Source organism: Clarias gariepinus, chromosome 6 (assembly GCF_024256425.1).
Source record: "Clarias gariepinus isolate MV-2021 ecotype Netherlands chromosome 6, CGAR_prim_01v2, whole genome shotgun sequence".
Lineage (NCBI taxonomy): Eukaryota > Metazoa > Chordata > Actinopteri > Siluriformes > Clariidae > Clarias > Clarias gariepinus.
Genome location: NC_071105.1, coordinates 18,379,257 through 18,432,243, shown reverse-complemented (window position 1 = coordinate 18,432,243; position 52,987 = coordinate 18,379,257). Strand labels below are relative to the sequence as shown.

At 36.2% G+C, this 52,987-nt stretch overlaps 2 protein-coding genes across 2 annotated transcripts; one reads left to right on the top strand and one right to left on the bottom strand.

Moving 5' to 3' along the window:
• The first annotated feature begins 13,604 nt into the window (after positions 1-13,604).
• tgm2b (transglutaminase 2b) lies at positions 13,605-27,837 on the top strand. The gene is made up of 13 exons (XM_053499052.1): positions 13,605-13,708; positions 16,525-16,704; positions 19,092-19,310; positions 19,548-19,666; positions 20,735-20,863; positions 20,986-21,166; positions 21,377-21,512; positions 22,453-22,556; positions 22,706-22,945; positions 24,268-24,543; positions 24,942-25,102; positions 25,794-25,930; positions 26,891-27,837. Exons 1-13 carry the CDS (start codon positions 13,705-13,707, stop codon positions 27,039-27,041), a joined length of 2,037 nt encoding a protein of 678 aa, XP_053355027.1. The 5' UTR covers positions 13,605-13,704; the 3' UTR covers positions 27,042-27,837.
• Positions 27,838-38,600: 10,763 nt separating this feature from the next.
• Positions 38,601-52,519, bottom strand: vstm2l (V-set and transmembrane domain containing 2 like). The gene is made up of 4 exons (XM_053499403.1): positions 52,273-52,519; positions 41,176-41,345; positions 40,535-40,579; positions 38,601-39,716 (listed from the first exon to the last, which is right to left on the bottom strand). The coding sequence occupies exons 1-4, from the start codon at positions 52,397-52,399 to the stop codon at positions 39,138-39,140; spliced, it is 921 nt and encodes a 306-aa protein (XP_053355378.1). The 5' UTR covers positions 52,400-52,519; the 3' UTR covers positions 38,601-39,137.
• Between the last annotated feature and the right edge of the window lie 468 nt (positions 52,520-52,987).

Genomic DNA, 52,987 nt, shown 5'->3' with positions numbered 1-52,987 from the left:
AACATGCTAATATAGCTAGCATCAAGCTAGCACCATGCTAATCAGCTAAACATTATGCTAATTACACTAGCATGATGCTAGGACCATTCTATAGATGTGATTAGCGAAAGGTTAGCATAATGCTAGCGACATGCTAATAGCGTTAGCATCATGCTAGCGATGTGCTGATGAAATTAGCATACCGCTAGCAAGATGCTAATTTTGTTAGCATCATGCTAGCAAAATGCTAATCGCGTTAGCATCATGCTAACAGCATGCAAATGAGGGTGCTAGGGGGCGTGGCTTATGAGCATGATAATAAATGCAAAAGAGTGTCTCTACGACAGTCGGTTCCACAGTTAAATCAATGTTAAGTCTGTGGGTGGTTAATTGCCCCCTGCGGGGGCAATTAACCACCCACCCCTTAGAAAAGTCACAGCACCCCGTTCCCGAAGATGGGCCGCACGGTTTGACACCTCACTCATGGGACTCAGTCAAAGTTGGTCTCAATGTTAAGTCTGTGGGTGGTTAATTGCCCCCTGCGGGGGCAATTAACCACCCACCCCTTCAAATAGTCAGAGCAGCCTACTCCCGAATAAGCCGCACGGTTTGACACCTCATTCATGGGTCTACGACGAACGGTGCAAGACTCAGTCAAAGTTGTTCTCAGTGTTAAGTCTGTGGGCGGTTAATTGCCCCCTGCGGGGGCAATTAACCACCCACCCCTCAGAAAAGTCACAGCACCATGTTCCCGAAAATGGGCTGCACAGTTTGACACCTCACTCATGGTACTCGGTCAAAGTTGGTCTCAATGTTAAGTCTGTGGGTGGTTAATTGCCCCCTGCGGGGGCAATTAACCACCCACCCCTTCAAACAGTCAGAGCACCCTACTCCCGAATAAGCCGCATGGTTTGACACCTCATTCATGGGTCTACGACGAACGGTGCGGGACTCAGGCAAAGTTGTTGTCAGTGTTAAGTCTGTGGGTGGTTAATTGCCCCCTGCGGGGGCAATTAACCACCCACCCCTTCAAACAGTCAAAGCACCCTACTCCCAAATAAGCCGCACAGGTTGACACCTCATTCATGAGTCTACGACGAACGGTGCGGGACTCAGTCAAAGTTGTTGTCAGTGTTAAGTCTGTGGGTGGTTAATTGCCCCCTGCGGGGGCAATTAACCACCCACCCCTTCAAACAGTCAAAGCACCCTACTCCCGAATAAGCCGCACGGGTTGACACCTCATTCATGGGTCTACGACGAACGGTGTGGCACTAGTAATTTTTTTAAATTCCCATTATAAGTCAATGGGCTAAGTCACCAAATTCCCCATTCAAATTCTATGGGGCAACTTTGGGGACCTCTCTTGCCCCGGGGGTCGAACTTATCCCCCTGTGCCGGGTATCTTCTGACACAGGCTGCAAACCTCTTTAAATGTGGTAAATCTGACGTCTCTACAAAATTCACTCTCTGCGCTACAATCCGTCAAAGTTGGCTTCAATGTTAAGTCTATGGGACTTTTCGGGGCGGTTAATTGCCCCCTGCGGGGGCAATTAACCACCCACCCCTTAGAAAAGTCATAGCACCCCATTCCCGTATAGGCCGCACGATTTGACACCTCATTCATGGGTCTACGACAAACGGTGCGGGACTAGTTACGCGCCGAACTTTCATACGGAAGAAGAAGAATAAGATAAAGAATAATAAGTTTGCAAGAGAATAGTAGTGATGCTTTGCAAGCACCACTAATTAATATGTTTTCATCTATTGCATGAGTTCAGCAGATAACAGTACGAGAACATTTTACTAAAAATTTCATAGTCAAACAGGCGTCCTCTTGGTGTAACGTACACCAAACCAGCACAATTATTTTAATGAGTTTGGAGAGAAATTGTGAAAATTTTTACGCAAATTTCTGGTATATAAATGGCTTCATATTTTGCATATATTAATGCTCTAACATTAGAGGTGAACCCATGTGTTAATCAAGCATTGGTTTCTTATTTTATTTTTTTGGCAGATGAGATCAGTCATCCCTGTCTTACCAATTTGCACCACATAAAGTATGCAAATTGCAAATCCAGAAGAAAAGCTAGATCTACAGTAATAACCACAACCTCTTCTTTGTAAGCACAATAGGGAATAAAATTTATGGAGTAAAAGCAGGTACTTTTAACCTTTGGGTCAATCTTCAAATACAGTTTCACTGATCTCTGACTCATAATGCTTTTCTTTTTCTGTTTTCTCATCTAAAACATTTCTCTGTTAACATCATATAAATGTTGTAATAAAGGGTTTTACACATGTTTCAAGAACTTATTGATTGACTCACATTCTGTACTGGCAACATCATAAGTCACCAATGCCTTGCAAAATTATTCAATCCTTGAACTTTTCCACACTTTCTCACATTATACCACAAATATAAAGTGGAAGGAAAATTATGAATAATTTAAAAATTATTTTTACAAATAAATATCAGAAAAGTGTGGCATGCATTTAACCCCCAAAAATCAATACTTTATTGACACACCTTTCTCTGGAATTACAGCTGCAAGTATTTTGTGGTATGTCTCTATGTGGTTAGCACTGTCGCCTTGCACCTCCAGGGTCCGGGTTCGATTCTTGACCAGGCTCGATTCCCGTCTCTGTGTGCTATGTTCTCCCCGTGCTTGGTGGGTTTTCTCCGGGTACTCCGGTTTCCTCCCACAGTCCAAAGATATGCAGGTTAGGCTAATTGGCATTCCCAAATTGCTCATAGTGTGTGAATGGGTGTGTGAGTGTGTGTATTGGACTACGCATTGGAAGATCCCAGGTTCAAACCCCACAACCACCAAGTTGCCACTGTTGGGCCCTTGAGCAAGACCCTTAACCCTCAACTGCTCAGATGTATAATGAGATAAAAATGTAAGTCTGCCAAATGCCTAAATGTATGTGTGTGCCCTGTGATAGATTGGCACCCTGTCCAGGTTGTACCCTTGTGCCCTAAGCCTCCTGGAATAGGTTCCAGTTCCCCGCGACCCTGAATACAAGATTAAGCGGTATAGAAGAGGCCATTCTAACACATGAATAGGCTTTGATCTAAACCATTCTAATGTAGCTCTGGCTGTATGTTTAGGTTTGTTTTCCTGCCCCCCACCTCTCCCCATCTCAAGTCTTTTGCAGACTTTAACAGATTTTCTTTTAAGATCGCTCTGTATTGGGCTCTATTTATTTTCCCATCAACTCTGACCAGTTTTCCTGTCCCTGCTGAAGAAAAGTATCACCACAACATGCTTAGATCTGTTGGATGTTGCTGCCTCCACCATGTTTAACTGTGGGTATCTTTTGTTCAGAGTGATGTGCAGTGTTAGTTTTCCACTACACATAGTGTTTTGCATTTAGTGCGCGACTACTGTAATAGTTATTGTGTAGGCAGATTCTCCCACCTGAGCTGTGTGGATCTCTGCAGCTCCTCCTCTTTTCTGCTTAATTGATTAATGATCCCTAAATAATGTATTGGTAGGTTTGCAGTTGTGCCATAATCTTTCCTTTTTTGGATGATGAATTGAACAGTGCTGTGAGATGTTCTAAGCATGGGAGATTTTTTTAATAACCTAATCCTGTTTTGTCCCCCCCGATCTATATGGTGTGTTCCTTGGGCTGTTTGTTCACTAATGCTCTTTAAAAAACCTCTGAGGACTTCACAAAAGAGCTGTGTTTATACTGAAATTAAATTATAGACAGGTGGACTTTATTTACTTATTACAGTAAGTGAAGGCAATTGTTCACTGCATTTTAGTGAGGGGTATCAGAGTAAACGGAGCTGAATACAAATGCACACCACACTTTTCAGATCTTTATTTGTAAAAAATAAACATATAAAATTTGAAAACTATGTATCAATTTCCTTTTCACAATTATGTGCCACTTTGTGTTGGTCTATGACATAAAATCCCATGTTTTAATGATATGTTTTATTGTCCATAAAACTGGATATCAGGTTGTTGTCCAAATACTTTTGAGCCTAACTTTTAAGTGGTTATTCTTTTTTTTTTTTTTTTAACCTCTTGAAATAGTTGAAAGTCTGCACATCAATGAAATCTTAATTACTTCACTTCGCATCCGGTGTGGTGGTAAACAGAAGCAAGAGTTCAAACATTGTGTCACTGTACAAATACTTACTGTACGACCAAACATGAATGTTTAGCTAAAGGGAACTAAAATAGAAAAAAAAAGCTTAATATACAGTAGTTGCGTGTTGTAGTAGTTTACAACATATGGTAATAGATCATATAAAGTAGTATAACAGCTCATCTTAACAAAGTACAGTATCTAGAGTACTCAATAACACATGGAAGTATTTACGTGTACACAACTTGTATAGGTTAGCTGAACTAGTTCATCTGATATTGGCCACCACACTGCTACACAGCTGGACTACATGTGCTACTAATTAACATTGCATATTTTTAAACATCTGTACATTAATATGGTCTACTCTCTGCAAAACATATGGTACACACACACATACACACACATTGTTTGAATTGGAAGATCTTGAACCCTAACCTCAACCCCACTAAACAGCTTTGAGAGGAACTGGATGATCATCAGTGCCTATTAGTGGTAGAACTATAGGGCATAGTGGTGCCTCAGGCAGATAATGCTCTGGATCGCTGATCTGATGGTTGGGGGTTCGAGCCCCATCGCTGACAACTTGGCACTGTTGGGTCCTTGGGCATGGCCCTTAACCCATATTAAATACACAGCCACTGGTCATGACAGCCCTAGGCCATCCCCATATGAAAAAAACCTGCATGATTCATATAAAGCAATCATATATATTCCTTACTTAAACAGGTCAGAATTACATTCTATGTTTCATGTAAGCCCAATACATGTCTGATGCAAAATCAGACCGATTATGGCCACTTTCATACTAAAAAGCACACATACAACTTGTAGGGGATTTATATAAATACTGTATGAAGTCTTATATGAGTTTTACATGACAATAGTGTGCAAATATGTATGGTATTAGTAAAAAATAAAGGAAATTACTAATATTTATATACAAATAATGTAAAGTTCTTATACTGCATTGTATGCTAATCTAATAAAAGTCATATAGAATTTATTTACATTTTGTTTATGTTTCATACAGATTTCATATTGTTTTAATAGGGAAATTATGTGCCTGCTCTTCAAACTTTATATGATTCCACCTAATTCCTTATATTACAGCAATTAAATTACTATAAATCTACATATAATTATTATACATAATTTAAGTCAATATTAAGATATGTCTGCATATACTAATTTTATACGATTTCAGTCAATGACTTATACAAATTTGCAATGGACCACTTTTATTTCAACTCAAGCAAAGTGACATACAATCAATTTATACTCCTCATAAGTACAATTTCAACTTGATAGCAAACAGAACTTTGCCCAGGAAAAACAAAATACCCTGAATACATTTACATTTAGGCATTTGGCAGACGCTCTTATACAGAGCGACTTACAGTACAAAAAGTGCTTTAAAGTTTACATCATTGGATAGATACTTACACTGGGTTAACTAGGTTAATAACTAAGTGCCATTAGTCCAACACAACTGGGAAGAGGTTTTTTTGGGGGGGTTAATTTAAGTCCTGGAGAAACAGATGCGTCTTGAGTCGTCGTTTAAAGATAGTCAAAGTCTCAGCTGTACGAACATCTAGAGGAAGTTCATTCCACCACCTAGGTGCCAGAACAGAAAAGAGCCTGGAGGAATGCCGCCCTCGATCCCTGAGAGATGGTGGAATGAGGCGAGCAGTGCTGGAGGATCGGAGGGAACGTGGTGCAGTGCGTGGTGTGATTAGAGCAGAGAGGTAAGTGGGTGCTGGGCCATTTTTAGCTTTGTAGGCAAGCATCAGTGTTTTGAATTTAATGCGGGCAGCTACAGAGAGCCAGTGCAGGGAGCGGAGGAGTGGTGTGGTGTGGGACAACTTGGGAAGGTTAAAAACGAGACGTGCTGCTGCATTCTGGATCAGTTGCAGAGGACGAATCGTGGACAGAGGCAGGCCTGCCAGGAGTGAGTTGCAGTAGTCCAGTCTTGAAATAACAAGGGACTGAACAAGCACCTGAGTAGCCTGTGAAGAAAGAAATGGGCGAATTCTTCTGATATTGTAAAGAAGAAATCTACAAGAGCAAGTAAGGTTAGCGATGTGTGGGGAAAATGACAGATGATTGTCCACGGTTACCCCAAGATTGCGGGCAGTGGTTAAAGGAGTGATTTGGTTGTTGTCCAGGGATATCACAAGGTCTTGACATGGGGATGAGTCATAAGGGATAAACAACAGTTCTGTTTTACTGAGATTGAGCTTTAGCTGATGAGCAGCCATCCAGGATGAGATGTCTGCCAGACATGCTGAGATCCGGGTGGAAACCTGAGTGTCAGAGGGAGGAAAGGAGAGAGTAAGTTGGGTGTCATCTGCATAACAATGGTATGAAAATCCATGCGATGATATGACCTTACCAAGAGGTATAGAGGGAGAGGACCAAGTACTGAGCCCTGCGGGACACCAGTAGAGAGTCTACGTGGGGCAGATGTAGATCCCCTCCATGTTACCTCATATGACCTATCTTCTAGGTAAGAAGCAAACCATTGCCACGCTGTTTCACAAATTCCAAGGCTTGTAAGAATAGATAATAGAATCTTGTGGTTCATTGTGTCAAATGCAGCTGACACATCCAGGAGGATGAGGACAGATGATAGTTTAGCAGATCTAGCAGCATGGAGCTTCTCAGTGACTGACAGAAGGGCAGTCTCTGTAGAATGTGCCACTTTGAATCCAGATTGGTTGGGATCATTAAGGTTGTTCTGTGAGAGATAAAGAGACATTTGGTTATAAACAGTTCTTTCAAGAATTTTGGAAATAAAAGAGAGAAGTGATACCGGGCAATAATTGTTAATTTCTGATGGGTCCAGGCAGGGTTTCTTGAGGATGGGAATAACCCTTGACTTCTTAAAAGCAGCAGGAACATGACCAGATGATATGGAATGGTTAATGATGGTTGTGGTGAAGGGAAGGATGTCTTGTGAGATGGCCTGGAGCATTGTGGAAGGGATTGGGTCTAATGAACAGGTGGTGGGGTTAGATGACGAGATGATCTGCTGAACCTCATCAGATAACAGGTTGGAGAATTCTGCTAAGGGAGGGAAGGGAAGGTCCTGAGGTTCTGCTGTAGGAGTTTGGTTGGGAGCGAAGGACTGGCGGATTGCTGCAATCTTCCCATCGTAGAATGTGGCAAAATCGTCAGCAGTCAGAGAGGAAGGGGGCAGGAGGAGTCGGTGGGTTAAGTAGTGTGGAGAAAATGTTGTGGAGTTTGTCAGGATCATGTGCAGAGGCTTCCAGCTTTTCTCTGAAGAAGGTGGTTTTGGCAGAAGTCACATCATATGAGAATTTGGAGAAAAGAGTCTGGTAAGAGATGAGATGAGAAGTTGCGATTTCTTCCATCTTCTCTCTGCAGTTCTTAATTCTCCCCTGATGTTGCGCAGTACATCAGATAGCCAAGGAGCAGGACAAGATGTCTTTCTTGGTTTAGATGACAGTGGGCAAAGGAGATCTATTGATGAGGAGAGAGGAAAGAAAAGTTTCAGTCGCAGTCTCTAGTGGTAGAGAGGAGAAGGAGTCTGGGTCTGGGAGGGATGATATATCAAAAAAATGGTACGTTGGCATTACTTAACTTTTTTATGTCAACAGGTTCCACGTAACTAAGTTAAGTTGCCTTTAAGAAAGAATATTAATTTCAGTGAACTTAAGTTAATTACATAAACTTTATGTAATTTTGTTTAGTTTAATCAATGTAACATTCATTATTTTGTATTGATCTTAGTTAATTAAGTTCAATTACTCAAATTAATATCGTTATGTTAAAAATGAGAAGCAAAAAGTTTCAGTTTCATTGTTTATTAAATATTTTTTTTTTTTTACATATTTTACAATGAACACTTACTACTGTTTTCCCAACAAAAAATGTTTTTTTAAATCTACATGCCGTCTTAACAAAATAGTATTAAATTACTAATAAAATTATAAAGTAAAATGCACCCTTTAAATGAAAAGGGGTAGTAAACAACATTGCAGTTAATCAATTGAAGATTAACACCTGGTTAGCAGTGAAAAAAAAGTGCTACAATACACTTTGAAAAAAAACAACAAAAAAACAATTTGACCAAAACAGGTCCTGCCTCTTAACCCTCGTTTCAAGTTACAGTGCCTATGAAAAGAGTTTATTTTTCAAGAACTGGAGTTTGCTACATTGTCCAAGTTTTCAAGTACTTGGATGCCTTTGATGATGACACCAACATCATCGTATAGGTCTGCGACATCTGCCCCTTCACGTTGAATGGCATAGATTCCACGAGTGGTTTTGCTCATCAAAATTTGGGCTTCATCATGTGCAGTGTCCTAAAAATAACAAAAGACAAGTACAAATATTAAGTACAAAATAAAGCAATAACCAATAGATCAAGGGTAAAAATAGGAACTGGTTTTGGAAAAAATATATGAAAGGTTTCTTTAAAAAAAAATAATAATAATTGTACATAACTTACCATGTACTCCTTTACTAGGTTTGAAGGATCTTCATTTGGGTAGACCACTAGGGCTTTCAGGATGCATTCACGCTTTTTGTCAATGGTGATGCTCTAATCAAAATAAAATGAGAATTAGTACTTTTTGCTGTCTTAAATTTAAATAGCATTACGCAAATTATCCCACTACTTTAATTTACAAAAGTCAGTTGGTCCCAAATTAGAAGCACTGCATGGGATACACATTTGTCTTGAACATCTGAGCTGTTCTAACAGTAGTTGCAAAAAGAAACACTGTTAAAGTATAACAGAGGCAGAAAGTGATGCTTCAAAACAAAATATGATATTTGGAGCTTTAGAATTAAAATTCACGTTTAACTTTTAATCCATAATTTTAGTATGAAAAAGATTGAATGAAGGATGAGTTAAAAATAACAAAATCATATTTGGGTAAAATATTAGTTTGGCTAGTTTACTATAAATGAACAAAGTCTGGTATACCAGCTGTCTGGAAGAGAGAAGGGAATAAATATTACTAGAATGTCAGCAGACTAATTTTAAGTAATTACAATAAAACAGAAATTTTAAAAAATATATTATGAATTTTATTTTTTAAACCTCATACAAAGATAAGACTATGGCTGTGTGACATGATCTTATGCTTTAAAACCTACACTCTTAACCCAATAGTTGACTTTACCATAAAACAACATCGAAAAGCATTGCCTTAAACCACTTACAGTGGCTTGCAAAAGTATTCCCCCCTTAACTTTTCCACATTTTGTCACATTACAGCCCCAAACATGAATCAATTTTATTGGAATTCCACGTGAAGGACCAATACAAAGTGGTGTACACGTAAGAAGTGGAACGAAAATCATAAATGATTCCAAAGATTTTTTACAAATAAATAACTGAAAAGTGGTGATTACTAATTAGGTTAGTAAAACTGACATTAGAAGGTGATTAAACTACTGTACAAGCACAAACCAATAGGTTAAAATGGAGTAACCATTCCTTACTAGGAATTTAATATTTATGTACATCACTCAAAATAAATGTAAAAGTTCAACAAGTATAAAATTTCACATAAATGCATAAAACAAAAACATGTCTAACTATAATGTGAAAGAAGACATGAGGCATATGGAAACTTCGTGACAATACTATACACAACACGGTAATCCAAATAAGTAATGATTCAAATGTTGTCATAGTCTCAATATAAATGCTTTAAAAGTGAAAATCTCACCTGTCTGTTCACGTAGAGGAAAACACGTTGTTGTTTTGCAGTGTAATTTTCCGTCTTTAATTCTCTCAAAATGGCGCCAAGTAATCGTTGTGCTCACCTTCGTTCCTTCTAATGGTGTTTTCCCACTGCGCATGTGCAGATTTTACTCCCCCTACTGACTGATGTGCGGTACTGCAGAAGCAACACAACTCTGTTGCATTCATTTTAATTAACTGAGCAGTGTAAATTTGAAGAATTACTTCTTTTAATTTCTACCAAAACAACTCATTTAATTTTAATGCACAAACGAAATGTGATTAATTAATTTAAACATAATTACATTCTTTGGACCAACAAATGCCATGTTTCATTTTTTTGAGTGATAGGGTGCAGGAAGACACAGAGGAAGGAGAGACAGAGTGAAGGTTTCTTACCAGTGGAGAAGAATCCAATTTAGAAAACTAAAGCACACTGTTTAGCATCATAAAATTCAATAAGGCTTTAGTCATGTGTAGGACATAGATAACATATATGACTGAAAATACATAAATATTATGCATTTTGCATATGTGGTTTTTGCAACATATATGTCCCTTACAATATTTTGTTGAAACATATAAGAATCACAGGTGTTTTTTAATAAACATTTCCATATGGGTCCTCAACGCCTGTCTCAAGCCTGGAGAAATTAATGGGTTGCTGCATTAAGGGCATTGAGTGTAAAACATGTGCACCTGAGAAAGTGAAACAGTTCAAGAAAAAAAGACATAAAAATGATAAATAATAAATGATAAATTACTAACCCAAAAAGTTTATTGCTTTCAAGGATTTTTTAAAACAATACATGAAATGGTTTCCATGTATCAAGTCATTTTGATAGGTTTACACAAACATATTTCAGACAGGTAAATGGTGTGTCTTTTTAAGACTGCTTTAATCTGTTGAGTAGTGTGTCTCTGTGTTTCTGTGTTATTTATTCCATAAACACTATTTCAGTAATGTGTGCACATCCGATCTTTTTATTTACATGTGGGATATGTTAAATTAAAAAAAGAAAGAAAGTCTGTAATTAAAATTTTAAATATTGCCTATTTGAGGTATCTTCAGGTTATTAAATTAAATTTAAGGAAAATGTTCTATTTCAACTAAATATTTATTTAAAAATGGGAATAAAGAAGCATGATAAATATTTTTTCTGCCATTTGTAAGAACTTACAACTCACTTGCTCTTACAGAAAATTCCATGAAACTATTTGTCTTTCATGGAAAAGGGAATTAAAAGTAAATGAGTAAGGAACACTAGCCATATCCTGCCCATGAACAGACATTTTTGTGAACAGTGTTTTTGTGAGGGGGGAGTATTCTACAAAACCTGTAAAATGTGCTTAATTTTTTTTTAAATAATTAAAAATCAGCAAAGAAGTCAAAAGCAAGTCCACTAAGGTCACTTGTGGCCATTTAACGGCATATTTGCTATATTATAAATTTACCTAAGATTCAGATGTAAACTATACACTGTACTGTACAGTATGTCAGAGCTGTCATTTAAACACAAACACTGTAAATTTTTGTAACCATTTTCTTTTTCATGTATGGAAGGATGAAGTCTGTGTTTAGATTTATATACTCATGGTCCAAGATGTTAAAGACTTGCCAAAAACATTGACAAACAAATTCATGGGTGTTTTTTTTAATGAACACCATTCTTCAATAATGTGTTTATAAGCTACTTCTAAGAAATACAGATATTCATCAGTAGTAAAAGTTTAAAAAAACAAAAGCACCTAGCAATTACATTGCAATTTCCTGTAGGGCTTTTCATGTGAAGAAAGGCGCAGTATTTCCTAACACTCACATTATGGTAAGGCTGCTCCTTTCCTTAGAATTTATTTAGCAAGAATTTTACAATTATTATTATTATTATTATTATTATTATTATTATATTAGTATTATGAGGTTGTAATACATTAATACATTTCGAAGTCTTTTTATTATTTAGTTCACCTTCTACAGTATATACGGTATGGTAAGAAAAAATTAAATATATAAAAAAACTTTTTCCGATAGAACTGAAAAAGAGCCACTTAATTACCCAGAGAACACTTTTACTTTTCTAGCCACATTGTGTTCTGTTATTAGAATAGAATATATATATGAAATGCACTGTCCTAAATATACAGCCTGCAGCTAAGAATGACTCAGGGCCCTTTCATCACCTCACCCAACACAGAAACACACACACTCAGACACTCAGACACACACACACACAGAAATTTAAGTGACGTTGTGGTACACACTTGTTGTAAAAAACAATTAAATCTAATACTTAAGGGAACATAAGATAAGTACTTGAGATAAGTATTTGTAGTATTTGTAGCACAAGTATTTATAGAGGAAAGGAACAAAGGAACAAAGGTATCTTTAAATGCCATCATCATTTATTAATTTGGAAATGTTTTTAACAAAACTTTTTCTGTAATTTTTCATTTGGGTTTAGGTGCTATTTTCTGAATATAGTAATCAATACATAATGGGTCTCTGTGATTCACTTTACTCACTGTACTACTCAGCTCATTTCTGCTATAAGATTTTTCTGTTTACCCATGAGGGACAAAATAACATCTAAGTATGAAACATTAAAAATTGATCAGCTGCAAAACTATGTGGCATATTGTATATATATAGAATATAGAACAGTTTCAAGACTAGTTTTGTAACATCCCAACAGATGGCAGCATAAGGCTGCACGCTCAGTAACAGGGAGCATTGCCTTTCATAAGTCAGTGTGCCAAAAGGCATCATCCTGTGTACATTGGAAACTGTACAACTGGCATAACTATGTCTGCTATTTAATTATGGTCAGCAAGTAAGAACAAAGAGTGAATCTAAATTTCTGTGTGAAACTGGGCAAATCTACTACAGAGACATTTAACATGATTCGCCAAATTTACAGCAATGCTGCAATCAGTCATTTGCGTTGTTTTGAGTGGCACGTGTGCTTAAAAAGTGGAAGAACATCACTGTAAGAAGACAAGAGATCAGGAAGACCTTTAATGTTATCAACTATCAACTATGTTGAAACCATTTGGCAACTTGCGCATGATGATCTTTAGAAAACAATCAACAACATTGCTGCCATTGTCGGAACAGTTCAAGCAATCGTCATGTGTGATTTGTGCCATGTTACTGCCAAGTTTGTCCCAGAATGCTGACCCAGGAGCAGAAGGAACATCACATCAAAGTCTGCCAAGAACTCTGTCAGCATTCCATAGATGACCTGTCCATCATGTCGAGGATCATTACTGGTGATAAAACTTGGGTCAATGACCCTGAGATGAAGCAACAGTCTTCACAGTGGATAAACTCATCATCTCCACAACCGAAAAAAGGTAAGGCAGGTCACAGCTCGACCAAGTGCATGCTCATTGTCTTTTTCCAACATTGTGCAAGTTTCAGACTGTCGAATTGTACTGCCAGGCATCTGGGGGCTTGTAAAATATCTGGAAACATTTTGATACTCCCTCCTATAAGAGGTCAAATGCTAAACTCTGTGGTATTGTGGCCCATCAGCACAATATGACCCCCCTTACTAAAAGCCTATTGTTGTTTAGTGTGAAATTATTTGTCAACTGTCGAACATAGCTTTTCAGTGGTTTTCAAAGACAACATTTCATTCATTCTTTGTATGAATGTTTAATAGGGGTAAATACTAAGGTCAAACACCCCCCATACCCCCACCAAAGACACACTGACTCACACACACACACACACACACGCACTTACAGAATTACGGAATTTTAGTGACGTTGTGGTACACACTAACAAAGATCCGCCCTGCAGCGCGCGCATAAAGCAGCGCACAGAGCAGCAGGAGAGAGAGAGAGAGAAGCCCAGCTGCATACAGTACTCACACCACAGACACCAAACCATGGGTGAGTTTACAAACTTTAACATTTATTTATTTTTTTTACATATTTGAAGGTCTTTTACCAGACTATAGTTAAACTAACATGCTGCTTATTTGCAATTAATGTACAGTGATGTAAAGCTTAAATAATTTTATTCTTAGTTTCATCTTCATCCTAAAATGTGCAATGCACTATTTACAGCATGCATGCTCCATGCTGCCGAAGTGCAAAAGTCCATCACAATTTAGTCATTTTACTGATTAACGAAGGCCATTAAACCTGTAATAATCTATCTCTCCCGGTGTATTTGCGAGGGAAATTCATGCACACACGACTAAATCTGGCCTTCCTTGTCTAAGGCTCTGCTCCTAAGGCATTTCATGCTCAGCCCCCGGGAGAATGTGTTGCTGTTAATAGGAACTGTTAAATAATGCTCTGCCCAGAGTGCACCATGCCTTATTCCCATAGTTCTGCTCTACATGATCTAAGCAGTCTGGCATCTTTAAGCTGCAATAAATTATTTTCTAAGAGCAAACACCAGACAAAAACCTGTGACTTGGATTGCTTGCATTTAGTAATATGTTTTTATTACTAAATAAATTTAGTGGGAGCAAGTGCTTTCAGGTAAGGTTAAAATATTGACTTGATTGTATGCCAATATTAATATTAATTTGGCCATGTCTAGGAGTAGGTTGCCAGGTTGCTGCTGCTCCAGGGATGCCGTATAATGGCTGACCCTGTACTCTGAGCCCAGTTTACTAACAAGAGCTGGGATATGCGAATAATCAAAAAAATCACAGTGCAGTAATGTTTATGTGATTAATACAATCTTAACTTGAACAAATTTGAACTTAACTTGAAAAAATAATGAAAAGTTGTGCTCTACCTGGGGCATTTGGTCCCTAAAGATAACCAGCTGTGGACAATGAAAAGCAATTTGGAAGGGTTGATTAGCAACCTTTCACCCTAAATGATCACATTCCACAGCAGATAATAAAAGCCAAGAGGCTTTTTGTCAGGGGTGTCATTTTACAATGCTGATGGGCCAGTTTAGCATTAACACACCATATTCATCTCATTTACCAGAGGCAAATTTGGTGTATTAAGGCCCAGAGGCACCCACATTTACTTACTTAGTGCTTACTACAGCAAAGAACTTTAGTGTAATACTGCAATTATTATTAAAGCCTATCCACCACATGGCTAAATTAAGTTCTGCAGCTGACTGCTTTGTAACCTCCTGAGACCTAAACTCTACTGTTGTGTACACTGCATTTCTTCACTGTTTCTCTTTATTAGTGCCTGAGAACTATGAACTTAGTGAACTCTGTGAAGTGTCTTTGAACAGAAAAAAGTTTGGCAAAATAATTATAACTAGCAGTCTTCATTTAAAGATTATTCAAGGGTATATACTGTATACATGTTCCTTCGGAGATAACCTCATGTCCTCATACGAGGACATTCTGTTCTCAAGAGTTTAATGTGTCATAGTCAGATATTTATTTGTTGCCAATAGATAAATAACCTGCAAATTGGAGTAAAGTGTAGGACAGAGACCTATTATATATTGGTTCAACATGCAGCAAAATAGCACTGGCTAAACCCAATTGGAAAACTACATAAATTAACATCCTTTAACTTTTCCAGAAGCAGAAAATGACAGTCTTAAAGGTTCATTTTCTCTTGGAATTAAACAAATCATTATCCTAATAACCCTTTGGTGTTACACCTCTTATTGATTGTACATCTGTTTCACATCATAATTGTCCACACTGACACATACTGTTTTAAGAGCTAGAATCTTTGTTTGTATATTCCTGTGACAAGTTATGTGCACACACACTGACAAGTTTATAAAACAGGAATCACAAAAATATAATTATCTATAACAATATTTCATAAACATGACTTTTCGCAGGCAGAAATCATCAAACAACACAATGTTTTTCTTTGTTCATCCAGGTCTGATTGGTTTAATTTCATTCATGACTGATTAGTTTAATTTTATTCAGACCTAATTGGTTTAAGGACATCCAGACCTGATTGTTTTAAAGGACATCCAGATGTTATCCCTAATAAAGCAATTTTACTACTCCACGGCCTAGGGGTGGAAGACAGTGCTGTGTGTTATTTAATTAGCCAAAATTTCCTTGGAATGTTAGTGTGCGTATTGCTTCCTTAACACAAATAATGAGCTTGTTTCATAGGCTGCTGCAGATTTTTTTTATATATATATATATATATATATATATATATATATATATATATATATATATATAAAAGTGACTTGTTGTAGTACAAAGGATATTTCACCAAATAATTAAATTACATTTTACTTACTTTATTAAAGACACAGCCATCCTGTATATATATCTTACTTTCTTTCTTTCCTTTTTTATAAAAACTGTGCAAATATATTTTCCTCTCTGCAGTGATTCGAACACAATATGAGAATCAGGAAACAGGAAAGGGAATGTCTTCAGCAACTTAATTGTGTTTTCACTCTCTATTCTCTTGAATGTACTACACCCAGTACTTCTTCTATCATTTCTCACTGCACTTAAACTATCATCATTCCTTATTCTGTAAACTGTTGAGCATTGTACTGTATCTTTAAAGTGTTAATAATGAACAGCACACTATCAGATCAACAAGCTGACAACTTTCTGTATTCATTTGTTAAGTATACTACTTATACTGTGGCTTCAGTGCACATTTTTAGGGATTTAACGATTTGATTTATTGAAATGGAATAGTAGGTTCACATGTCTGGGACAGAGACTGATTTCTTTTCTTTCTACTTTTCATGAATTCATCTTTGTTCATCCCCGACTTCTCAGCTCTTGACATCGAAACTTGGGACCTTGCATGTGAGTTCAATAACACAAGCCATCGCACAGAGCTAAATGGCACCGATCGCCTGATAGTGCGGAGAGGAGAGCCATTCACAATCAACCTGAACCTTCGCTCTGGCTCCTACGAGCCTGGAGTCCATCAGCTTCACATCACAGCAGAGACAGGTGGTATTTCTTAAATGCTTCTGGACTAGTAAGTGGGGTTTTGTCATGTGGGTGGTTCCTAACCTTTCACTTTTTTAGGGAGATGTAGTGTTTAAGCACAGTCCAGACATGTTACCTTGTTTATATCAAATACTGAACAGAGGCTAAATAAGGTCAGTGTATAAAACTAATGTTCAGGCATTACCTTTGGCCATATTTCCTGAGTTCCACTTCAGATAAATGGTTCAAGAGCTGTCAGTGAGAATGTAAGACGGGCCTACTGATATCAGGCTGAAGAAAGACAGTTAAACAAAAAACTGAAACATAACTGAAAAACAAAATCATTTGATTACATATGCAAGAAATATTTGAAAAAAGAGTGCATGGGGGCATTCAAGTCAAACTGGGACTTTTAGGTAAAAAGCTTTTTTCAGTAGACTCTTCATGGCTGAAACTTGGGCTTTCCAGGAACTCCTTTAATGGCTCAAACATGAAAATAACATGGAGTGAGGTAAGGACAGTACAGAGGATGTTGCAATAGCTCCAAGCCAAGTTTCTGTAATTTGCACATTGTGTTTGTTAATGATTGTGTATACAGCTCCCACAGATAGATGTGTCTGTTCTGCAAGTTGGAGACAAATTATTGTTTTCTCGAAGATTTGCTGTTTTGCTTTCAGAATGTTATCGAGAAAGGCCGCAGTTGGTCCCAGAGCCACCTCGACCGTGATAATCATTCACAGACATTTGGCTTTTTTAAAAACCTTTACATGTTTTACTTCAGTTACAGTAAGAGTCTGATCACTATACTGTTCTTGACGTCTTCTGCAAATGCTGCAATCTGTTTTATGTCTTCATCAGAAATTTCATTACAAGTCCCGCTTTGACTTGAACATGTATTTTGGAGCGGTCTGTGCAACTTTTTATTCAGTATCTAATATTATAATAAACAATAGATTAATTAAATCAAGAGATTTTATCCACAAAAAACAGTGGGGCTGAAAACTTTCTTCCTGTCGAAGCAGAAGCTTGACCTTGCTTGGAATGAAAACCTACAGTTACTTTGTCTCCCTTTGGTTATTATGACAGCTCTTATTTACACAGTTTTTACTATGTTGTACTATGTGTGCAATATCACCAGAGTTGACTAACTCCAGTCCTTGTGTATCTGCTTCTCACCCTTTTCATTTCCACCTTCTATTTCTTAATCTAGTAGGAAGAAAGTCAAGAAACATTGTAGAATATTATGGCCAGATTGTAATTAGTAAAATATTTTATTTATAAATAAAACCAAAAGAGAATTTAATTAATTTTAATCATAATGAGCGTAATATCATAAAGAGGTCACGTCAGAAATCTCTAGTGCCTTCTGTAGAACAGTCGCTCAACTGTAGAAGTCACTCAACAGTTGCAACACAGGAAACAAAAAGAAAGCGTTTGGTCAATGATAACCACGTTTTCAGGAAAAACTGTATATCGAGTATAGGCATATTTACATCCTTTCAAAAAATATAGTGCTTTTACGTCACCATCAGTTAAATAGGCTATATGCATCGACATCGATTGCTTTGCCGAAAGCTGTTCGTTATTTTGTGTTTAGCTAAGGGAGTTTGTCTACAGTATTTGGCTATACTGTAGCTAAACATTTGTCCTAATTTTGATTACCCTGACCAAAAAAGGACATTTGAAGTATATATTTTTATTTCCCAATTATACTTTACGTAGTAAATATATGAATATTAGTGTGCTAGTAGACTACGTATAAGCGTACTATTACTTTGTGTGCACTATTTGAAATACTCGCTTATTTTTCAGTTTTAAAAAAAAAGTACACTCATAGCACACTTGAATAGCCTATTTTTGGTAAGAGTAAAGCAGCTTACCAATTTATGTATAGCTACTTAGATCTTACTCCATGACAGCTTTAAAGCTTTAACAGCTTCATAGCATTGCATGAAATGAATATCCCATATGCATGTTCAGAAAGAACAAGAGCTTCTCTCCTGCTCCAACAGTTTAAAGGAACAATTTCCTGGCATGGTTCCCAGTTACAGATTCCAGTGTGTATTCATTAGATGTTCTTCTAAGGCATGGGTCACACATCCTAAGTTCCCAAAGACTCCCGGTGTCCTGTTTCTATGCCTTTATCTTAGTAATTACACACAGACACACACACACACACACACACACACACACACTCCTGCTTATGGTATGTGTTATGAAATCATTGGGGGGATTGTTACTGAAAAATGTGACCATTATTGGTTAGAAATGCAATTCGGGCAATAATTTTTAACTCTGAATAAGCAAGTTATCGTTTTGTTAGTTTTGTCAGTTATCTTAATTCTATAAATGTTTATACTGTATCAATAAATTTATGTTTATGTTTTTTTTTTTTATCATTTCTGAAGGGCCAAATCCTGTGGAGGAACATGGTACTAAGGCTGTTTTCGGTCTGAGTGATGATATTGATAATACTCAGTGGAGCGCAGCAGTAACCAGTCCCCCTGCGGACATTGTCACTTTGTCCATCTGTTCTGCCCCTGATGCACCAATCGGCCGCTACACCATAACTCTGGACAGCAGAATTCGGTTTGAATTGATACTCCTGTTCAACCCCTGGTGCACTCGTGAGTGAAAATGTAGCACAGACAGACAAAAACGAAGCCTTTAAATCATTATCCCTGTGTACAAACACAGAACAAATGCATTTTATTTTATATTTTGTTCTGTCAGCAAGCCACACACAAACCCCTTAGCACACATTCAGTAATAACATATTTTATATGTTCGGTTTTCATTAAGGCTAGCTGTTGTTTCTATCAAAAATCCATTAACTGTGTTGTGTTTCATTATTTGCTGAACAGGAGATGTGGTGTACATGAACAGTGAGACGGATCTGGAAGAATACGTTCTGGCTCAGGACGGAATTATCTTCAGAGGAGACGTCAATTATCCAGTGCCTTTAGCATGGTATTTTGGCCAGGTGCTGAACACACACACACACACACACACACACACACACACACACACACACACACACAGACACACACACACACACACACACAAATGGTGTTTATGTAAGCTATCACCTCCTTCTACATACACTCCAACTTTTGGACACAAGCCAAAAATAATCTCACTTCACCTCCTTAAAAAGATATCGCTTGCAAACTAAAAAAGAGAGATGATGTAGAGACTTACAGGGAAAGGACATCATGGTACAGAACATTTTTAGCAGATTCAATGCTGATAAGAGAATTAATTCATCATGAGCCCACATATTTTACACATTCTCCCCTTGGCTCTTTGGGTTACTCTAAATACTTTGGCATCTTCCCACCTGAAAAAACATGCCTCTGTGTGTGTGTGTATGTGTGTGTGTGTGTGTCTGACTGTGTGTGCACATGCATATGTGTATGTGTGTGTGTGTGTGTGCGTGCGTGTGTGAGACCTTGACAAGGACATAGCAATTACTGCTTAAAATTCCTTAGAAGACACACAGGAAACTAAGATTAGAATGTATGTATTTTCTAAGTGATTTTAAATATGGTGCATTATTATTAAATTAAAGAAAAAACAGTATTCACATTCTTAGCAAGGTCACAATAATCCACATATTATACAATCCTTGCAAAATCTGGACCTACAGTATGAACCCCATTCTTCCAAAACATATTCCCAGGTGTCTAATTAATAATAATACTATTGATATAAAAGGTTCCAGGTGCTGATTTGAGTTACAACAAAACAAAGCCACTTTTTTTAATTCATTTGTCATTTGCCTGTATACAGTATGTAATGTTTTTCTAACTCCATACAAGGTCTGGGTTATGGTCATGGCGTGATATAATTAATGTTAATGTAAAAAAAAAAAAAACAACAACAAAAAAAAACACTTGCATGATTGAAACCACATGGGGATTCTAAAACTCATAGTAGACAAACATTATATGATAAACATTGGCACAGCTTTCACATTACTATTGCTGTAACAAACCTTCCTAAGCAGGGTATTAATACTGGCTGGTTTATGCTTTTCTGTAATTCTTAGTTTGAAGAAGGCATTCTGGATGTGTGTCTAAAAATTTTGGATGTGAACCCTAAGTGCCAGAAGGACCATGGGAAAGATTGTTCTGGCCGCCGCAACCCTATCTATGTTTCTCGAGTGCTTAGTGCTATGGTGAGAATTAAAATTCTACAACATTGCTCACTATACTATTCTATGTACTAATATACTGTTAACAACTTTTGAAGATTCTGCAATGCCTACATACAGTATTACACACAAATATGCACTCGTAGGTGAACAGTAATGACAGAGATAATGGGGTACTGGAAGGCTGCTGGAAGACAACCTTTGACGGTGGAGTCAGTCCCATGTCATGGAGAGGAAGTGTGGATATTCTCAAGACATGGAACTCTACTTCATGTCTGCCTGTTCGTTATGGACAGTGCTGGGTGTTTGCTGCTGTTGCCTGCACTGGTAAGAATTTATTTTTTCATTTTTATTTTTCAATATATATCTTGCAGTAAGCCTAACTTCATTAAATTTGGTGTTAAATGTGCATTACAGCATAGCACTTATGGGAGAATCATTAAAAAAAGATGTCTATAATAGAAAATGAAATGCATAACAAATTTCACTTGTCTGCATGAATAAATAAAGCCACATGTCTTGGGCATTTGTCCTCAGTGTCTCGAGCTTTGGGTATCCCCTGCAGAGTGGTGACAAACTACCTCTCAGCCCATGACACCAACAGCAACCTGGTGATTGAGCGCTATATGGATGAAAACGGCCAGCTGCTGAACACCAGCAGAGACATGATCTGGTAATAACAGATCACATCTTTTCTAATTAACCTTACTAATATACACATTTGGCCACACATCTTTTTCGAGCTTTCGTCACACTGTGTGTATCTGTGTGTGTGTGTGTGTGTGTGTGGAAACACTCTTACTTTCACTATTAAAAATAGCTTTGATTTTTACTGCCAGCTTTTCTCTTTTTTCCTGTGAACTTGTTGGCTCAGCTATTTCCTTTCAGGTTTTTAACAGTTTTTTGGACAGTTCATGAACCAATTCCAGTTAAATCAAAACTTAGTTTTTTGTCAAATCATTTTAATCATTTCTAAAACGTGACTCTTTTTGGCAAGGCAGGATAATGCTAGTTTATTTATTATTAAATTTTATTTATTTATTTTTTTTTTTGAGGTTAAAGTGTTAAAGTGTAGCCTCTGCTTTGCTTTGAAACTGGAGCCAGTGTAACTGTTCGGGTATAAGTGTAACATTAGTATATGTAATTGTCTAAATGTAGAATTTTAGTAAAAAAAAAAAATAAATAAAATAATAATAATAATTAAAAAAAAAAAATATATATATATATATATATATATATATATATTTTTTTTTTTTCTCTGTGGGCTTTAGGACAGTTCCTATGCAGGCGGACACAATGGTGCAACCTTGTGAATAGTCTTATTTGTAAGAATAGTGTTGTGTTCTTTCCTTCATACTGTAAGCCCTGCCTATTGAGAAAGCCTTGACATTTGGGCAGCACTGACTAAGCAGTTATTTATAGAAAAGGGAGGTATACTGTATTTAATTAAGACATCCTAGTTGTGCTGCATCTCCATAAATGTTTCTGTATTAAAAAAAAAAAAGCGAAGCATTTCTTTGTAATTTATGTGCAATTTAATTTACAATTTCATAGAAAACTTTACAGTTAACAATAAACATTCAGTCAAGTGTGTTTTTGTTCTTTTCTTGTAGGAACTACCATTGCTGGGTGGAGAACTGGATGGCTCGTTCTGATTTGAAAGCAGGCTTTAATGGCTGGCAGGCCAGTGACCCAACACCCCAGGAGAAGAGCGATGGTATGGACACTATTATCATTTTCATATATTGGATTATTAGATATGCTATAGAATATAGAGTAGATTCTGCATATTATGAATATTATATATTTATTATGCAAATAAGATAAAAAAAAGTAAAATTCCATATTTTTTTCTGACTCCATTAGGGGTGTTCTGCTGCGGGCCAGTCCCAGTGAACGCTATAAAGGAGGGAGAAATCACCTGTAAGTATGATGCTCCATTTGTGTTCTCGGAGGTAAATGCAGATGTGGAGACCTTCCTAAAGTACAAGGATGGCAGCACAAAAAAGGTTATCAGTACTACTAGTGTTGGCCAGAAAATCAGCACTAAGCGTGTTGGAAGTGACGAGCGCGAGGACATCACACACCTTTACAAGTACCCAGAAGGTAATGTATATACACCCCTACTCCTGGTCATAATCATTTATATTTCTAGTACGAATTATGCAATCTTTTAGTGAACCACTTTAGCAACTAGTCAAGTAAGCTTTTATTGTTATTCTAACTATATACAGTTCAGTACACAGTAAAACGAAACAACGTTCCTGCAGGACCAAGCAACTACATCCATGCAACAACATAAATTTAGAACACAACTCTACCGGAACCAGCTAGCTAACTAAGAGAGCTAATTAGCTGACTAGCTCAGATATGACAGATTAAATTTTTTTATTTTTAAGTTAACCCAAAACTACCTTTATACAAAAAAGACAACAATAGACAACAGAAAATAAAGTGCACGTGCAAATGTGCAAACAAAGAGCTACAGAGTGACAAACACAACAACGTAGCACGTATCAGTACCTTTGTAGTAATGAGGTATGAGTTGAGGTAGTGGGAGGAGAAACAGTAAACATTTGACATTCCTGAGTAGCAGCAATGATTTAAAAATACTTTGTGCAAAAAATAGCAAGTAGGTAAATATTGTGCAAAATATTGCAAAAAAAGAAGATCAGGTAGGTTAGGTCGGTATGAACAAATTGTGAGATGGTTGTAGATTAGAGTGTTTGTGCATGTGATTGTTTATCAGTCCAGTCCTGATGTTATTTACATCATCTGAGTGATTTGTGTGTGTGTGTGTGTGTGCGTGCGTTTTTTATCAGTCCAGTCCCTTTGTATTGAGGAGACAGATGGCTTGTGGGTAAAAACTGTTACATAGCCTGGATGTAAGTGCCCGAATGCTTCGGGACCTTTTTTCAGATGGCAGGAAGGTGAAGAGTGAGAGAGGTGTGTCCGATCAGCCACAATGCTGGTGGCTTTGCAGATGCAGCATGTGGTATATATGTCTTCAATAGAGGGGAGAAAGACCCCAATGATCTTCTTAGCTGTCCTCACTATCCGCTGTAGGGTCTTGCGGTCCGATATGGCACAATTCCCAAACCAGACAGTGATGCAGCTGCTTAAGATGCCCTCAATTGTACCGCTATAGAAGGTTGTTAGGATTGGTGGTGGAAGCTGGGCCTTGGATAAACTATAGTATATTGCATTTCCTAAACTGATAAAAAAACACACTACTTCATCTACTGTAGGGTTCACTGTATAGATATAGGTTGTTACTTTTTTGGGCTTTGTTGCTTTCAATCCTCTTGGACAGACAAGCACTTTGTTGTAGAACCTCAGGGGAAATACTGAAAAATGTTTATGATTCTATATTTACTGGTCTATATTTACCCTGACATTTGACCTGCTTTAATGTCTTTCTGATACAGGCAGTGCTGAGGAACGAGAGGCATTTAAAAAAGCCAACCACCAAAACAAACTTCTCAAACTGCAGGAAAATACTGGCCTACATATCACCATCAAGGTCGCCACCGAGATGAGGAAGGGCTGTGACTTTGAAGTCTTTGCCTTGGTAACCAACCAGACATCGGTGGTAAAGAAGTGTCGTCTAGTGTTCGCTTCACGTGCCATGTCCTATGATGGAGTTGTTGGGAAAGAATGTGGCTTTAAAGACCTACTCAATGTTGAGTTACAACCTGGAGGAGGTGCGTGTGTGTGTGTGTGTGTGTGTGTGTGTGTGTGTGTGCCTGAACAGAGAAAAGCTCTGCCTTTGGTTAGATGCTACAATATGTTTGGACAGTACCAATCTTCCTAATAATAACAATTATTATCAACTTTTGTCAATTGTTGTTTTTGATTAGAGCCTACACAAATGCTTCACAGAGCTCTTGTAGCAGATGCATCTCACCATTTACAGTTCACAAAACGTATCACAAAATGTAAACATCGCAAAATTTAGAAAATAAAAATAAATAAGAAAGACCAAAGAATTAGAAAGTGTGACAAAGTTTTTGACTGGTAGTGTCTGTGGTGTGGTGGGGTGTTATTTTCACGGTAAGGTATGTAATCGATATGTGTGCTTGTGTGTATGTGTGTATTCTAGAGAGGAAGGTCCCACTGAGGCTGAACTACAATAAATACTGCAATGCAATAACACCTGACAACCTGATCCGTCTGGGCGCTCTGTTAATCGACTACAGCACCAAAGAAGGCATTCTGGCTATGCGCACTATTGTCCTTGAAAACCCAGAGATCAAGATAAAGGTACAGGGAAAAATCAAACAAGAAGCTGGTGACAACTGTTTATACTGTAGCTGCTATAACATAAATGACAACACAACATTAATCTAACCATGACATGTTTAAAAGTATATTGCAGTGTCATAAAGTAGGAGAACTAAAACTCCACCTAAAATGCTACAGTACTACAGTATGGGGCACACACATATGGAAAAATGTTCTTTGCCACCACTGTGAAGTGACAAGGTCATATATTATTCTCCTTAAAAGACCACAGCATGTTAAAGATAATTTTAACCATTTAATAGTTACATATAAAATTTCAAACATTGATGAGACCAATTATCACGTATGCATTTATGTTACTGTGGTTGTAAATAACTGTTCAATCACAGACCTCTCTTAATTTAGAAAAAAGACTTTGTCTTAAAGATGTGCCTCTGGTGGAAAACGTCATGACTCCTTTTATACACTAAATGTTAAACCAACATCTTATAACAAAAAGCCCCAACAAATCAATCATGTTTTCTTTGTTAAACAACAATTTATTATTAAATGCTTGATATTAGACTGAGGTTATTTGGAGCAGTCCATGTGCGTTATCTGTAACTATAGAAACAAAAATATATTACAAAGCACATATTAATTTAGGATTTTTTTATTAAGATTACAATATTGTACACTTAATTATTATCTGTATGGTATTGTGCCTTAGATCCTGGGTGAACCTAAAGAGAACCGCCAGCTGGCTGCAGAAATCACGGTGAAGAACCCACTGCCAGAGACTTTGGAAGCATGCTGCTTCAGCATCGAGGGAGCCAACCTCACTGGAGGCAAGACCATCACTGAGAGGTGCGTTACATTAAGCAGACATTGTTTGTATTAATGCCTTTGTGTTTGTGCATGGATCATTTCACACGTGAGCTGTGATCCGAGATATTAAAACATACATCACAATAACCCATTGGTTTATAAAATAACCTTACATATTATGTAACTTGTATTTTTTCCATAAACAGGTTAAAAATAATGACTGAGATAAAGTGGCACGTAAAAGTACACAGAATAATTGGATACAAAACCGAAATAATTAGCCACAGTGTTACCCCAAAGCACTTTGTTTTAATAAATCAAGGCTGGCTGCAGACAAGGCAGACGGCACAGTTTTTTCCATTAGCATACTCATTTAAAGCACGTTTGCCAATATTAAGCTCTGGTCTAGCAGCGTTTGTTTTGAAACCCCTAAAATATTTGATTTACTGTTAATCTCCTTATCTAGTTTAATGATGTATGATGTGAGACTAAATATTAAAAGACAAGAAAAATGTTTGCTAAGTTTGATAAGAATATGTGCATAATACAATCCAAAGTGATTTTCTAAACACTACAAGACTCAAGATGTTAGAAAGTACAGAAGTATAAATGCTTAGTAAATAAATCTTAGTGGATCAAGAAACTGATGCGGTACAAAGAACTAAAGATCTTATCACGTGATGAATGTTGGCCATATGCTGGTCTCCTGGTACATCAAACACTCGATTGCAGATGTTTATCTCTAGTTATGAGATTACACTAGATTGTTAAAAGTTCTGATTTGTAAACTGCTTATTTATACCAAACTCCATGCACCCTGTCGAGAAAGACTTAAATAGCTGATAAACAACAGTACATGTACTAGACTCACATTTCTAGAATATTAATGAATTCAATGTATAGTATTGAACATTTACCTTACAGACCAGTTACATTAAATTGTGATGAAACATGAGTGTGATATCTAATTATTATATAATCCATTTTTTTTTTCTTCAGTATTTCAACCAATATTGGACCTGGACAAGAAGGCAAGGTCAAAATCTACTTCACACCAACCCATTATGGCTTGCGCAAACTGCTGGTGGATTTTAACAGCGACAAACTTGGTCCAGTAAAAGGGTTCAGGAATGTTATCATCGGCAAATAATGGCTTTTTGACTTCAGCGATGCTTTAGTGTGAACCTAGTGAAAATAGCACACATTGTAGATCAAGAATGTTACAAACCTAAGGTAATTTCTGGCACTGCGATAAGTTTGTCTTGATGAGTACACTAAAAGCATTTTTTGTCATTTTATAAGATTTTATAAGATTATGATCATAAGATTAAAGATTTTTATACATTTTATATGTATTTCCATTTTAACCAGCATTTAAATCTGCAGCAGTTTTGTTTGAAATTAAATGAGACAATCTTGAGGAAATAAGGGATATATATATATTTTTTTTCCTTATATGTTCTTACACAGGGATGTGCCTCATCTACAGTATACTATATTATTTAGAGGAGGAAACAGGTTGAACAGTGTAAATTCTCTTTTCCCCAGATGTCTTTTTGTGTGTGTGTCGGCCATGGCTAACTCTAAACTGTATGACATCAATGTGACAATATGGCTTATATATCTTTTATAGGATTTTTTAGTCTACACTGCAATTATTCTTTAAACATGTTGCTTTCTCTAACTGCCTTAAAAATGCCTTTTTTTTCAGCTTTAAATCTAACTTTATATTTAGAGCTCCCTCGATTTCTGGCTGTGAAAGTGGGTAGGGTGATATAAGGAGGCCAAGTACTAAATGTCACAGTGGAACAGTATATACAAAATATATATTTATCATTTCTATAAAGACACATAAAATTAAGTTACAGTAGTGTGCACCATTATTGGTTAATGCATGTTTTTTGTAAAACAGCTACTCTGTATTAAAGTTTTATAATGTTGTGAAATGTGTGTCCAATCACTCTTTATTGAATTATACTTTCAGTTACATACAGTACGGGATATAAACATACATATGATGGGTTTTCTCCGGGTTCCTCCCACCGAGCCCATAATGTGTGATTGGGTGTGTTATTGTGTTTGTTATTACAGGGTGTACCCTGCCTTGTACCCTAAGTTTCCTGTATACTGTAGTCTCCAGACCCCATGGGATCATACAGAGGATAAGCGTTATTGATAATGGATGGACAGAGTTTTAAGACACTATAGCATACCTCTGCCTTGTTTTTTTTTCCCAGACTAAATTAAAACATACCATCACAAATTGATGAAAAACTAAATAATATACGCATTTTGGTATAGTTATATATTACTTGCATATTATTGAAGGTTAAGTACTTTTATTTAAGTACACATACTTAAATACACTTCCAAAAAAATATTAACTTTACTTTTTATTCTATATATTTTATTTTGACCTTAGTATTACTGTGCAGTCCAAACTACAGTATGAAGATCAATTTCAGTAAAATGTTTAATTATTTTTTTTTATTAAATTTTAATATGCTGAAGTATGAAATGAGGCATCTCTTTTGCTTCCCTAAAAGGAATGAACTCCAAAGTTAACTTAAAAAAAAAAAAAATCCCAGTTAATCCTAGCACTGATTCCATTACCTAACACAAAAATCAAGGAAAATATGGGTTTAAAGCAAACAATCAGATGAATGTAACAATTTTAAATATGGAATTATGGAAGTGTTTATCTGATAACATGTCTAAATTAATTTCCTCAGTTAAAGTTATTTAGATTATTTTTTTCCAGTCAAGTACATTTCTTGGCTGTATAATTACATTTTTAAGTAGGATTTTTGCCAAAGTATACTAGTTAATTCTCTATCTACCCTTGTTTTACTGATAATATTGTTGTAATGATTAGAAATTATCTGTTGATAAAACATTTTTCTGTGCACGATTTATTCAAAGGGCAGCAATAGTTTAAATGGTTTTCTTGTCTTTTTTTTTTTTACATTGATATTCAGCTGCTTTGATTTGTACTTACCCTTACTCTGTAGAAACATGTCTTTCCTGCAGTTGGTATACTGTGTTTAGTTAAACTTTTTTACTTAATCTATTAGATCAATTTCAGCTACAACAATACCACTACCACCATCAACAAAACATGTCATGAAAAGAAAACAATCTAGCTAATTGCTAATTGAGTATAGTTTCAACAGACCTAAACAATGGATGTGTACCTTTTATTTCCCCTCACTGTTTTTGTTAATTACCATCTTTAATTAAGAAACTTGATCAATGTCTTTAAACAGGAAGAGGTTTGACACAAGACTTAAATCTCATATGCAGACCTCATATGAGAAACTGATAACCCATAGCAAGGAAACTCCAAGATGAGATCTCATGTTAATCTCTTCTTTTTCTTATAGACAGATTTAGGCTGTCTTTGATACTTGAATGGGACCTTAGGCGTTTTCTCAATCTTCTAAAATGTCCCTCAAATGTGGCTCATTACCTCAAAATCTCAGAGATAGTTTATACTGTTTTTTTTTTTTTTTTTTTGTATGTGACTCGCATATTTTTTGGTTTCCCAAAGCAGTGTTTCCCACAAATAAAGTATACAGTGCTTGTAAACTGTATGAGGCGCCGTATAGGGCTTAAATCAAACTTCACCCATGCACACACATATGAAACACTTGCATATACATATATGAAACAGTCACGCATACATATATACTACTAACTGCTCAAACAACTACATATGAGACGCGCACATACACACAAACTCTATGTGCAAACACACCTATGAGATGCACGCACATACAGACACACTTCCTTTTACACTGAAATGACGTCTGGTTAGACTGAAATGACTTCCGTTTACACTGAGAATCTCATAGGTGTATGTGCGCGCATTTCATAGATGTGTGTGCACAGAGAGTTTGTGTGTATGTGAGGGTTTTGTATCATGTCTTCATTTTAGACTGCATAGTTAATGTATGCATCCTCTTCTTATTATCATTATGGTCACACATGATCTTACAGTATAAATCTGTTTTATTTCTTTCTACATAATCCTTTTTATTTTTTTGCTCAGTCAAGTGTGTATAGTATGTGTGCATGAAATAAAATTAAGTTCATTTTATTGCCTAGATAAAGTTTTTTTGACGCCGTATAAAGGCTTATTGACTTCTACTGTATGTGAAAACCCCTTGGTGCTTGATCCGCGCTCACCGTACTATATGAACTCCAGAAACGCGTTAGATTTTAACACCTGTGTGAACAAGGCCTAAGAGTCTCTATTCTACAATCAGCTCAAACCTTTGAGTAATTATGCTTATATTGGCAAAAGGGAAATTATTACTTAATTAAGTACTTTTGCTTTAATTACCCTTTGAGCTTTTTAACAGTTTTGGTAGTCCAGCCCAGGTCATGAAACATACTACAATGGGTGTTCTAGTCAAACCGCAACTTTTGAGAAAGTAACTTTGTTTCTTTATATAATCCCCTGCTACAGTAATGCACTTACCCAAGCATTTAACTAGTGATGGATCAACTGGCGTTCCTGGGAAGCTGGTGTTTCAGACCTGAAGCAGGCAGTCCAAATCCAATTCTTTCAGCTCACTGAGAACCTTCATCCACCAGCTTCCCAGAAACACCTTTACTGGCACAAACCTGTGGAAATAGTTTAGAGCAAGGTCAGGACTGTATGGAGGATGTTGCAACAGCTTCCAGCCGAGTTTCTGTAATATGCATGTGATGGTGGTAAATATGTGAAGTTTCCACATAAAAAAAAGCATCTCTTCTGGTTGCAGATTTCTTCAAGAATCGGGTATTATTTAGGTATACAGCCTTCTATAGATCATTTGCACAATTCAAATGTTTTACTTGTTTCTTATCACCATACCATACTTGGAGTCTATAAATCTCAAACTGTTTTACACCTTCATTCACAAGAAATTTCATGTCCTTGTTTGATTTGTATCCCAGGTGAAATTCCAATCAGCTTACAGCTTCCCTGCTTCGTGGTAAGACAAACAAGAAGTAAGTCCTATGCAGCTAAAAGAATGAAGACTTGATGAGACTTGCACTGCTCAGGTTTAAATAAGCCCCCTTATCCTCGGACATCCACACTGCTTATCCAAATATACCTTTGACCTACTCACTTCAATGTAAACATGACAGCTTCCCCAATGACAGTGAAAAAAGACAAAGATAATCTTGGAACCTCTAGGAAATAATGGATTTAAGCCCACACTGTACTCATATAAGGACATCAAATTTTTTTTTATCCCAACTGTATTGTGTGTATTCTTCCAATAGCAAAATTGCTCTGAATTATGTTTTTCTAGTCTCATGAGACTGAATTGAGCTCTCATTAAAAGCTTGACTTTATCTTTTCTATTTCTTCTAAAGCTGATTTAGGAAAAACAAAGAGACACAACAGAGACTTCTGTCACAACAGAAAAATCTAAGATGTACATAAGAAACAGAACTGCATTTGAATGAGAAGCAAATCAACCATATATCAGATTATAATAAGATTAAAAACAGATATAAATGAGAAGCGTGAAACAGAAATAAGAAATATTATAGTTTTATTAAACATATAAAAAATCCTCAGTTAACAGCATACAGTGATGAGCCACAACTAACACCATTTGAGACCAGTCAGAGTCCATACGGTGCATGACAACATTAAAACCAGCAGGTTAACAATATTAAAAATATTACTGTTTACTCTTACCTCTTATTTGTAGATATAGTCCATACAGAAACAAATAAATACATAAATGGAATAAACTTCAATGTGTAAAATACAATATACAATTATATTGTGTAATAAATTTACAATTCACACAATATAACAGACACCAGCAAAATCGGGCAAATCAAGACACTAAATGATACTGATACAAAATGCCACACAACCTGACAAAAATATAGTGTCACACTGCTCGACTCAAAGTATGATTTATACAGGAGTTACACAAAGTCCACAGCATTGTGACGATCCTCCAGTGAAAAGAATCAGCCAAAAAGGAGATGGCAAATTTTTACAGGGAAAGCGGTTGCTTGCTGTATGTGACGGCTACAGGAACAGGGCAAGGCCTGGAAAAGTTCTTTCTTCATCAGTCTTCTTTTGTGACGGAAGTCCAAAAAGTTTGTACAAAGTCTGCAGCTCCTGGAGTTAGTTAGCTTAAAATCTAAAGAAACAACAAAAATGTATTAAAACATTTTAGATTTACCTAAACACCATTTAGCTACTCCATTCGCAACTGTCTGAAGGTTGAGAGGTGGGTTTGATCGTGAGCTGGTGCTTACCTGACTGATGATACGGTGGTCATGGAGACTCTAGAACATTCTCCTGCATTTTTTTGTTGTTAAGATTATCAAAAAACATATTGGTCTTTATTTATAAAATATAATTAACTGATTAGTCTAAAGTTACATGTTCTGGCAACTACTGTTAAACATTGGACACTCTAATACAGTTGTTATAGAACAAACGAAAGACGTGTCATTTTCAGCTAAAATATACTACATGTTTTTTGAGCACAGACTTTGTGGTTTTATCTTACATTCTGACTCCTTGTCAATATAATTTTAAATTCGGCGCAAAAAAGTAAAAGACACCTTCACCGGCCGCTTTGTCTTCTTCTTCTAAGATCTGCGGCAGGGAAAGTAGGTGGTGCGCTACCGCCACCTAAAGGACTGGATGAATGATGCTTGATAAAGTTCCCTACTGGGCACTTAAATACTTGCAGGCTTAGAGCATGTCTGGAAGAAATTGTGGGAAATTATGTCTTTATTAGAATCTACATGTTCTGTAGGCTGAATTAGGTTGACCATGAGAAAATGTTGAAAATTTGGTAATAAATGTATAATCAAAAATAGGTTTGGTCTTAAATGATAAATGTAGAGAAAAAGCACTGAACACAAACATTATCACATTGCTTGACTTTTTGATAAAAAAAGCATTTTGCATTTTAGTTCTTTATTGGTAATGACATTTGTACAGAATGCAAAGTAAGTTTGCCGTTTGCCAGTTTAATTTTAACAAATTCATTAAGGTGTAATACACATCTGTAAAAAGTTATCCATGTTGATCAACTAGTGATACCTGTGTGTACTGTAAGATACTGTAATATAACTGTCTCGTTGGATTTTTAAAAATAAAGGAACTAGATTTCAAAATAATACATTTATCCATTACAAAACAATTTTGTACAGTTTAGTCATTACCAACCTGCATATCTACATATCTTCATTGAACACCTAGTGGATTAAAAGCGAAACCTCTTTGGGTACTTAATTTTTGCAATTGTAAAGCAGAAAGTTTAAATAGTTCCCACTGGTGTGAAATATACCTGTTGATGTTATTTGCACCCTTAAATTTAATAATTCCCCTTTTGCCAATATAAGCATACTTCCTTAAAGGTTTGAGATGATTGTAGAATAGAAATGCAAAAATAGAGACACTTACTGTAAGCCTTTCAGGCATCTGTAAAATCTGTAAATGTGGTGTAAATCTTAACTTATATTTCATATTACTGTGCTATATACGTTTTGAAGGGAAAAACAGACCCATAACACTACAGATAACCTAAACTTTACAGCAGGAATTAGGTTCTTCCTTTATCCCCTATCATCATTTTACAAAATAAGAAAAGAAAAAAAAAGAACCTTTACATTTGCTACAATATTCTGCACATTTCCTACCAACTCTTAACTTTCAAATACGCTTACTGTAGCCATAGTTGTAATCCTGTAGGCCCAATATACTGTATGCTTGCATGTGCATTCATTACAGCCAATGTCATTAAAAAATTTATTAAATGTATTAATTGTTTTCAGGAATGCAGTTATTTTTATTGCCATAACCAAATGCATGAGGGTCAGCATACTTTTGTCTTGTAAGTTTTGTTTTATTCCTTAATCCTTTCAGTGTTAATGAATGATTAAGGGTATTTGATGCATTAAGGGTATTTGATCTGCATTACTTCATATTTAAACACTATAAATCATATGTACAGCAGGAGACTGCTCAAGCTTCCTTTTACCTTCAGGTGACTTTACAAAAAGAAAATTATGAATGTGAACATGCTTCACTTACAAATTGGACATGAAATTTTTAAGAGAAAGTCATAAGAATTTCAGTGGTCTCAGCTCCAGGGTAACTGGTTCAGTCCTGACCTCAGAGTTACCTTCTGTGTGTGTGTGTGTGTGTGTGTGTGTGTGTGATTTCTGTGCATGCTCTCCCCATGTCTGTGCAAGTTTCCCCTGTGTTTTTTGTTTTCCCCTTACCTCCCAAAAAAACTGAGATGAAGAACTGTTCTAAACTGCCCTTGGGTGTAAATGTCTATGCATAAGAAAAAAAAACATTCCTACTGCCATTAAAATCTCATCTTACGGACACAGAAACAAGCATATAGTATAGAGTGAAGTTCAGGTGTGAAGACCTGCTGAGGGTTAATTATAAATCATTATATTATCTTTTTTTATTGGCTTATTTTTTTTTAAAAAACAGCCATCATAACTATATATTGTAGCGTTTTTCACCGCTAAGCAGGCACTTGGAGAGACGGGTGAGCTTTCTTGCTGCCAAGTGCGAATGGCTGGGAGTAATTTATTGATCACAGCACAAAAACCACACATTGACATCACTAAAGACACACTTCTGACTAACACACACACACACACCCTGGCCGAAGCCACTAACCCAAACACCTTTCCTCGACAGGGTGAACACCTAACAACCCCTCCCGCAAAGCATGATGGTTACTAGTGCCAAACCCCGCCCACGCCACAATATATATATATATATATATATATATATATATATATAGTTAGGTCGAAATACCACCATACATTCCTATGAATATGGTTAAAATTAAATCCATACGGAACAACCTAACCTTGATCTAATTACCAAGGGAAAACAGGGGGCTAAAGGGTCGAAGTCATTCTAGAGAATAGACTTTTTAAAAATAGCTTTTACAATAAAATGAAACATTAAAAGATCATTGGCGACCTCTACAGGAAGATTAGGAGAAGTAGACATATTCAAGGAATTTATTTCCTCATACAGCATGTGACATAAGCAGAGTAGGAAAATGATGCCAGGACACACCGAAATGACACAAATGGTTTGAAATGACAAGTACACAATGCAACTACTTACCAATTCTGAAAAAGAATCTCTCTTTTTTTTCAATAAGCCTTAATGATAATAATGTAATACAGTACATCATATAATGTTTATACTTGGTTGTAGTTAATTTAATTTAATTTATGCCAAGCCACCCCTCTGCTTTTATTGAGTGATATCTTTAACCCTCAACTGTTCAATTAACTCTCCCTCTTTAACGCTAATTCTGTATAGTGTCGCAAGAGGGCTGGAATCTATCCCAGGGCACTCAAGGCACCAGGTGAGATACACCCTACACTCAGACACTATGGGCAATATGGAAATGCCAGTTAGCTAACTCTGCATGTCCTTGGACTGTGGGAGGAATGTGGAGTTCCTGAAGGAAACTCACTGTGAGAGCATGCAAACTCTATGCCCACAGACCCAAAGGCGGGACTCGAGCCCTTGAACTCTAGACGTGTGAGGCCACAGTGCTATACAATACGCTAGCTTCTCTTAATTGTAAATGGCTTTAGATACAAAGGTCAGCCAAAGGAGGATATGCAAATTAAGAAAAACATTCTGACCATTAATCATCGTAATTACTAAAACATATAACTGCCATAACTAAAGTAGGAGGGAGTATTAATTAAGACCTGTAATACTACTTGAATCACACAAACAAAATTTCCTTTATTAGCAATAGCTTTAAAATAAGAAATCACTAAATTTCATGCTGAGTCTCTCTCTCTCTCTTACACACACACACACACACACACACATACTCAAACACATAGATTTTTAGGGGTATTATGCATAAAAAAAAATATTTCCAAAGATCTGTTATGAATTTTAAATAACTTGTTTAATATTATACATTTGTGTCCTTCTACATCTACACACATTTTTAAATGTACTAAATTGTATGTTTATATAACACAAAGCATCAAGGCAGAACAAATTCAACTTAAGACACACCTCAAATAATTCTATTTTCTTTACTACAAAGCAAAAAAACACAGACACACTGCTATGCTGCAGTTGCTTTTGGTCAAACTTTATGCAAAGGCTAGTTTGGAAATTTTGTTGACTTTCAAGGCATAAACAGTTGTTTATTCTGTAATTCTGTAGTGTGCACATACAGTACACGCACACACACTCACCAAGAGCATTCTGAACAGCAAGCAGAGCAGAAAAGTACAGGAAAAAAAAAAGATATCCACCAGTACAATTCAGCCCTTGGACAAATCAGCTAGGACAATATGAAAAATCAAAAATGTTTATAGCAAAACCTTGGCGATCTAAAGACACTGAGATATTGTTTAGTAATATACAGTACAGTACATACTGATAAATTGTGTATATTTCTGTTTATGTGCCAAAATAGTTTAACAAAATTAAGACATATATTCATTCATTAGTTTTTTGATGTGGCAAATACAACTAATAAGTGAGAAACATAAAATCTACAAGATCACTGACTTTAAGCTATGCACAATTCGGTGTGCTGAACTGATCAGATGATTCCTGTAAGTGTTCATGTAACAATAAAATACATAAATATAAATCAAATAATTTTCTTTTAATCTCATTACACATCTGAACAATTATATATATATCCCTATAGATTTGAGAGTTAGGGAAAACTTGGTGGTGCTTGAAGCTGTGACCTTCCAATAGATAGTTCAATATCTTACTTACTTCTAGATCGATACCTCACCATCAATTTGGTGCTCCAGAAAGCTAGCCACAATGAAGCCTTAAAGCCATCAAAAAGCCACCATAAACTTAAGCAACGATGTAAGCTAACAATAAGTTGCAAAAAGACTTAACAAGTACTGTATTAAAAACACCTGTACACCCACTATTTCATGCAGTTTGCTAACCAACCAATTATTTAGCAGCGGGACAATGTATACAATCATGCAGATACAGATTATGAGCTCCAGACCAGCAAGAACAAAAATCCAGGGCTACAGTGGGCACAGGAGCCTCGAATCTTGGCAGTTAAAAACTGGAAACAGAACTGCCAATTTTCCCCTTTGGATAAGTTTGTGCTGACTATAGACTCGGATTTCTTTTCGTGGCTAACAAAAATGGAAATCAACATGGTCCTCTGCTGTTATAGAGCATTCATCTCAAGGTTTGATGCTTTGTGTGTTCTGAGGTGCTTTTTTGCTCACCACAGTCTTAAAGAGTGATTAAATTCAGTTACTATATCCCTACTGTTAAGCATTTCCATCCACAGACACTTACTGTACTCAATGCCTGTTTTGTTTTGCATGCAATTCTGGTTGGGTGTGAAAAAAACAAGAAATCAGAAGTTAAGACAACATATTTTCTCCCAGAACTGCACTGCTGGCTAATTAACTAATTGCATAAATCCTTTGGTATACAAGTGTTTCTAAAAAAGTCCCAAATGAGTGTTTAAGTATTGTTAACAGTATAAATCTGTGTATTCACATATCCATATTTATAAGGTGATGCAATAATCCTTTAGGAAAAGCAGGTTCATGCTATTGTGGTGTGATGCAAACACGATATGCAGATATGTAAAAATGCATGAATTTTTTTTTTATTCCACTCGTACTACTCTTTAACAATTCTCTTACCATTTAAATTTTAATTTTCAATTCCTATCTCCAATATATTAATGAATTTTATATGTTCATAATTTAATGCTCGGGAATGTGAGACATCTATTAGAGCCTGGGTGTTGCCACAGCATAGGTGAATTTTTTAATCTGATAAGTCAGAAAGCATACATTAATTATGTACAACTGCACAGCTCTCTAACTGCAGCTTTTAAGTTTAGGAACTAACTCGTCTCATGGATATTCCACAATGTTATTCTAGCTATAAACTGTTAAAAGGTAAAATGTATTGTGCAATAACAAATTACAGTATTTATTAAAAACCTTTAATCCATTAATATAATAAATCATGCTTTTCTATGATAATAGGCCCCTTTCTTTATGATGGGTTGTATCGCACCACTTCAGCATGTACATTGCCTGGTCAAAAAAAAAAAAGAAAATTTGCACACTCCAAAATATCATTGATCATCTTTAGCCTCCATCATGGTGCACGCTCTGGTGGCAAGTCCATGATTGCATATGATTCCTTGTGCTTTCAGAATCACACTTTTAAACATTTTAAGCCTCAAATAAGCCAGTGCATTCAGGGAGGAAAAAGTCCATAGACATTATAAGGGCATTGTCAACCATGACTTCATTGTATTGCCACATAATGACCTGACCAACTAAAGCAACCAAAGATCAAACCACTACCTCCGAAAGCGGCTAAAAGTTCTCATCACATTGTGAAATTATCTTTGTTTCACTATTAATCATAGCTGTGATTCTACTTTTTACCACAACTTAACTAAGCATTCTCCATTCATGATTTTTTTCTGACCACATTTTGTTCCACAGTGCTTACAGGTGTTAATAATGTTGAAAAGTTCTTAACCCAATTTCAGTTATTTCAAATCTCTTTAAATGTTTCGAGTACTAGATTCAGACCAATAATTTGCCTGTCAAATGGTGACTTTTTTGGCCAGGCAGTGTATTAATATAATAATTATAATAATATAATATTACTATAATATAATCTGCCGTGTGCTGTTCCTGAACATTGTCTGACCAATCAGAAAAAAATATTTTAAAGCGCTGTGGTGTGATGGTAAAAATTAAATTAAACTGCTCCATGATATAAAGTTATCATTTGGTAAAACGCAACTAAACACATTTAGGTAACAGGTTTTTGTGTTATTTCTATATAGATCAAATCAAATGAAATCACTCTGTTGAACTCAAAATTGACTATAAAAAGCAGGAGTACTAACTTTTGAAACAAAATGTAATTTATTTTTATTTCAGTAACTCATTCTCATTGCATCTTATTGTTTGTTTTTGCAGCAAACATTTAATGGTTAATTGCAGATCACTTACTGCTGTTTTGATGCTTTTAGCAAAAAATAAACCACAACACTTCTCTCAGAAATAAATGAACATTCTTATAATAATGTTTTAACATGCACATTTTTGACTGACTTTCCCGCCATCCTCTGGTACTTCCTTGGTCTTTTTTCACAACACTTCGAAAAGTCTTCATTCTGTATTTTTCTCTTTTTGTTTGCTCATTACTTTCTGTGCTGCTCTAAAGCACACAGTCATTGGTTGAACAGTCATTGGAATGTAACTCTATAGCATGTTCTTTATGTCCATTCACATCTGATTCGTGACTTTTTGTTTCGGTCTTCTTGCTTTCCTGTGTGTGTTTAATCACCTGATAGTTTCTCCCCTCATGGAGATGGTGATGCTCCCTTCGGTTATGATCGCCATGACGTGGAGAAGAAGAGTCCTTCTTCCCTCCTTCATTTGCCTGAAGCCCATGATGACTCTTGTGATGATCCATCTGATGAAATGTATAGTCTCCATGATGCAGCTCTTGGCCTTTGTTATTGTGCTTATCTCTAACTCTGACCTGACTGTCTCCCTTGTGAAAATGATGTTTCAAATGGTGAAGATTCTTGTCTTCATTGTGCACGTGTTCTTCCTGGTGGAGCTGCGAGTCAGAGCCTGGTGGCCGTACCTGCAGGTATGCTTGCACTCTGTGGTGCTGTATGCGATCGTTACTGAAGTCGATCACTCTACATTCATACAAACCTTCATCTGAAGGTTTAACATTTGACAAGCGAAGCCGGTGAGAGATGTTGCTGCCGGCAACTTTCACCACCTTTACAAAAATATAAAACAAGACTATAAATACTCTGAAAACCTAAATCTAAATTTCAAATTTAATTAATGGAATCCCTTAACAGATTTGTATAAGGATTTGTACATTGTATTATTTTTTTTATATTCTAACAGGTAAAGAATCTATTTCACACTATTTGGCTTTTTTTTTTTTTTGCACACCTGACCATCATTCCCCTGTGTGCTTGTTAAACATTCCATACCAGATTTAGTCCTCCTTTGCTGTTACTGTATATTAAGCTCCCAATTCCAGGGAAGGCTTTTGGAGTGAAGCTCTGCGTACAGTATTTGCTAAGGGGCTAGGCATTGATGTTAGGCAAAAAAATCCAAGGGAACAGTAAGCTTTTCAGTTCATTTCAAAGGTGGTCAGTTGGGGTGAGGACAGAGCTGTGCAGGTCACTCAAGTTCACTTTTTTCCACCCCAAACATAGACCATGCTTTTTTCACAGTGACATTGTCATACTGGAACACATTTGGGGCCCCTTACTTCTAGTGAAGGGACATTTTTATGTTATAGCCAACAGAGAGGTACCATATGAAAGGTTGGGAAAGGCCCACAGAAGGGTGTGATTGTCAGGTCACTTCACCTCAGTAAGAAACCAAAATGTACTGTAATTTAAATCTGCACCTTTTAATGTAATAATCCCATAAACTTAATAAATTTTACACAAGAGTAATAGCAGTTCCTATTTTATTTGCAGGGATTTGTTTTGTTTGTAGGAAGGAACACAAACAAAAAACAAACAAACAAAGGAAACAGAAATCCCCAAAATGGTGAGTTTGGCATTTAGCACTCACACTTATTTTAGTAGCATCTCTTGTCAACTCCTCAATGGGAACAACCTGCAATGAGGAGCAGTGAATGGGAGAAAAATAACATAAGAATGAGAATGTTAGCATACCAGATAAATACAGCACAGAAGGCAACTCTACAGGAAAAAAAATGTATGACAACTACTTTAGTCTGAGGGGGGTACTCTAAAGCTGTTTCCTCTTTGCTGACTGTACTAATTACATTGTGTTAGTTCAGCAGGACACCAGCTGGCGGCTGTTCATACATTTAAAGGGAACCAGACAGCATGCTATGATCGCATATTCTGAAAAATAATCAGTAATTGGGGAATAAAGTGCCTTCTGATAGGTTTCTTGGATTATTACTATTTATGTCATGGACACATTGGCAGTGTAGGTAAAGAAGGAATGTACTTTTTAGTAATCTTTTTCTATGTGGGCAGTCAAGACCTTGGACATCATAAGTTCTGGGACACGTCTTCAATCCATAATGATTTTTAAGTGTGGTATATGGAAAATAAACATACAGTGCTTATTTAAGGTAACTGAATTGGATTTTCATATCAGGAAGTCATATCTTCTTAATAAACACTCAAACTATATAAGAACAACTGAACAAATGTAGATTTTACAGAAAAAAACATGACCTGATTGGTTGTCCAGGCAGGTTTCTCAGACCATTCCCTATGGTACCGCAGATACCACCACTGGATCTCCAGTGAGACGGAAGAAGAGCCTGCACCCCTGAAGGAGCATGCCATCTCCACATCCTGACCAGTCTGACTGGTGACGTCATGAGGAACTTCTGTAAAAAGAGCTAACAGAGAGAGAGAGAGATTATCCTAACAAATATTATTATTATTATTATTATTTTTTTTTAAATGGTGCTTTGTCATTTAAGACAAACTAGGACATTAGTGTAAACTGGAATGCATGTTTTGGCATCATCATATTAAACCAGCATAACTGCTCTGTTATGTAATTACAGTTAAGCAGGCTGTACTCCGTATCTCCCCACTGTCTTTCAATTGTATCTGATAGGAAGCAATTTAGACATTTTAATCATGTTTAACTGTTTAAACCTATTATTTTCAACAATACTCATGAAATGTCATTCTTTGCTAACTGTACAGTTTATTTAAGAGAAACCTGCTCTGTGTAATGCATTTATATACAGTATGCATTTAAATATATGCATATATGCTGTATATGCACATATGCTTGTATACTGTACAGGCATACATGCATATGTGACCAAATTAGAGATGGAAAATAATGAAAAAAATTACTGAAAAATATTAATTTACATATTTTTAAAACATGGTAATGCCTGGAAGATAAGTAGGCACAACTACAATACAGTACATACTTCACTTGTTAAATATTAGAGCTGTGCGATTTAATCAATTATGCAATTTAATAGATCCATTGATTTTAATAATTTTCTATTTAAAATCAATTCACACTTTCAAAACTATTTAACTTTTTATTTTTTACACAAGTTTTACACTGGAGTGTGGAGTAGATAATTAGAAAAAAAATCCCTTAGTAGGAGGTGTGATGTTTAAACAATCAACAACACATTACACTGCATTTTATTGTTTTAATGTTTATTTGATACTTTAAGTAGCTTTAATCATTTAAAATTAAGAACGTAAGAAAACGTATGAAATATAGCTGATTGAGACAAATCCATTGTTTCTCGAATAAGGGGAGCCAACGAGACCCCCACCATGTCTTCACAACAGTACACTATTAAAATCTAATATCATCCAATATACTGTTATACTGTTATCCAATATAACAGTCAGAAGTTTAGCAATTTGACTACAGAACAATACCAAATTATTGTTCTGTAGACACTTATATTTTGTCGCGCTATATTAATGTTTACAGAGAAAAACGTTTGGCTACAATGTCCCTCTGATTAGCTATCTAACTAAACTTATTCTTCTCACTGGAAAAAAAAGGGGCCGGGGTACTGTATAATTGTTATAATCTACAATTTATGTATAACTGCGTAATAAACATGATGTTGTGGAGAACTGGCTTTGATAGTCAGTGTTTAATACTGTTGGTATAAACCTACAGTGTGCATATATTAAAAGTGGATATATGTGGAAATGTGATAGGACAGGACAGAGAAAAGTATAAAATATAGATTTAATAGAATCCATGGAGTCTTGTTTGAGAAAATTATAGCAATGTGCAGCCCTGTTGGCACATTAACTCAGGGTGCACCATAGACAGACACGAGGCAAGGACTTATGGAAAAAGTTTAGTTTTATTAAGAATATAGGAAATCGTTCTCCAGTTCTGCAGTGGCGATCCTGACTAGGGAAGGTGGCCTTAACGTTGAGGAAGCAGCCTTTTCCCCTTCAACAGCTGAGTCGCGATGGCTTCCTTCGAACGAAACTGAAAGTGCCGGGGCAGCTCGTGCGATCCTTCAGCAGCTGTCTATTGACAGGCAATTAAACAGGTTTGTACAATCAACACACCTTTAGCGCCCCTGGGGCACATGGCATGGTCCCCTTCATGGGCTACTCTGCTTACTGCTGACGAGCAATGGTGGGGCCGAGTTGTACTTGTGCAAACAGCGGCTTTTGAAGGCTACTAAGTGGCACTGTTGCTGTTGCGGCCACCCGGCCAGACCCGGTACTCTTTTGATGCAGCTACAGACAGAGTGGTGATCCTGACTGGGGACAGGGGCCTTAACGTTGAAGCAGCAGCCTTTCCCCTTTCAGCAGCTGTGTTGCGGTGGCTGGCTTTTAGAGAAGCTGAAAGTCCCAGGGCAGCTCATGCAATCCTTTAGTGGCCGGCTTTTGCCTGGGGATCAAACAGCCACTCTCAGCGGTAACATGCCACGCTTTATCTCCAGACTTCCAAATGCCAAGCTAAGCTCCACGGTCCTTACTTACACAAGTCACTAAATTAATTATAAACTGCAAACATATAACTATAGTTTATCTTATACATTATATATATAAAAATAATTTAATATTATTTTTACCTAATTTATAAAAATAAAAACAAATTAACCTGTACTTTACCTTTAAAAAAAGTTCAAATAGATCCGGACAAATAAGTGTTTCTGTTTTTGCGCACAGGCGCTGTGTGTGTATATGTGTATGTGTGTGTTTGTGTATGCGTGTGAATCTAAAGTAAGAGGAGAGGAGGAATCAGCCCCTCCCATCTCCCCCTTCTCATCTTACTCAGTAAACCTTTTTCCTCTCTTATTTGAATTTTACACAAACACACACATACAAACATTAATGGAAAGACCGTTTTGTCTGAAAAATTAGCAAGCAACATCGCTAATGACACTTGCGTAAGCGCATACTAACGGAATCACTAATGTAAAGTAAAACAAACAAACAAATGAACCAGCACTTGACCTTTGAAAAGAATCGAAACAGAGCAGTGTTTCTGTGTAGAGCAGGGTGTGTGTGTGTGTGTGTGAAGCCGTGGGGGAGCCAGGGGAATTGTAAAGGTGAGAGAGAGAGAGAGAGAAAGAGAGAGAGAGAGATAGAACCTCTCTAACAAGACTTCTTTTGCCTTACACGCACGCACACATGTCTGTTATAAGAAACAGTACATTCGTGCTGTACACACGCGTTTACAAACAGATTTTTAAATTTTTTTTACGCACACACACTTGGTCACAGCGTTATAGTAAACAGTGCACGTGTGCACGGATGTTGATTATACCAGGAGAGATGATTTCCCACAATTCCGCAGTGCAATACAGGGAAAAAACATTGGCTCAGTTGTGATCACGTGACGCTCGGCGTCAAAGCGCATGCGTGAGATACATGATACTTGGTACTCGTGAACCAAGACTTGCTCATTTTTCAAGTCAAAATGTATTAAAAATCTTTGCTCGTCTTGCGGAACACTCGCAAACCGCATCACACGCAATCTGAGGTTCCACTCTATGTTGAATAGATCATACCTGTGAGCCAAAACTGTGTTGTAATATCTTACAACAAAACCTACTCTACTCCCAAATGAGACTGAGCCAATATGTCTGTTACACGTCCACATGCTACATCTTTGTTCTGGAAGCCAAATAAAGACCCTATAATATTGGATTTATTATTCATGCCAGTCAGAAGAATATTTGGATAGTGGTTGCAATGATTCAAGCCCTTTTCCTAATCCTACAATTGATTTTTGGGAGTCAGTTATATCTGTAGTCACAATTGAAACACGAATACCCTGTTTCAAATACACAGAGACACAAAGTCTGCTGCACCTGCTTGTGTTTTATTTTAGGACACTGATAACAGAACAAAACCTACACAAATAGCTACAGTACATCAGCGTTTGCACTCTGTGTCCAAAAATGCTTCATCACCTTTAGCACAAACAGTTTTATTCTTAATTCAAATGTAGATTGAGCTGAGATACATTCTTAATGATATATTTGCAGAGTTACCAATCAATTACTACTGAATGAGTCTGACATATTACTATCTCTATTCGAATTACAGTAAATAAAGGGCTAAACAGAATTTGATGTAATTAAACAAACAGTTAATGGTAAGATATGTTGCTGGATCTGTGCATCTGGTGTGTGTGTGTGTTTGTGTGTGTGTGTGTGTGTGTGTGTCGTGGGTCGTGGGGCGGGCCCTTTTTTTTAATTGCAAAATACTTTTTCATTTCACTGTACAATGTGAACAATGCAATTAAATTGGAACACACACTAATGAAGTGTGAGGATGACTTAAAAAAAAAAAACCCTGTGTGGACCATTCCCTTTTATCAGTTATCATCTTCATCGTATAGCAGATTTACAAATGTAATATTAAAATACACAAGTGTCACAGCAAAAAATGGTTTTATATATAAGTATTTTTAATACCACAAAAATTTGCCTTTGAAATTTACATGTTTTAACTGCGTAGTAAATGAAACCCTGTAATCATTATCTTTTATAACAAGCAGAAGTTGGAAGCATTAACTGGAATATTCCTTAATATTTAATTAACAAATACTACAGTATATCTAGATGCAGAAAACAGTTCACCCACAAGTTCAGAGAGTAGTTTAGAAAACCAATAAATGAGAAATACACTGGTGTGAAATTATTAATGCCTGCACAGCATGGGTCACTGATAATAGAAAAAAAAATAGAATGAATAACACAGAGTGAAAAGAAGTACTGTTTTAATTGGGGGTTCTCAAGAGCTTAACCTAAGATTTTTCTGTATCCAGTAAGATAACTATACCCATAGTTTTATCCTAAATTGGTCTACATTTTTAAAATCTAACATTAAGTAGATTATTCAACACGAAACAGTATACAAACGCATTTTTTGTTGTTGTTTGTTATATTTACTCCTAGTATCTAAATTTCACAAAACCTGTAGCTTCATTTCATTCAGCATGGGTTCCAAATAAATTAAGTAAAACAGTACACACACACACACACACACACACACACACACACACACACACACACACACACACACACACACACACAAACAGTATGGCAGGTGTTCACAGCCTAAAGGGAGTCTATCATTTCCCGAAGGAGCTGATTGGTAGACTAAACTATTCTCTACGGATGATGGGGAGTCAGGTGTAAATTCTGTCATTTTGCATTCCAGCCAAAGTCATTTCACACCTAGATATATCTATCCTTCACCCGAAGCATGAATTAATTTGCCTCAGAACTCCTCCAAATGAACATGCATGATTCATGACAATGTCTCTGTTCACAGTCTGATTTATTTTCATATACGGAACGACACAGCACTTCAAAAACTGAGCATCGTGTGATGGCGGCTTTAATAACCTGAAGGAAAGAGGAATGAACCTCAGAAATAGTACCGTGTACCATAAGAGGAAACACAAAATATGGAAATTTACCTACAAATGTTTCATAATTCATATTTTTCAATGTTGCACAGCTTTTTAGCATAATGAATCATTAAAAAAAAATCTTTGTATGCCAAAACATTACAGAAAAGTATAAATACAAACATTCTCGATTTCATAACTCCTCAAAGTTTGCCTTTCAGATGACTGCTATCTAAGTGTATACTGTATAATACATATTGTACGCTACAGGTCGTGATGTATATATACAGTATACTGTACATACTGTTTATATCTGTATATCTGTTTCTTTGTATTGCATTGTTTTAAGTTCATTGCGAGCAGCCTTAAACAATTATATCAAAATAACAGAAACAAATTAAATTTGTGAATTAATGTTAAAGGCTATTAATAAAGAATTAATGTTATTGAATATTAAGACACCAGACCGCTCTTCCAATGCATAAAACAGAAATAATATACAGTGGAACATGTATGGGGAGGCTGAAACATGTACAGTGAAATATAGATTCTCAATCATTTGTAATTTGCATAAGATATGACATCTGCAGGTGTGACCCTTTACTCCTTAAAAATAATTGAGCTAAGATTACTTTAGATCTGCAGTAAAATAAAAAAAAAGGAACACACTTCATGAGGAGCAATATGATAGGAGTATGCTGCTATTTAAAATGCATTGTCTTGATATTTGTTTAAGTATTTGGGTGTGGTTATGTACACTGGGAAATAAGCACAGGATGCACAGCATCAGGTAAAATCAGTTTGAAGGCTGCAGAAAGACTAATACAATAAGACCTCAACTCAGGCAAAGCAAACCCCTCAACCTACCTACCTCTCCTTTAAGGGGTAAATTGCTTATAACTCCAGAGAGTAGTGTAAGAGAGGAAGTGAGGGGGAGAGAGAGAGAGAGAGAGAGAGAGAGAGAGAGACTATGAAAGTATCTAATAATTCTGAAAAAGTAAAAAGACCATAGAGATTCACATTGAATTTGGTAAAACTGTGCACCTCACCAGAAATCGTTATAAAAGCATCCATAACCTGGTGGAATTTGATCATCTGCCTATTGTTTTCTTTATTTCACAGTGTATTTGGTTGACTTTAACTTACAGTGATTACATTTGGGTGAGAATTACTTTCAACAAGCTAGCGAAGCAATCATGAGCCCCAACACAGTTAAAAACAAATCAACATCTCCCAGATTTCTCTATCTCATTCTTTTTCTCTGCACGCAGACCAGACAGTCATGGATGCACATCCTAATTAGGCAAACAAAGAGAAAGAAGGACAAAAAAACTGTCTCTCCTGTGGCTTTACTGTTTCTTAATATGCTGAGCTTTTCTCGACCCTACAGACATTACAGTAATTAGGCAGTGCCACTGACGCAGCATTGCAGTTGTCTCTACTGCCTAATGCCCTGTAAACACACACGCATACCAACTATTCAACACTTTTCAATCCACTCATACTAATATTAAACTTATAAAAATGTATTAGCATCAACACAAAGAAAGAAGCATGTAAATTTCAATAGGATGTGAAAACACACACACACACACACACACACACACACACACACACACACAAATGTGATGATTAAATTACTGCCGTGTTCCTTACTGAGAGCAGAAACTAAGATTTTCTGGGGGACCTCACGGTCCGCAGTCCAACACCTTAACCATGAGCCACCTCTATATCATAATTTCAACAAAGAGTCTGAAAACATGTTATCTGTCAATAAATATTATCCGGATATAAAATATTACAGTGTATCTGTACTTGTACATGATGTAATCTCAAGGTGTCACTAATATTTGTAGAATAAATTAGAAATTAATATTTGTTAAAAAAATAACGTGGGTGGAATGAGAAATATGGTTTTATTGTCTGCTGGAAAGTCTAAATGTCCTATTTTTAAATAAATTTGTAATAAACATATTTGTAATAAACTTATTTAAACTAATCTTACACACTTATTTGTAATAATTTTGTAATAATTTAATACATTTAAAAAGCAAACAGGAATAACATTCCACTAATTCTGACCCTAACGCTACTACTACTACTACTATACTACTATTACTACTACTATTACAGTACTACTACTACTAAATTCAGTAGACATATCCTGTTAAATACTTGTGGAGAATAGAGATATAGCAAAGACACAGGGTCACATATTGTGACAAGGGCTCTAATGTAGACATATAAATATGACATGGATCTCGGTACTTTTGGACACTAAATCATAACCTGTCTCTACCTGAGTGACATTCAAACATGCAGTGCATCTATTTGTGATTATACACAACAAAATTTCCAGTGTTCCACCCAGTGATAAATTAACATTGAGTCTTAACTCAATTAAGAATCTAGAATCTTTGCATATTTTGATAGGGTATTGTAAAGTTGGAGGAAAAACATTGAAATGCCTCAGGATGTCTTGGTGTTTGGTATGGAAGCTGGAGCTTAAGGTGAAGGATTAATCACGGTTGGAGTAAGACTTATATACCAAAGAAGTGAGGTCATGAAGCGCTCTGAGAGGTCAGGCACAGTAGGAGATATCTATCTGTGCCTGGAAAGGTAAAGGACAAAATTCTGGAGCAGCAGGAAAGGTATATGGTTTGGTCTATGATTATTTTACGCATGACTAATGACACTAGTTATAAGATACTATTCTTGATATACACTTCACACTCTGACTAATAAAACTGGCTACTGGTAATTAACTGGTTGAATTGAGTGTGTTAGAGAAGGGGAACCAAATTATGCTGGAACCCACAGATGTGCTGTTCTAATTGAGGAAAGCACCAACTTCTGCTAAGGCAATTTATCAGACCGAATCTTTCTGGCCTAAGAGAGTAAGGAAGAGACAAAAATAAAAAACACCTACGAGAATTACACTGCATTAAAAGAAAATTACACCAACAGCCTAAGCTCTTTGGTAATGCTGGATCTGGAAGTGCGTACACATTCTTTCCTCATTATGATTTTCTGTGCAGTTTTTATTATTATTACTGTATTAAAAATCATCGCAGCAGAGTTTAGTTAATTTATTTTTTCATTTTTAATAAAAAAGTAGTTAAGTTAATGCTATTAACATACCTTAAACTGACAACTATATGTCAGCATCATATTTCTCCTGTGACTACTGTAGGTGTATCTACTACTTAATGAGCAATAACTAGTTTTTTATAATTATATAAACTAGTAGTTATATATAGTGTTTTTGTTTATTGTTTGTTTATATATATATATATATATATATATATATATATATATATATATATATATGTGTGTGTGTGTGTGTGTGTGTAAAATAAACAATAAACAAAAAAAATTATAGAACACAATCATAAGAGGGGTTATAAAAACTACCTTCATTTCACTATAAAATTCCCTGCTCACCTATGCACTTATGCCAGCATTTCACTGCTGCTAGGTTACCACCAAGGTAGAAGGTTTTCTCAGTATGCCAGAGCCAAGGTTAGAATGCCCGCTTTGCATCTAAAACATTGGCCTCCCAGGAAGTCCTTTAATGGCCCAAACATACAGTATGGAAATTGCTTGGAGCAAAATCATGACTGTACTTAGATGTGCCAATAAATCCAGTTGACGTCTGGGAATTTGCAAGCAGTGGTAATGAATGATTGTGTGTACAGATCTCATAGACAATGTGTGTCACATTGGCAAAAAGTTATCAGTTGATTTTTTTATCAGACATTCCACTAACTACAGTAGAATTTTCCCAATCATGACTGCAGTGGGCTGTGACCCGCCACAGCCAGGATCATTCACATCATTAACAGACATTTGACTTTCTTTAAAACATTTGCACCATTCAAATGTTTTACTGCAGCTAAGTGTCTCATTACTGTACTATGCTTGAAGTCTTCTGTAAATGTCACTCGGTTTTACACATTCATTCACGAGAAATTTCAGTCCAAGCCCTGGGTTTGTCTTGAGCCCTCGTATTTTTAAATATGGAAAGTACAGTACAATAAATATTTATCAAATTGACAATTTCTTAAATATCTACTGTAGAACAATTTGATTGTTATATATTACAATTTTGCTTAACATTTTTAGGTGAATAATTGTTGTTGTATAGGTAACCTATTCATATACCTGACAAGTCTATTGCAGAGGTCTGGAAGCTAATATATTTTTTAACCTCAGCACCTTTCCTTTAGAATGATGATTCTTTTTTTGGCAGCTCAGGATCTCTCTGTGGAATTTTTTTTGCTCAACCTGTACTGAAGAAGATGACTCTACCTTGGCCATTGCAAATAGTAACATATAATAAAATTACAATTATTAAAGTACAAATATCAGAAAACAGCTTCTTCTTTTTTTTGACATATTTACATGGCAGTTAAGACTAAACTTATTGTTATTTGTATTCTATTATGTTATTTGTATACTTCTACTATATGACTCATAGTAGAAGGATCAAATTAACTAATTACCTTAAACCTGTGACAGTTAATCTGTATTCTTCTTTTGTATTGGAGTATGTTTATTAGCCTAAGGAAAAATGTGTAGCTAACATTTAAAAATGAGAACATGAAAATAACTTGAATACTATTAATATAAGACAGATGCAAATTTAAAGGTCATACAATCATACAGAATTACAATATGTTCTTCCTCCCGATCTCCAATCCAGGTACACAATCCAGTAAGTCTGCCAAGGTTTAGCCTAGCCTTGACTGATGTAAAACGTTAATTGATAATCACCGGTGCCAGTTGAATTCTTAAGTTTAATTTTGATAAGTAAAAGGTAAGCACGTGTTTGGGTTTGAGTGGTACATTTCATAAATCCAAATAATTAAAAGTAAAAAAAAAATACTCTAGTGCCATATATTATGTTTATTTTAAACTCTACTGTATCACTGCATATCAGTGTGATTTCCACCAGTGCTAGTAATTCTGTGAAATATTTATATCTGCTTAATGGTGTATCATACACAGCCTTTAACCATGACCTTTGCAAATGTGAAACTAACCCTCACTATTTTCACTGAACTGAATAAGTAAAGATATGTCATATAGAGGGCAAAGATGGCACAGAGTGGTCAAGCAGATGCATATGATTAATATTCAGAGTAGAGAATCTGACCATAATAATAATAATAATAATAATACATTGATATAATCTTTATGGTAAATTAGATGAACTGCAACTCAACCAATCAGAAATATAAATGACATGCCACAACATAACTGGTAGTACATTTATCTAGATAGCGCAAGACGGATCTGAAATCACTGTGTACAAATCACTTATCTGAAATGGGTTATGTAATTTATATGTGTAATGTTTCATTTGAGTTAAAATGAAATAACATACAAGATATTGAGAATTTATAAAAACTAAAAGAACGGCATGAAACAACAACTGTATCAATTTATAAGAAATAAAATTGATAAATCAAAATGAATGTATTTTATAGGTAATATTATTGGTCATTGCAGTGCAGCATGAAGTCATAGAAGAACAATATCAGTGTGACTATCTGCATGATTAGCATTTATCAGGCTGTTAGTGATTAGGTTGGGCTTCTTTCTTTGTTCTGTTTTATCTTGGTTGCATCTTCTCCAGACAGTATTTAGAAAACACAAGACTGTAAATTGCAATAATTAAAGCAGGTATTCATTATCCCCCTCTCAGATTTCAGACTCATTTGCTTTTGTACTATTTTCCTCAAAAAATATGTCTGTTCTTTTGTACAGTAGCAGTGGCAGCAGTCAATCTCTGAAAACGAGAGGGAATACCGCTGAAAGCACGAGTTGTGTACCTGCTTTATATGAAATTCTGTAACTATAAGTGGACAATAACGCTATTAGCGTTCAGTGATCAAGCCCCGCCCCTTCACTCCGGCCACAGTTGTAAAGCTTACCGTTATCAGGTACACGGTTGTCCACCTCTACGTTCCCGCTCGCGTGCCCCTGAACCCAAAGCCCTGCGTAGTGTGAGATCCACAACAGCACTGCGAAGCGACCCATTTCGTTAAACTGGCTTTTCATCCAGACTTCTGCTTTTGCAGGATTACATGCAGCAGCGAAAGTGTCCGGTTTATTTTCCGTCCATAAGCCTTATATCTTCTTCATAAATAATGACACGCGAAAGTTACCGTAAAAGGAAAATGAAACAGATCCTTACGCAGCTTTTGCTTATTTGTTTTCCTAAAGAAACTCAGTTTCTCCTCTCAGCGCTCTCTCTCTCTAGCGCGCGCTCATGAACTACTGAGCGGTAAGTGTGTGGCGTAGGCACATCATCAACAGGAGAGGGGAGGTGTGTGTGAGTGTGTGAGAAGGACATGGCTGAAAATCAGTTAGGCGGAGGGATACAAGGTGCTAATTAAATCATTAAACATGCATGGCGCACAAGAGATACAAAGATATAATTTACACGCGCAACTGTGGGGCGTTGATTAATTTATCAAACATGCCGGAGGCTGTAGTGGAGATATTTCATTGTGAAGCTGAGACAAATTAAACTTTCTTTCACAAAATAGCACACAATTGACTTATTCACTAAAATAATTTGTTGTGTAGAAAGATGACCCAGTCTTCATTGGAATAATTACATTAGTTGTTAGTTATCAGTAAGTG

Bases quoted from the DNA above. Each gene is read 5' to 3' on its own strand.
- tgm2b (XM_053499052.1), top strand. The intron at 19,311-19,547 runs GTGAGTGAAAAT...TTTGCTGAACAG, and splicing joins GTTCAACCCCTGGTGCACTC to GAGATGTGGTGTACATGAAC. The intron at 22,946-24,267 runs GTAATGTATATA...TTTCTGATACAG, and splicing joins CCTTTACAAGTACCCAGAAG to GCAGTGCTGAGGAACGAGAG.
- vstm2l (XM_053499403.1), bottom strand. From the start codon at position 52,399: ATGAAAAGCCAGTTTAACGAAATGGGTCGCTTCGCAGTGCTGTTGTGG. The intron at 41,346-52,272 runs GTAAGCTTTACA...TCTCTCTGTTAG, and splicing joins CAACCGTGTACCTGATAACG to CTCTTTTTACAGAAGTTCCT. The intron at 39,717-40,534 runs GTGAGTGCTAAA...ATTTTTGTAAAG, and splicing joins GAGATGCTACTAAAATAAGT to GTGGTGAAAGTTGCCGGCAG.